The sequence below is a fragment of the Pleurodeles waltl genome, chromosome 6 (assembly GCF_031143425.1).
Source record: "Pleurodeles waltl isolate 20211129_DDA chromosome 6, aPleWal1.hap1.20221129, whole genome shotgun sequence".
In the NCBI taxonomy this organism is placed as follows: domain Eukaryota; kingdom Metazoa; phylum Chordata; class Amphibia; order Caudata; family Salamandridae; genus Pleurodeles; species Pleurodeles waltl.
Window position 1 is genome coordinate 1,575,309,572 of NC_090445.1, and position 72,089 is coordinate 1,575,381,660.

General features: G+C 46.1%; 1 protein-coding gene across 1 annotated transcript; it reads left to right on the top strand.

The window, feature by feature from the left end:
• Positions 1–851: 851 nt before the first annotated feature.
• Positions 852–48,732, top strand: LOC138301157 (uncharacterized protein PF3D7_1120000-like). Its single transcript, XM_069241337.1, has 2 exons — positions 852–1,134; positions 46,553–48,732. The coding sequence occupies exons 1-2, from the start codon at positions 1,046–1,048 to the stop codon at positions 47,442–47,444; spliced, it is 981 nt and encodes a 326-aa protein (XP_069097438.1). The 5' UTR covers positions 852–1,045; the 3' UTR covers positions 47,445–48,732.
• Positions 48,733–72,089: the final 23,357 nt, after the last annotated feature.

Sequence of the window (72,089 nt, forward strand, 5' to 3'; positions counted from 1 at the left end):
CTTTATAGTTTTGATATTCACAATTATGGTTTCTAGTATTTTTAATTCAATGTATGAGCTGGGCTTTGATCTTGATGCCAAGTTTAATATGCTTAACTTGTAGCATTTAGTGGCTTATGTGCTGTACTTAATCACACACCACATTTCATCCACATTTTGGCAGTTAATTTCTTCAGATATGGAATTCAAGTCACAGGTGTAAGTACTGGTCAGCTTTCCCTTCTTAAATGTCATAATGTGCTCACATACTCATGATAGACCTGCTAAACATATGTTTGAGAGCTTTAGATCTGATGGTAGGTACTACCGGTGATGTCATGGGCCATGATGTCACTTCTTGTGATGTTACAAACTGTGATGTTATGTGGTATGAGATCATGCATAATGATGTCACACGCCGTTATGTCACTTGCATACTGTCTAACTCAGATCTGGTTAGCCCCTCACTTTTTTTTAGGATTTGTGCATTGAGTGTATGCAACACAGGGACAGTATGTGCAACAACAGTGTTATCTTCAGTATATATGGGAAACAAGCACTTACGACCTTTGACAAGCTTGGACGCGTATTTTCAATCTGCAAAAGCTGCAATAAAACTATTAAAAATACACGCCATTGCACGATTTGCACCATGGCTGGATAGTGAAAGACAGCCCTAATACTTGGGGTCCAGTGGGCCCACAAACCCCTGGCCCAATGCTCACTGTGATGTTTCATGAAGTTGTCGTATTGCCAGAGCACGTTTTTTGTGGTGTTTAGTAAACACTCCTTCCACTCACAAGTCTGTGCACGCGGTTAAAGGGTTACACTTCAGTTTCGTTTTTCCTTCTCTGAAAGTTTCGTTTCGCTGTTTGTGCGCATTGCATTGTGCTCTCGAAGACGAGCCCTCAGTTCCCCGTCACAGTTCCGACTCAAACTTTTAAGAAAGAGCCGCCTTGTTCTCTCCTCAGGCACCTGCGACTATTCAACGACGGTGGAGCTTTGATTCTTAACAAAGACATTTTTTCGCTACAATTTTATATTTTCCCTGGAGTTAATTAAGACAATGGGCAGCATGACCGACATCCTGAGAGTTGTGGGGGAGCATGGGTGTGTCATCGAGCACATTAAAGGCTACCTGGAGCAGCACCACAGGTGAGTCGGGCGCTGGAATATCTGGCTCCTCGTCACAGAGGGGCGCTGGGATAGCAGTCACGTGGGAGCTCTCTTTGGCATCAGTTACAGAAAGGCCTAGAGTAGAGGTGGAGCGACGAACAGATTACCAGGGAGAGCCTGGGCCGAGCCAGACCTTGGCTTCTCTACAAGAGCCCCAACGCAAGCAGACCCCTAAAAATTTTGACATTTAAATAGTGAAGTCTATTGTAGAGTGTTCCCTACGTCTGGACTAGATTCTTATTATATATAAATATTATTATAGTCCTGTTAAATCAAACACAAAGTGCTACACCGCTCATCTTGCACTCACATATTTGAAGATGCTTTCCTATGTGGTACTAAGGAAAAAAAGGAGGCTCAATGAAATGAAATATTTGCCTAGTATCACACAGTTTGATCAAGTGAAGAAGCCGAAATTGATCCCATGTTTTATGATTCCACATTGTGCAATTCAGCCACTAAGTGGGTATCGATTTCTCGCTCCTGTTTTAGATCCATGATATCATTCTTTAGACCCTATACACAAAATGCATTTATTTTGTAGTAGATTTAGTAGTACTACAATAGTACTGCTAAATTACTACAGCTATTTGCTGTCATATTTGTCCAGGGATTAGTATCGCCTGCTTGCAGGAAACACACTTGGTGGATGAGGAAGCACACAAATAAAAAAAAAATGGAGGGGACAGTTGTTCTCTAAGTACTCCACTTATGCTAGAGGCTTGGCTATTTTGGTGGCACCGGGAGTCCATTTTAAGTTAACCTACTCAAAAGGTGATCACAGTGGGAGGTATGTCCTGGTGCAGGGAATGATAGATGGCACGGAGATCTGTATTCTAAATGTGTATGATCCTAAAGTGGAAGACAGAGATTTTTATGAGTGCATGCAAACACTATTGACGAAGGCTATGGATGTATGGTTGCTGTGGGTTGGTGACCCCCAGGCCCTCCACCATACCTGGTATGACGGACGCATTGTGACTCGCCATACACAGTTTGGGGTGTAAGACATATGGAAGGAAAAGAACCTGAACCAAGAGGGAATACTGTTGTCACTCTATCACCAGCAGCGACCTGTCCAAACAGGCTGAGGGGCCACACACCCCTACCTTTTTCCTGACCTGAAGAGTATCTGTCAGGTTGAACAAAAGTCAGCCTGACAGGCACTCTGTCTTGTTCAGGTCAGGCAGCCAGGAGTTGGACATGGGCTAAATGCGCAGACTCCTGGCTGCCTGAGCTTTGGACCTGGGTGCTTCAGTTTTAAGCCCTGAAGCACCCAGTGCCTAGTGTCAATCAGTGACACCTAATCACAGAGTGGGATGGGGTCAGCAGTCTCACTGACCCCATCCTACTCTGTGACAAATTGGGACTGCTTCCTTCCCTCATTGGCTAACCTTCATTTAGCCAATGGTGAAAGCAGCAGCCCCAATCCTCCTGGGACCTCCGAGGCTTCCCTGTCAGAGCTGCTGAGGTAAGTTTTTTTTTAAATGTTTGGTACGTGTGTGCTTGTATGAATGTATGTGTATTTGTTAGTGAGTGTTGTGAATGGGTGGGTGAGTGAGTGTGTGAATGGAGGGGTGCGAGTGAGGTGTATGTGTGCGTTTGTAACCTACCCCCTCTCCCGGCCCCTCCCACTTAAAATTACTGGCCGCCACTGTCTATCACACATGGCACATATAGTAGATTAGACTGTGCGTTGGGGACTGCAGAACTGAGTGAAGATGTGCAATCGGCTTCATAGTTGGGCCGATATTTGTCAGATCACTTGCCTTTAATGTTAGTGTTGGGCAGCACCAACATGCAAAGCGGGGCCCTTTGCTAGAGGTTGCCAACAACCTTTGCTGCACAGTTGGCAGAACTTGTCCTGAAAGTGTTCAGGGAGGCATGGGGAAAGGGGTCAAATAGAACCCTCACCATGCTCAATGTAGATGCAAAGGTATTGTGCAAACTCTTGGCGGAGCATCTGCATGGGGTGGTGGGGACACTGGTGTACGGTGACCAGTGTGGCTTCATGCCCGGCAGCAGCACCGCCATGAATTTGAGGCAGCTTGCACATGCTTTGCACTCAGTAGCGCACTCCTGTGGGGAATTTGTATTGGAACCAGTAGATATTACAAAAGCGTTTGACGCACTCGACTGGTCTTACTTGATGCAGGTTCTGCGACGGGTGGGGTTCGGGCCTAACTTCTGTACCTGGATGGGGCTTATGTACAAAGTTCTTAGAGCTAGAGTGCGCAATGGTGGGATAGTATCTGAAGAATGGGAGGTACAAGGAGGAATGCAGCATAGTTCCCTGCTATCCCCGTTGTTGTTTGCCTTGGCACTTGAGCCTTTGGCTGCCAAGCTTCACAGGGACATGGCTGCCTTTGGGATCACACTCAGGAACATGGTTCATCTGATATCTCTGTACGCAGATGACGTGCTTTTTTATTTACAGCAACCTGAGGATGCTGTGTGGCTCCCGTTGTCACACTTGGAAGATGTTGGAATGGTGACGGTGTGTGAATTAATCAAAACAAGTAATTTCCCTGAAGGTGACCTACCTCAGCTGGAGCTGCGGTGGGAAGCACACACCCTCAGACATTTAGACATTAAGGTTGCCTACACCCTGGAGGGGCAGCACCGTTATAATGTTTAACCGCTGCTGAGTGGGTTGACAAGTTAGACCCAGTTCTGGAACACATTTCCCCTATTGGTTGTGGGGAGGATAGCCCTGGCAAACATGGTATTCCTGCTCCAATGCCTTTATATAGTTCAGAACTTGTAGTGCATGTTGCCACATGACTTCTTTAGGACTCTAGACAGCCTCTTGTTCCCACTGGTATGGTAAGGGAGAAGTAGAGTGGCACTACTGCTACTTAAATTGGATTTGAAGGTGGATGGCATAGGACTAACCTATCTCGAGCTTTATTACTATGCCACCAAATTGCAACATGCAGCGCACTGGGTCATGGAGGAAGATAACAGGGAACAAATGCCTGCCGAGGGGCACCTGTGGTGCCTTTCTACTGATGGAGTTACTTATGAGAGGGTCAAGGGTGGCGAGTCACCTCACATGAATGGTTCATCAGTTCGCAGAGATCTGGGAGAGAATGATTCGTAGAGTGGTGAAGAAACACCTCTTTGCTGAGGAGCTGGTCATGTGGGTACTGATACCATGTAGTAATATCAGCACAGATATATTGATTACGCAGTGGAGGGAGGAGGGATGCAAAATGTTGGGAGACCTATACCGTGGGTAGCGGTTCCTTACATTTTGCGAAGGCTAGAAAGGCTTGCTCTCTAGGGGGTGGTCTGTTCATCCAATATGTAAAGATAGCAAACACAGCAAGGGAAATCTGGACAGGATTCCCAGATACACCACAGTAGACAGAGACATTACTGGTACTGCCGAGACTAGTGCAACATCTTGTGTTCTCATTCTATAGGGCACTTAAGTGTGACAGAGTGAGGGTCAACCCCAGGGCCCACTAGGCCTGGGGGAGGGGTACCATGAAGCCCGCTGTCAGATTGAGAGTGGTGGATGGCCGGTGCACTGGTGAGAAAGGTCTCGTAATACTTTCTTGAAACTGACACATTTCAACTATGCCCACCAGATGCACTTCACCCCTTTCAAACTCTGTAAAGTGTACATGGACAGAGATGCCGAATGCCTGAGGTGTGGGATGGATTGTGCCTACTTCTTACATATGGCCTGGACATATCCCAGGGTGCGCGCATTTGGGGCAGCAGTGCTCCAACAACTGAGCACGGTAACTGGCATAACCGTAGATGAGGGGCTGTTACACTGTCTCCTGGGGGGGGCGAAGTAAAGTAGCCCAAAGAGGAGAAAATGCTTTGGAAAACACATAAACTTACCTGACTCCTAAGTCCCTGCAGCATCGCTGGTCTTTAGGCTGCACTGCAGGCACAGGCTCCCAGCCTGCCCTGCGGCCAATCCTAATGCTGTTCTCATGCTTCCAGCAGCATGAGAGTAGCATAACGATTGGCTGGAGCGCCCTGACTTGGAGCTCCCAGACAGACCGGGAACCTGTACCTGCTCTCTCCAACCCAGCAACACAGTGCCTGGTTGGAGAGAGCTCAGTGTGCATGTGTGTTTGGCCGCCCTGAGACTCATGCTCGTCATCCCCATGAGAATCATAAAATCATGCTCGTCATCCCCATGGCCCAGACCCTTTAAAAATAAAACAATACTAAACATTGTTTATTACTGTTTTGTTTTCAAAGTTTTGCAGCTGCTGGCGGGGGGGGCGATGTTCCTCCGCCATAGTTGAGGAACCGCCGCTGAGGACACGATGGAGTGGGCATTTGTAGAAGAGGTACACATGAAAGCCAGCTGGCGGGGTGAAGAGATGCAGGACTACTTGAAACATGAGCAACGCTGCTGACGGCATTTCAGGATACAAATGAGGAGGAGCATCCATAGAGTGCCCACAAATGATCGATTGAATCCCCTAGTGCTACACCTAGGACACCCCATGAGGAAGGGGTAGAGGATGGACAGAGTAATGGAGTGAGCTGGGACGACAGAGGCGGGGACTATGACATTAACTAATGGAGCAGAACGCTGTGTCAGGGAACCCTGATATATCCACAAATACAATGAAATAATGAAGACTATGATACACCTATAAGGGGGTAGGTAGGAGAACTCTGACCCAGCACTGTCAATTGGGGTAATATATAAGTGACACAAAAGGATGGTGGACGGTGTTGAAACTTTTCAAACACTCACCCCCAGTCACAGAGCTGTGTTTAATCCAATGTTCTTTTGCTCACCATGCCACCTCAGTTTGAACCCAGCCATATGCAAATCAATCTTTACCTTTTTTTTAATGCCATACATGGCACAGGGTGTAATGGCCATGCCCAGGGGACCCTTGTCCCCTGTGCTGGCCATTGGGGTGTTGGGCATGACTCCTGCCTTTCCCATGCAGGAGTCATGAGGCATGGTAGGTTTAGCGCCATAAAATGACGCTAATCTGGTCATCTTTTATACTCTAACCAGCCTAGCGTCATGTTTTGTTGCTAAACACCCATCTCCCATACCGCCACCCCCACCTGGCTAACGTCAGTTTTTTTTTGCGCTAGCCCACCCTTTGCGACGGATTGCGCCATTCCATTAATATGGCAGCTGGCGCTATACTTTTTGACGCAAACTTGCGTTAGCGCAGGTTTGCATCAAAACGTATAAATCTGGGCCTGAGTACTTTACTAACCAGTACTAAAGTGCATGTGCTTCTCCCCAAAACATGGTAACATTGGTGTATCCACAATTGGCATAATTAATTTACTTGTAAGTCCTTTGTAAAGTGATATACTGTATATCCATCTATTTTAGAAATGCCACTTTTAGAAGGTGGCCATTTCTCTTCCCTCACTGTCCTGTGTGCCTATAGCTTATCTTCAATACATGTCTGGGCTGTGCTGGTGACAGCTACACTTGTGCATTGCCTTTAGACACCTACAACACAGGATACGCAACTGCATCTGCATTCATCTGCATACTTATGGGTGTTCCTGGGGAGGAGGTTATGGAGGACTCCCACTTATATTTCAAAGGGTAGTGGCCAACACCCACACAAAGAGACTGAATACCCCACTCCCCACTGATAGTCTGGAGCCTTGGCTGAGCTGAAAGGGGGACCTGTGCACTTCACAGAAACCTTTTGAAGTCACCCCTCACATCAAAGGCACTTTTTAGTATAAGTACTGAGTCTCTGACCCACTAAAATCAGTACACTTCTGGAATCAAGAAAACTCTGCTGGAGTAAAGACTGCTGTGCTGGAGGGTCGCCAGTTTGCTGTGCCTGACAGTTTCAAGGAACTGCTGTTCTGCCTTGCTGAGCTGCCTGGTGCCTGCTGCTCTCTGCCCTGCAACCCAGGAATCAACAATCACCCCCAGAGTGACCCCAAGGGCTTGCCCCTGGTTCTACTAAAGATGTCCAGAACATCAAAGACCTCCAGAGCGGCTTCATTTCGGAGCGGCTTTATTGCACATTACCATCCGTTTCATCAAGACTTCGAAGCAGCTTCATTGCAGCCCGCTGCCCATTTCATCAAGACTTCGGAGCAGGTTCATTGCAGCCCGCCGCCTTTCTCATCAAGACTTCCGAGCGGCTTTGTTGTACCCTGCCACCTGTTTCCTCGAGACTTCGGAGTGGCTTTGTTGCAGCCCCCCACCCGTGTTGCCAAGTGAAAGAGATGCGCTAGACATCTTTCCCAGCTGGTGAGTTGCCTTGGGCGCAACCCTGCTTCCTTCCCCTGCACCGGCCCTACTCAAGATCACCTCGCTCATAACCTGCGGCTGCGCCTGTGCATTCCTGGACAGCAGAGGCCTAAGCAGCCTCAGAGCTTCCGCTGCACTGTCTGGATTAGGAAGGCAAACACCCTGTATTCCATACCCAGGCCGGTCCCGAACTGCCCCAACTAGTCTTCACTGCGCTCCTCACAGAAGAACACTCATACTCTTATAAAATATCTTAAAGGCTCTAAAAGGAGTCCCGTAAAAAGTGCGTTTATTCTTAATACCTTTTTAAAAGTTAATAGTCATTGGATTTTTGTTGTTTTGGTCTCAGTCAATTCAGATAAATAATCTCTATTTTTAATACACCTGTGTGGAGTCCTTTTTGTGGTGATTCATTGTGATTGTTGTATGTGTGTTGTACAAATACTTTACACATTACCTTCTAAGTTAAGCCTGCTTGCTCAGTGACAAGCTACCTGAGAGGGAATGCAGGTTAATTTAGGTCATATATTTAACTTACCCTGACTAGGACTGTGGTCCCAATCTGGACAGGGTGCATACCGCTGCTAACTAGAGACCAGTTTCTGACAGGGAGGGACATGCAACCATCCACTCACAAAAGAGTAAGCCTGTTCCTATTCACAAACTGCACTTTGAAAGTTACTTCAGCCGAAAAGGACTTAAAACAGTAATAAATGTACTCCATCTCAGAGCTGGAGTAAGTCTAGCACCACACATGAGCAACCACTATTAAATATAGACATAGCAAAACAGCAAATAATGGAGGGTGCCACTTAAAAGCCAGTAACAAAAATTGTTAAAATAAATTATTTAAAATTACTAAAAATATAAATAAATGTAAAGTAATGTAAAACAATCATATAACAATAAAACATATTCTGTTTTATTTGAAATCATTTCAATAACTTTATGAATGAAATAACGAATGTTACTTTATTAAATTAGATCACTTTTCATGAATTCCACCCATCACTCTGAATAATTATTAATACCAAATAAAAATATAATTTGTTAGCTTTAGCTGGTGATCTGTTGCTTAATTTCAAATTCAGTAAAATATATTTTTTAATGATTTTCCACAATAATGGAATTTACATTTAAAATTGAGTTACTAATAATGTAGGATTTTTTTGTTTTTTTTCTCTACCTTTAAAATAAGTATCTAAAATTAATTTACAATTATATTTTTAATAAAGATATTTTTCGTATTTTGTAATATTTAATTAAGAAAACAATATTTAATTTTGAAATAAGTAATTAATATTTATATATTAAATTACATCAACAATATTTTGTTAGCGATGTATTAAAAACATCCCACCTAAATTAAAATGTGTGTATTTATTTATTGTGTATTATAATTAGAAAAAGCTATTGATAAGATTAATTATAGTTAATTAGTTTTCAATTAAAAAGGCCATCAAAATACTGTACTTGATAACATAATATATATTTTTTTAATTATATTTGCATTTTCAACATTAAATTCATCTTACATATATTTTTAAAGTTGAACTGTTCAATTTAGCATTATTCCCTATGGGGTTCCTGCCTCCATCATTTCTTATGTGAGGGTGTTGCAGTATCATTGGTTGGCCATGTCAGGTGCCAGAATTACTGCTGTTCCTTTTTTGGTGGTAGTAATAGTACACTCATAAATTTAGCTCCACCTCCACCCTCAGGCTTTGAAGACTCGTGTGCCTACACTTTTGATAAACTTTACTCTCGATTTTGTGAATCACCCAAAATAGTAAACTTTGTAGTTGTTCAAAAGTGTGAGAGTAAATATACTACTAGCAACTCTAAATGCATAACTTTACCTTTGGAACAGGCCCCTCAGTCTTTAATGTTTGGCCCATGATGTTAGTGCATGGGAACAGGCAGAAACCACACACAGTCTTGACTCATTTTGGGATTGACGGTCCAAGAGGACCTCAAGGTGAGCCAGAGTCAAGCATGTGGCTGAGCCTTCAGTGGCTTGCCCACCTCTAATCTGGAGCTGGGAAGTTCTGTGGGCATCAGGCAGAGTGAGAGGAGCCCTTGATTTGAGAGTCCCAGAGGAGCTAGGGAATATGAGCCACAAAGGGCCAGTGAATATCAGTGATAGGGGGACCTTGGAGACTCTAGTCACAGAGATGCCTGGTCATCAGTCTGAGAGGAGCCCTAGGGCTATCCATCAGAGAGGACCTTGAACAGAGGACATTAGTCACAGAAGGGCATTAGGACTAGGCAGACAAGTCATAAGAAGGGCCAGGAGATCAGCCACATAGATAACTATATGTAACCAAACAGTCCTACCATGCACTGTGCCAACACTAGTATTGACTGTACAAAATCTTTTGGGGGAAAATACCACTCACAACAAAAACCCATGGTGTAAAAGAAGAGGAGAATAATTCCACAGAGACCACCTAATGGCAACAAACAAGCTCAACCTTTGCTGGTTCAACACATGCATACATCAGCTTGAAACCATGTGGTTGTGTCATCAAATGCACTACTGGTCAGCACTGTTTGTGTGGGAAAACCCAATCGTTGCATTTTCCAATGTTCCACCCTGCAGGAAACTGCATTGTTCTTTACCTTGGTTAACTGTGCACTCTATTATATTGAAACTTCACTTGTACTTTTACTGTGAGTTAGTGAACAAATTCTTGCAATTTACAAATTTAGGAACATGGAAACTGCCCTTGACATTTCAACCCGATAAATCCTACTCCGAGGTGAATTTATTTTACACCATATGGAAACTGCCCTTAACCACTTGGTCCATGGACCTATGTGTACTTGATGCACGTTACACAGGCCAAAACTCAATAGTTGACATTTCATGTGCTCCAGAAGAAAACAAATTGGTGCCTGGAATGCTTAAACTAATCGCAGGTATTGGCAATTACTTGGACCATATTCCAGTCCATCTTTTCTTTGCCCACTTTGTCACCTCAGACAAAAATCAGTCATTTGTAAATCAGTGATGGTACTGCTCCAGGTGGAACAGTTCACCCAAACTGCCAGGTCCAGTTCCCACAATACAAGAACGTAAGACACACCAGACTAGTTTTGAGGCATTTGAGCCTTGACAGTAGGATACAGCTTGAGTGCTGCGACACAGAGAACACTGACACCACATCTGGGCATCCACTACCTTGCACTTCATTGTCTTTAGGCCATATGGTGGCTGCCTTTATTTAGAACCTGTTAATCTTATCCAGAGGCAAATTTGTGTTTGACCATATGGAAACTGCCCTTGCTCAATTGGCCCATGGGTCCATGTTTGCATGGTGCATCATGCTTGGTCCATTGTCCCACATCCAGCACTTGATGAGTTATGTGCTCAAGCCTATCTGTAATATTGTTCTTCATTCAGACTCTTTTGTCCTACCAAACACCTATATACTCTGAATATCATCAACCAAGCAAAAAGGTGGTATATAGGAACTGTATCCTTTACAGCTTTCCTCACAATGTTAGGATGTCCACCTCTCATGACTCACATGTCAATCCATCTCCGTTCACTTTTAGGGACATATTTATACTCAATTTGTGCCGAATTTGCGTCATTTGTTTTGACTCAAGTTCGGTGCAAAACTAACTCCATATTTATATTTTGACGTTAGACACGTCTAACGTCAAATTATTGGAGTTTTCACCATTTTTTAGATGCTTGAACCTACCTTGCGTCAATGAGAAGCAAGCTAGGCATTCCCATCTAAAAAATGATGCTAGCCCCATAGCTCCATATCTATCCCCCGTGCTAAACTGACGCAAAGGTGGGAGGAGGGGCTAAATAATAGTGCAAAGCTTGCTTTGCACCATTATTTAACGCCTGGGTCAGACCAGGCGTTAGGGGTCCTGTGGACACATTTCCATGGTTAAACACCATGGAATGGGTCCACAGGTGCCCTCCTCAAGTCCCAGGAACACCCCCACCCACACCAGAGGGACACCAGAGGATGGGGGACCCAATCCCATGTAAGTAGGGTAAGTATAGGTAAGTATGTTTTTTTAAATTAAAGTGCCATTGGGGGCCCAACTTGGGGCCCCTGCATGGCACAGGGTGAAATGGTCATGCCCAGGAGACACTGTACCCTGTGCTAGCCATTGGGGTGGTGGGCATGACTCCTGTCTTTTCTAAGACAGGAGTCATGTGGTATGGATGGTTTTGTGTCAGAAAATGACACTAGACTGGTTATAGGCATTTTGTTTGCCTCTACCAGCCTACCGCCATTTTTTCGTGCAAAACTCCGTTCTCCCATACCGCCACCCCCCACCTGGCTAACGTCATTTTTTTACACTAGCCCACCCCTTGCACTAGCTTGCGCCATTCCATAAATATGGTGCCCGTCTGGCGCTCAGAAATGGCGCAAGCTTGTGCTAAACTTTTTGATGCAAAATTGCATTAGTGCAGTTCTTCATCAAAAAGTATAAATATGCCCCTTAGTGTGCTGTTTTCCATGTGAGTGTCAATTGCCTTCTTGGACATCCTGTAGCACTGTAACATAGCATTGCCTTTGGAGTTGGATTCAAGAGAGTCTTGAGTTCATTTATTTATTTAGACATTTTACATAGACCTTGGTATCATCTTTTGGCTACTTCAAAGCACTGGGGACTTTGACAAAAAGACAGAGAGCCTCATTAGGAGTTTGGCTGTCCCACCAAGGGACTGCCACACTCACGGGGAGGACGCTGCTGCCATAGTGGTGACGTTCCCCCCAAGTGTATTACAATGTTCCCACCAGGCTGACCAGCGGGAACATCGGGAACATTGTTATGACATAGGCCAATATCCTAACACTCCAGCACCCTCTGAATGCACATGGTGCTGGGCAGGGGGGGGCTGTACTGCCCATTACATAGTCGTGGGCAGTGCAGGCCCCCCCCTGTGGCCCTCAGCACTTCCTTTCCACCAGCCTTTTCATTGTGGGCTCCCCACCATGAAAAGGCTGGCGGAAAGAGTGGTTGTAATCAGCCAGGCGATGCTGAGTTCAGCTTCGCCATGGCTGGTTGCAAGCTCAACTGCCGTCATACCATCAGGAACCATATTCCTGGCAGCAATGACGGTCCTTTGGTGGTCCGATCGCCAAAGTTGTAATTTGGTGGTCGGACCGCCAAAGCAGCGGCATTCCGACTGCCACCGTGAGTTTGGCAGGCTCATGAACATCAAACTCATAATGAGGCCCAGAGTCATGTAGCTAAAGAAAAAGTTAGGGTTCAACTAGGTGAGTGAGAACAGTGTTATATATTGAATTGTTGCCTTTGTCTTTAGAGATCAAGTGAAAGTTGTCATGGTACATAGGTCTGTTTTCAGATTTTTCTGAGCTGAATGTGGTCGGGTCCAGTTCTCAGGGTCAGCATGAGATGGCTCCATAATCTTGGACCTTGTGCTCTCAAGGATCTGCCTCCATTTTACTGCCTTTTTTAAGGTTCATTGGATAATTAATTGTATATTTAGAAAGTGAAGGTTTCTAGCTATGCATATTTTGGTGCTAGTTTCTATAAGTATCCTACGCCTGAGTATAGGTATACTTTATGAACAGGTCAGAGGACATTAGGCTTGGCCTTTGTGCTATACAGAAGCTAATGGAGTGCTTTAATATCAGAAATGAAGTGGGTAGGCTTAATAAGGTTTATGCATACTCTGGCAGATTGTTTCTGTAGCCCTTACATTTGCCCCATTTTACTTTTTAAAGGTTTATTGAAAAGTGAATCATCCTTGTGGGGCTGAAAGCCCATGGTGTTATCGCCAAGGGCCCTCTTGCTTCTCATGCTATCAATTTATGATATGATTTCCTGTGTAGGACAATTGTGCCACAAATACTCTAGCAGGGTCTCTGCATAGCTTTTTGTCCATTGTTCCCCAACAGAGACTTGTTTGGAGGTGGACTCCTATCATCATGGCTGACCACTGTCTTCATAACAAAGCCAAGACTTGGCTAATGGTTGGTGGCAGTGCATCTGTAGCTGTTGGACCTGGTCCTTTTTGCAGGGTCATCCCCAATCTTTTAGCCTCCTTCCTCCTATTTTTTCGGACCAGCTTTTGTTGGCTTTAGGACTCTGGGCATTTTACCACTGCTAACCAGTGCTAAAGTGCATATGTCACTGCATTATCTGTGGGTGCCTGCTTGCACTGCCAGTTCAACCTGGCAGGTGTACCGACTTGCCAGGCCTAAACCTTCCCTTTTTATGCATATAAGGCACCCCTAAGGTAGACCCTAGGTAGCCCCATGGGCAGGGTGCAGCGTATTTTAAAGGTGTGACGTGTACTGATGTGTTTACATGTCCTAACACTGAGATACTGCTAAATTCGGTTTTCACTGTTGTAAGGCCTATCTCTCTCATAGGTCAACATGGGGGCTGCCTTTAAATATCTTTAAAGTGGATATTCCCTTTGGGAGAAGATAGAAATGTGGAGTTTACTGTCTCTGAACTCACAATTTAAAAATACATCTTTTAATAAAGTTGGTTTTTAGTTTGAAAGTGCCATTTTTAGAAAGTTTAGTTAAGTTTCTTGCTTAAACCATTCTGTTTGTGGATTCCCTGTCTGGGTCAGTTTGACAGTTGGGCTGTTTGTGAATCCCCTCTAGATAGTGAGGCAAAGGGAGCTGGGATATAGCCTGCATATCCTTATGAGCCATCTGAGCTAGAGTGGGGGAGGAGTGGTCACTTACAGCTGAATGGGCTGTGCCTGCCCTCTTACAATGCAGTCTCTAACCCCCTGGTGTGAGTCTAGAGCCTGGCCTGGGCAAGGCAGGATCTTACAAACAAGAGAGACTTTCCTTGGTTTGCCAACTTCAAAGGCAGAAAGGACGCAAAACCCCTGAAAATCAGGACCATCTCAGACTTCCTCTGCCAGCACCTGGACTCTCTGGTGAGACTCCTGCTCTGCCAACTGGTGCCCTATCCAGTCCCTGGGCTCTTGCGAGGGCAAGCTGGTAGAAAGGACAGAAATCCACGCAAAGACTGCCATGTGGGGACATTTTCGAAGCACCATCCACAACGCGGCTGATAAACAACGCACCGCTGGCCTCGTGGCTGAGATCAATGCTCCACCTGCATCGCGGCTTGACACCGTGCCACCGGATTTAGAATGCAACATCTGTGGGTTTGAAAATATAACGCAAAGCCTGCTCAGACCTGAGGTGCTCATCTGCTCTGATAGTAGTAGCAGCTGTCTATAGTACTCACTGCTCACTCTGGTAGCTTAAGCTCACCTTTTCTTACTGCTCACTCTAATGGCAGCAGGTCAGAAAATTCTTACTGGTCACTTTGACATCAGATGATTGGGGGATTCACATTGGTTTTTCAGAGATAAGCAACAGCTTATCACTCTGATAGTAAAAGCTACAGATGATTCACTCTGCTCACTCTTGTAGCAGGAGTGTAGAGTATTCTCCCAGCTCACTCTTGTAGCAGGAGCTGGGAGCATTCTACCAGCTAACTCTTGTAGCAGGAGCTTGAATGATTCTCCCAGCTTACTCTTGTAGCAGGAGCTGAGAGGATTCTCCCAGCTCACTCTTGTAGAGCTGGGAGGGTTCTCCCAAATGACTCTTGTAGCAGGAACTTTGATGACTCTCACAGCTAACTCTTGTAGCAGGAGCTTTTCAGGATTCTCCCAGCTCACCCTTGTAGCAGGAGCTGGGAGAATTCTTCCAGCTAACTCTTGTAGCAGGAGCTTGGAGGATTCTCCCAGCTCACCCCTTTAGCAGGAGCTTGGAGGATTTTCCCAACTCACTCTAGTAGCAGGAGCTGAGAGGATTCTCCCAGCTAACTCTTGTAGCGGGAGCTTGGACGATTCTTCCAGCTTACTCTTGTAGCAAGAGCTTGGAGGATTCTCCCAAATACCTCTTGTAGCAGGCACTTGGCGGGTTCTCCCAAATACCTCTTGTAGCAGGTACTTGGCGGGTTCTCACTGCTCTCTCTGACAGCAGCAGCTGGAATTAGTTAGCTCTGATGCCAACATCACCAATGATTGTTATTGCTCACTCAGTTAGCAGCAATGGAGGCATTATCACTGATTACTTTGATAGCATCAGCACAGAATATTGTCACTTTTCACTCTGATAGTAGTAGCACTGAATATTCTTGCTTCTCTCTCTGATAGCCACAGGGTATGAGATGCTCAGTGCTCACTCAGATAGCAGCTGCTCCACGAGGTCTCGGTGCACTCTGTGAAAGCACCAGCTCAGAAGATTCTCATTGCTTACTCTGATAGTAGAAGATCTGAGGATTTTATTTCAAGACAGACAGGAGGCTAGTGATATGCATCAAACCTATATTTACTCCTTCTGAGCAGCAAATCATTAAAAGCTTCTAAATAGAACTTTACAACATCACAGTGAAATTAGAATGTTTAGTCCCATAAATACTGCTTGACCTTCATCGCCCTCCTCTTTTGTTTGCTGTTTCTGAGCAGATATTTGAGTTTATGAGGGTGTGTGTGAGATAACTGAATGTGAATTTGGTGGGTCTTTATTGTATGCTGTTGGTTCATACCAAATGTTTGGGTATTGTTGTGGCATGAATTGTAATTTAATATGTTTTTGATGGAATATTTGTTTGCTTTTTAGCATTTGATGTTTTATTAACATGTGGAGGCAGGGAATCGTTTTTCTCATGATTTTTCTGTTTGGTGTATGCATTAATATCTCTTTAAATGCTTTTTAGAACAAACTCCTCACTTCTTGTAAAAAATGGCATTGCGCTTGAGCTCAGAGCTTTAGCTTGAGCATGGGGGCAGAGTGTGTTGTTCATGTGCAAGGGCACAGAGCCCTGTACGGGCACGAGCAGCAGCAGCTGCTATTGTCCTGGGTGCGAGGTGCGGCAAACACTGTGGCCTTACGGCAGCCTGGAGCAAAGTGAGGGGGACGTCGGGACATTGGCCCTCATTATGACCCTGGCGGTCGGTGACAAAGTGGTTGTAATACCGCTAACAGGCTGGTGGTAACTACCACCAAATTATGACCATGGTGGAAAGATGTCCGAAAGACAGCCAATGTACCACACCGACCGCCAGGGCGGAAACAACAGGCACCACGGCGGTAGCCGTCAACAGCCAGGCGGAAGTCAATGTTCCGCCCACCATATTAAGATACAGGAAACTGCCACCTTTTCCGGGGTGATACCAACGACATCAAAAGCTTGGCGGAAACAGCCCTTAGAAGTGAAAGGACTCACCTTTGGAGACACAGGGAAGAACCACGCCGCCATGGAACCCAAACTGCATGCTTTTCCAATGATATTCTACGCTCTGCTCCACCACGAACACCAACGCCGGTGAAGACGACGATGGTGAGTACAGCCACCTAGCACTCAAGGGAAGGTGGGAGGAAAAAGAGAGTGACACACAGACACACAACACACACCCCACACACACACACCATACACTCAACCGTATGCATTACAAAAACAATTTTACCCTGTAACTTAGCAGAATAATGCAAGGACAAAACGATTTCGCCAAAGTGTTTGTAATAAGATCAACACAGTAGAAATAATAAGTTAGGCAAGATAATAGATATATCCATATTCACAGAAAAAGGGACACAGCCCAGTCCTCAATTTGCGTGGGCCACATGGCCACAGGCCAAAGTCCAAGGCCACACATGTCACCTGGTTCAACACGGAGAGAACACTGCAGGGGCATCAGTTGGTAAATATGCAGGCACTTCAGGGGTACGGGGGCACCTCAGCCGGGAGATGTAACAAGACCACTGGTTCTGGAGGGGGCAACATGCCCTGTGCTTGATCCTGGGGAGTGATGGGCCACAGTCTCTCATGTGGGTTTCTTACCCACTGGTTCTGGATGGGGCAACATGCCTTGTGCTTGATCCTGGGGAGTGATGGGCCACAGTCTCTCATGTGGGTGTCTTACCCACTGGTTCTGGACAGGGCAACATGCCCTGTGCTTGGTCCTGGGGAGTGCAAGGTCACAGTCTCTTGAGTGGGTGTCTTCCCCACTGGTTTTGGAGTGGACAGGCCGCACAGCAGCCCATGGAGGCAGGATTACATACCGTCCACTGGCAGTGACGTCTGCACTGTGGTGGTGCTGCTGGTGGGGGAAGGCTCCTGCCCATCCCCTGCACCCTATGACGGCTGCACTGTGGTGGTGCTGCTGGTGTGGGGAGGCTCCTGCCCATCCCCTTCACCCTCAGATGGATGCACAGTGGTGGTGCTGCTGGTGGGGGGAGGCTCCTGCCCATCCCCTGCACCCTCTGATGGTTGCACAGTGGTGGTGCTGCTGGTGGGGGGAGGCTCCTGCTCATCCCCTGCACCCTTGGACGGATGCACAGTGGTGGTGCTGCTGGTGGAGGGAGGCTCCTGCCCATCCCCTGCACCCTTGGACGGATGCACAACCATAGTTGGTGGTGGGGGATCCATCACAGTTCCTGGTCCAAGCTCCTTGCCCTTCCTGCCTGCTGGTGCTGACTCCTTGCTCTTCCTGCCTGCTGGTGCAGGCTCCTTGCTCTTCCTGTCTGCTGGTGCAGGCTCCTTGCTCTTCCTGTCTGCTGGTGCAGGCTCCTTGCTCTTCCTGCCTGCTGGGGCAGACTCCTTGCTTCTTCTACCTGCTGGTGCAGGCTCCTTGGCCTTTAGGGTGGCAGGTGCAGGCTCCTTGCCCTTCTTGCCTGCTGGGCCAGTCTCCTTCCCCTTTAGGCTGGCCGGTGCAGGCTCCTTTCGCCTTCAGTACATGTGGCCTGGATCACTTTCCACCACAAGTGGGTGCGGTTAGGACTGGGCCCGTGGACTGTATGGCTAAGGTGCTTGTCTGGGTTCGTGATACCCTGGTCATACGTGCAGGATGGGGGGTTGGTAGGGAAGAGGTCAATGGTGGATAGGAACAGTTTTTTAGGGACATTTGGGCAGGAAGCTGGAGAAGGAATGGGAGTGGAGGTTGAGGGAGTGGTTGTTGGAGGTGTCTGTCTGCTGGATATGGGTGCAGGTGCATGGGCTGTATGCTGTTGTGAGGTGGATGGCTGTTGGGTGTCTGAGTGCTTGCGTTTGTGAGCCTTAGGAGGAGGGACAGACACAGTGGGAGACAACACAGGGGACATGTGCATGGCTGTTGTGGAGGTGTCTGCCAGTGAGGTGTGTGTTCTGCTTGGTGTGGTGATGATGCTGGTAGTGGATATTGATGTAGTGCATGCAGGTGTGAGTGTAGACGTGGCTGGGAAGGAGGTGGCAGATGGTGAGGAGGGGGAGACAGTGGAAACAGTTGATGTTGTTGTGTCTGCAACTGGATGATGTTTGTGTGAATGCCTGTGGGATGAAGTGTGGTGCTTGTGTTTGCCTGTGACACTTTTGGGTGTTGTCTTGTGTGCATGCTTGTCTGGCTGTGTGCTTGGGATGGGTTGGGGTTCAGAGGAATGGGAGTGGGCAGTGGAAGTTGGAGGGAGGATGGTAGAAACAGGGACAATGTCTGCCATCAGAGAGGAGGCCAGAGCCTGAATCGATCTCTGTTGGGCCAGTGTGAATGCCCTCCAGGAATGCATTAGATTGTTGCATCTGGGCTGCCAGCCCCTGGATGGCATTCACAATTATTACTACCCTAAAGAGATGGATCTCATGAGGTCAATAGCCTCCTCACTCAGGGCAGCAGAGCTAACTGGGGGAGGGCAGGGTCTGAGGTGCCGGGGTGAAGGAGATGCCCACCCTCCTGGGTGAGCGGGCACAGGCAACTCGCTGAGGGGCTGCTGGGAAGGTGGTGCTGGTGTGGGGGTGGCGGCTGTACCTGGGGTGGTCACAGAAGTGTCCACCACCACCAGGGAGCTTCCATCGGAGGAAGTACCTGTGTCTGAACTGTCTCTGCTGTGGTGCTCCCCTCACCCTCCGTCCCACTGGTGCCCTTTGCATCGGTGGACTCTGCCTCCTGGGTCCTGTGGGATGCAGCTCCCTCAGTCGCCGGTGCCTCTGCTCCTCCGCCAGATGATGCTAATGCACATAAAGACAGGATGACAAAACAAAAAAGGGAGGGAAAGAGACAAAGGATACACTGGGTCAGTGGCTACACCAACACCACTGTTGGGGTACACAGCACCCTCACACACAGGCAACAGGCCTACACAATATGCATTGCACTACCAGAGAAATAGTTAGTCACCAAGGAATGGGGAGGGGCACACACCACCAAATGCAGCACAACTGGGACCCACGCAGCCCTGACCAGTAGTGGATGCCTACGAGCTACGTAGCAAGATTTTCCCTTCTGAACCCTAGCCACCAGGGGACCTACCCTGCAATGTCAGGCCTGGCCTAGGGGCACCCACTGACACATATACCACATCCGGATACCACCCTACCATGCGTAAGTTGTAATGGTGGGAACTGTACTCACCCCCTTGTGGCTGCTGTGATGCCCTCAAGTGCCATCTAGATCAGGATAGGCCACCACCAGTATGCGGGCCATCCCGGGGGTCAGGGTTCGACGAGCACCCTTTCCTCATTGGGAGGCCATCCCCAGGTGGGCCTCCGCCGCCTTCTGTGCCCAGCGTCTCAGGTCCTCCCAACGTTTGTCAGAGTGGGTGCTCAGCCTGCCATAGACACCCAGGGTCTGCACATCCTTGGCGATGGCACGCCATAAACCCTTCTTTTGATGGGTGCTGACCCACAGAGGCAAAACACACAGGAACCCCTTTCCATCACCATTTACACACACATGGCCCAGCACACAACCTGTTTGCCGCCAAGAGGACATCCACCCACCCCCTTACACGAGGCCTTCACACACAGAACTCCATGCATTCAGGCCACATGCATCATGCTCACAGTGTACTCATCTGTTGGTCTAGAGGCCCATACAGCAGTCCTTACTGGGGTAGGACCCCATACACCAGTCACTCCAACTCCTCCAAAGTGAAGGCTGGTGCCCTTTCCCCGGTCAAACGGGCCATGGCAGGTTCCAGACACAGGTCACAGCACCACATGCAGTGAAGCTCCTCTCCTATGGAAGGTCAGGTTACAAGTGAGAAATCAGATAGAAAATGGCAGTCACGTCCATGGCGGTGCATACCGTCACTGCCGGCGTAGATCACCATTGGCCACTGTAACCCATAGGGCCCAATGTTAGCCAACGAGGAGTTGCATGGCGGTTCCGGGCCGCATCCTGCAACAGCGCACAGTGTCAGTGGAATTAGTTCACTTCCACCTGTCCCTCCACACAGGACAGGTGGATGCCATTTCAAGGGGGGGGCAGGCCCTGGAATAATGCTGCGTCACAGGTGATATTAGCACATACTGGACAAATCACAATGACCCATTACATATATACAGGATATAAAGTACTATTGCTCAGTTTGTGACCCGGTCCTTACTCTTTTGTCCCTTTGATTCCTACCTCTGCGGATGAATAGGAGATGGAGACATACCCCCATGTACAGACCCCTGGTTGACTTGGCAAAACTGGAGGACAGGCACATTATCCTCACCTATAGACTTGACAGGGCCACAATCACAGAGATTTGTGCCCAATTGGAGCCTGGCCTGATATCTGCTGTCCGACACCCCACTGGGATCCCCCCTCTTGTGCAAGTGCTATCTGTACTCCATTTCCTGGCAACTGATTCTTTCCAAGTGACAGTGGGCTTGGCAGCAGGAATGTCACAGCCAATGTTCTCAATAGTGCTGACAAAAATGTTGTCTGCCCTGATGAAACACATGTGCAGCTCCATTGTTTTCCCCCAGGTTGAAGACTTGGCCACAGTGAAGGCTGAGTTTTATGCAATGGGACATATCCCCAACATAATTGGGCCGACTGATGGAACACATATTGCATTTGTCCCCCCCCCACACCAGGCAGAATGAACAGGTGTTCAGGAATCATAAGAGTTTCCACTCTATGAATGTGCAGATGGTGTGCCTTGTGGACCAGTACATCTCCCACATAAATGCTAAGTATCCTGGGTTGGAGCATGATGCCTTTTTCCTAAGCAGTAGCAGCATCCCAAATGTGATGGCCCAGCTACAGAGACACAGGGTGTGGCTAATAGTTGAGCCCTGGTTCCCACCCAGTATATGTTGGTGTATGGGTATGGTGTGGGCCATATAGGATAGTGTGTGGCTAAATATTGTCCTTCAATATTTGCAGGTAACTCTGGTTACCCAAACCTATCATGGCTGCTGACCCCTGTGAGGAATGCCAGGACAAGGGCAGAAGAACGTTATAATGAGGCACATGGGCGAACCAGAATGATAATTGAAAGGACCTTTGGCCTCCTGAAGGCCAGGTTCCGGTGCCTCCATTTAACAGGTGGATCCCTGTGCTACTCACCAAAGAAAGTCTGCCAGATAGTGGTGGCATGCTGCATGCTGCATAACCTGGCCCTCAGACGCCATGTCCCGTTCCTGCAGGAGGAGGAGGTTGGAGATGCCCGTGTGGCAGCAGTAGACCCTGTGGACAGTGAGGATGAGGAGGCAGAGTATGAGAATGACGACAACAGAACATATGTGATCCGACAATACTTCCAATGACACATAGGTAGGACAGTGTTACTTCACATTTCAATTACTTTTGTTTTAATTTGTGTGGCAATGGCATGCTGATATTTTCAACTTCTATGCCCACTTACTGTTCCCTCTGGCAATTAATTTTGCAGATGTTGGTGACCTGACATATACTCCTGGTGTGATCACTACAGCCAGCTACAGGTCAATAACCTATGCACATTCTCTGTACAGTTGATTTGGAATGTTTGTACCTGTTACAATGAATACATATTTGATATACATGAAATACTCCAAAATTGTTTTTTTTTCAAAGGGTGTTTATTGAAGTACTAATATATGGAGGGGCAAGTGCAATGGGATGTGGTGATGATGGAGCAAAGTCCAGGGATTGTTCCAGTCTGTTTGTAGCACAGGTGCATTGTCCAGGGGGACATAGGAAGGGGAGCATTGGCAGATCAAGGTGGACAGGGTGACTGAGTGGGACACAAGGGTGACAATCAGGAGAGTCTCATTTCTTGGCGGGGTTTTTGCAAGTGTCTGTGGCTTCTGTCTGGATCACAGGGAACGTTTGCGGGGTGGTTCACCTTCTGCCGGGGAGGGGTGTTGGTGGCCTGCGAGTCCTGTGGCAGGGCCTCCAGGCCACTAGCAGCAGCTGAAGTGGAAGGCTGTTCAGATGACTGGCTAGTGGCAGGGGCCCGCTGGTGTGAGACTGTCTCCCTCATAATGTTGGCCATGTCTCCCAGCACCCCTGCAATGGAGATCAGGGTGTTGTTAATGGCCTGCAAATCCTCCCTGATCCCCTGGTACTGTCCCTCCTGCACCTACCTATTCTCCTGTACGTTGTCCCGGATGTGGCCCATCGTGTTCTGGGAATGTGGATAGGCTCCCAGGATCTTGGAGAGTGCCTCCTGGAGAGTTGGTTCCCTGGTCCTGTCCACCCCCGGTGCACAGCAGTTCTCCCAGTGTCCGTGTTGGCCTTTGCCTCTCTTCCCTGAACCGTATGCCTACTGACCCCTGGTCCCTGATTGTGTTGGGGGTGAGGTGTGCCCTGGGGTCCCTGTAGAGATGGACACACTGCTGATTGACGTGTCCTGGGGACAGAGGTATGGGTACACTGGGTGGGTGCTGTGGTGGTGATGGGGGAGGCTCTGTGGTGGTGTGCGACTGGGCCTGGGTAACCGGCTGTTCAGTGGTCCCTGATGGGCCAGGTAGGTCATCCAGATCCTGAAGACCAGAGTTGCTGTCATCACTGTGGGCCTCTTCAGTTAAGGGAACTGGATAGTGCTGGCACCTCCTCTCCGCTGACATTGGCTGGGGTACCTGTGGGGATGTAAATGATGTGTTATGGTTTCTGTGTCTGACATACTGTACATCCGTGGCTTCCCCTTTTTGGTTGGATTTGCCCTGGCACCTTTCACTTGTGTATGTTAGTGTATGGTGGGAAAGGTAATTCTCTATAGTGTGCATGCTTTAGTGATAAGTGCCCATGCAGGGCTGGGAGTGGTGTCCATGCATTGGTACAGCATGCAGGGCTTGGCATTGGGATGAGTGAGATGTGATGGTGGGATGTGTGGGAAGTGTAGGAGTGATGGGAGTGAGGGTATGTGATGGCATGCAGGTAGGGGGGTAGTAGTGATAGAGAGTTGACTCCTTTGACTCCGGCCAGGCCCTCAGGATGCAGTATTGCCAAGACTTGCTCCTCCCATGCTGTGAGTTGTGGTGGAGGAGGTTGGGGTCCACCGGCAGTCCTCTGGATCGCGAGCTGGTGTTTTGCTGCAGTTGAACGTACCTTCCCCCGTAGGTCATTCCACCTCTTCCTGATGTCACCCCTAGTTCTTGGGTGCTGTCCCACGGCGTTGACCCTGTCCACGATTCTCCACCATAGCTCCATCTTCCTAGCTATAGATATCTGCTGCACCTGTGCTCCAAACAGCTGTGGCTCTACCCTGACACTTTCCTCCACCATGGCCCTTAGCTCCTTCTCTGTGAAACAGGGGTGTCTTTGTGGTGCCATGGGTGCTGTTTCAGGTGTGTTGGTGAGGGTGTGTTGGATTATGTGTTGGGGTGTGTGATGTGTAGTGCGTGAGTGGTGTACAGGTGTGAATAGTGTGTGGCTCTAGTTGTATCAGTGGTCTTGGTGTCAATCTCCTGCCAGTAATTGTTGTTTGTAAAGAGTTGCATGTAATGTTGGTGTGTGTTTTATAGTGGTGTGGGTGTGGTGTGTGTATGGGTGTATGGGTGTCAGGTGTGTGTTGTTTGAATTGTCCAATGTGATGTTGTTTTGTATGTGGGTGTCCATTGTGAGCGCGGCGGTATCTACAGCCAATGGTTTACCGCCGTTGAATGTCTGCCATGGTGATTCGTGGGTCATAATGTGGTGGACGTAGTTCTGTTGGCGTAACGGTGTGGATTTTGATACCGCAAGTTTATCACTGACCTTTGGTGTGGCGGATTTGTGTATGTGGCTGAATAGTGACGGATTGGTGTGTGTGTGTGTCATAATATGGTGAACGGCTATCCCCCGCGGCGGTAAGTTGGCGGCCATCAGCGTGGCGGTAAGTTGAATTTTCCACCAATGTCATAACGAGGGCCATTGTGTCTAATGTTTTCTTCAATTTAGGGACGCGTTCAATGTTCTTTTCCATTGTGAGTCTTGTTTTCTAAAGGCAGTAGGCATTTGTGCAGCTTTCTGGTTATTTTCTATGGGAATTAGCTCTATTGGGCTGTTTTTATGACAGCTGTGTTATTGCATTTGGTTGCCAGAAACGGTCATACCTTTGTGTGAAAGATATGAGAACTATTTTGAAGGTAATTCTGAGGAAAATATTAATTGGATAAAGAAAAGAGTGTTTACATAAAATCAAACTTATTTTTGGTCAATTTCTAGATGATAATATGAGAACGGAAAGAACATGATGTCTGAGAAAAACAAGGGGGGAACTAATCAGGAGGAGTTGATTAGGAGATTCAGGTGGCTGTTCAACAGACTGTTAGATGGGCTTTGGGCAGGAAAGGAAAATGTATGAGGAGGAATATCATTCTATTTCAGATGAGGAGGATCAGAAAAAAGGTCCGTGTGGGAAGTGTCTTAAAAAGAGGAAACATTTAGAGGGTTCATCCAGTGAGAGGGTAGTCCAACGTGGCTCAATTAGAAGTGGTCCCTGAAGTGGTACAAGAAAGGGTCAGTTTAACCATGAAAAAGATTGATATCCTGTATAAAATATGGGAATGTCTAAAAGCAGATCTGAGGAGGATCTTAATGAGTATATTTTAGATTTGGAATATAGAGAAGGGTTAGATGAGGAGAGTGAGGTAAGTGCCAGGAGTATGGTAAAGGATATGGTGGTTGATCCTTTTGGAGAGAAATTATTCAACCCTAAGTATATAAGACATCCCTGAGAGAAGGATTGGTGGCTTTTGGACCATGTTTCTGATAACATTATATCCAAGCTGCGTAAATCCTTGGAGAAGGAAGAGAGAAATATTATGCAAACGGAATGTTCCTGACCCATTATATATGACAAAGTGACAATGACACCGAATCTGTATCCAGAGCTCATGAATTACTTATTTAACATGGGCAAAGATCCCACAAAAGGCTTAGAAAAATCTCTGAAGGGTGTTAAATATTCTTGGACCACTGGCAAAGATCGCTGATGCAGTGGACACCTTTTTGAAGGGCATGGAGTTGGATTTGACTCTATTGCGAGGTTGGTGCCAGCGTGCTATCTGTTGTTTAGGTCATGCCAATGTGGGCCTTTTGCCAGAAAGGAGAGAGACAGTGCTTATTCTCATTAATACTAAACTAAGCGATTTAGCTAAATACAAGTCTAATGATGATGTTCTTGTATTCCTTTTGGGGATGGAATGGTTAAGTCTCTATCCAAATACGTGCCCGCTTTCATGAGCCTCGACAAGGTGCACTTTTCTATGTGAAAAGTATTTTCTAATAATAGTTTTTATAGTAGGACTGGTAGGAGAGGGTGCCCTTCCAGCTGGGGAGGTTATAAAACCCAATATCAGAACCAAGGTTTTCGATATTACAAGGGGAATCAAAGAAATTGCAATAGAAGAGGAAGGGGACAGAATTCCAATGAAGGACAAAATCAAGGTGAGTATGAGGATTTCTTCTACGTTTATCCCAACAAGTATGGGAGGAAAGTTGAAACATTTTAGGTGACAAAAGACAAGTGGGTGTTACAAACTATAGAAGGTTAATAAATAGAGTTCGAAGTAGAGCCAGTTCAAGAGCGAGAGCCAAACAAATTGGTATCTTTAAATGATTTGGAACATATGGTGCAAGAGGAAGTATTACAGATGTTAGAAAAGAATGCAGTATAAAAGTAGGAGAGGAAGAGAAAGGCTTTGTAAGTACTTTCTTTCTATTGGAGAAAAAAGACAAAGGATAGAGGTCGGTGATAAACTTAAGAGACTTGAACCATTTTTTTATTATAACACAAGCTTTATTCGGTCATGAAACCATCAAGGCATAAACAATACTTCATATAATACAATATACAGGGAGCTTCATATAATACAATATACAAATAAGAATTTAATATAAAATAGATGGATAAAAAATCGTAAAACACTGAACGATTTTATGACATAACAACATTCCAATTTGGAAGGTATACACCTATTGAGAGGTTTGCTTAAAGATCTAGAGTGGACGGTGAAGATGGATCTCCAGGATGGATATTTAAAAATTCCGATAGTGAGCGAGAGTCAGAGATTCTTGCAGTTCAGATGAAAGGGTCATCTATATCAGTTTCAGAGTCTCCCTTTCGGACTGTCTTCAGCACCTTTGTGTTCCACAAGGGTATTGAGACCAGTGGTTGGTTTTCTAAGAGAAAGTGGAATAAGGATGATCATTTATTTAGACGATATTGTGATATTGATATCAGCATGCAGACAAGTTGAGGAAGCATTTGGAAATGGTGAAAAGTCTGTTACAGGATTTGGGCTTTCTAATAAATGTAGAGAAGTCAGTAATGGTTCTGATGGTTCTGACACAGAACTGTGGTGGACACAGTGTTTTGCCAAGTACCACAGATGAAAGTGAGGAAAATAGAGAAGGAGGTGCAGATTATGTTAAGGAAGGAGAAGGTCAAATTGAGGCAGTTGGCTCGGTTGATTGGTCTGTTGTAACCTTCAATCAATCCAAGAGGTTTTTCCGGGTCAGTTGCATTACAAATTACAGAGCACTTTAAAGCCTGCTGGTCTGGCAAGAGGTTTATGGTATGGGGAAAAGGTCTTTCTTTCTGTGGATGCGAGAGAGGAGTTGATATGGTGCAAGAAGAATTTGGAAGCCTGGAACAGACGGGCTGTTTTTGGAACAAAAACAGATTTTCTGTTGGAGATGGATGTGAGCACTTAGGATGTGGAGCGATATGCATGGGTGAGGAGACCAGTGGAGTCTGGCCCCGTCAGAAAAGTAGAGACATATAAATTGTTTGGAGATGCAGGTAGGTTTGTTTGCCCTCCAGAGTTTCAAGACAGAGCTGAAAGGCAGCTCTGTGTTGTTGAAGATGGACAACTTGACTGCAGTAACATGTATAAACAGGTTAGGAGGCAACAGGTCCATGGCATTGTCTGAATTAGCGAAAGAAATATGGGAATTTTGCTTGGAGCACAAGATAGTTTTGAAGGCAGAATATTAGCCAGGAATTTAGAATGTGATAACAGATTGGATTTTCACTCAATGTGATAGATTACAGTGATTGGAAGTTACAAGAGGACATATTTCAAGGTATTTTAAGAATTATGGGCCTTCAGAGGTGGACTTTGTGCTTTCAGACTAACTTTTCAGTTGCCAAATTATATATCTTTTTGAGGTCGGATCCAGGAGCAATAGGAGTGGGTGTGTTTAAAGACAATTGCGTAGGAATGAGGGGAGATGCTTTACCCTCATTCTCAATGATTCAGAATGTTGGTAGAGGTGAGGTAAAGGTGAGGAGACAGAGATGTTGGCCTTTTTGGAAAAAACAAGTGTGGTTTCCGATGGTAATGAAAATGGCAGTGGAGGAGCCATATTTTATAAAATCCTGTAAAGGCCTTTTGTTAGGTGTAGAAGGCAAGGAACATCCTTTGGTGGAGTCAGGTTCTCCCAACCTTCTAGTATGGAAGAAATCATGTGTTCTGGAAGATTCACAGAATGTTCGGGTACAGCAACAAGCTTACTCAGTGAGTCATGCTCAACAGGAACTAAGAGAAGGTATAAAGGAGCATGGAAGGTATGGTTATGTGGTGCGTAGAAAGGCATTTGGATGCCGTGGAGGCTGATGAGATAAAGGTGACAAATTTCCTGGCAGGTTTATTTGAAAAAGGTATGTCATACAGGATAGTAAATTGTTACAGGTCGGCGGTGGTAGCAGGACATTTGTTGCAGTTAGTGGTGTCTGTTGGTAGAAGTCCTTTGATTTGCAGTGTGGTGAGTTGTGGAGACCATCTAGTGCGAAGTATCAGACTTTATGGAATGTTTAACAGTTTAGAGTTAGCTGAGTAACAGATATTTGAAATTGAGAGAATTGTCTTGGAAGTTGCCAACATTGCATTGTCTTATCTCTTTTCTGAGGTTTTCGGATGCAGGAGCCTTAGAAATGTTGCATAGATTTTTTCAGCCAGATGGGGTATTTGTCGAGATTTTAAACGTACAAAGATGATGTCTGGGTTTACTCTTTATCCAAGGTTTGATAGTTCACCTAATTTGTGTGTGGTACGGTGTTTGAAGGAATAGGAGACCAGGATCTTGGATAAGAGATGTGCTGGGGTTGATCAGCTATTAATCACTTATGTGAAACCATTTAAGGAACTTATGAATGATAAGATTGCTAGATGGGTGAAAGCTACTATGAAGGAGGCATTGTGGATGTGTCAAAGTTTAGGGATCATTCCGTGAGGGGAGCCATGGCAAGTAAGGTTTGTACGATGGTGTGCTGCCATTTGATAAAGTTTGTTTTGACCAATGACTTTGTGTTTCACCACTGCGCATATTAGTTGCTCAATGTTCACCAGTAGCACATGGTATGTTTTGTTCAGTTTAGCCGCCTATGGGCTTTGACATTGCATTAGTCATTACATTCTGTATTCTGCCTATTGGCTTTGACATGGCATTAGCCATTACTTTCTGTATTCAGTTGAGCCGCCTATGGGCTTTGACATGGCATTAGCCATTACTTTCTGTATTCAGTTTAGCCGCCTATGGGCTTTGACATGGCATTAGCCATTACTTTCTGTATTCAGTTTAGCCGCCTATGGGCTTTGACATCGCATTAGCCATTACATTCTGTATTCTGCCTATTGGCTTTGACATGCTGTATCCAGTCTAGCCGCCTATTGGCTTTGACATTGCATTCCTATTGGCTTTGACATGATGTATTCAGTTTATCTGCCTATTGACTTTGACATGCTATTAGATATTCTGCCTATTGGCTTTGACATGATATCATATATTACATTTTATATTCAGCTCCGCTGCCTATTGGCTTTGACATGATATTATAGATTGCATTTTATATTCAGCTCCGCTGCCTATTGGCTTTGACATGATATTATACATTGCATTTTATATTCAGCTCAGCTGCCTATGGGCTTTGACATGATATCATACATTGCATTTTGTATTCAGCTTAGATGCTTATTGGCTTTGACATGACACTAGACATTGCATTTGATATTTAGGTTAGCTGCCCATTGCCTTTAACGTGGAGTTAGACATTGCAGTTGAGAATCCAAGCTGTATTTTTCCAAGCTGTGTTTTTGCACAAGATGAACCAAGATGTTTTTCTCACAGTAGACTAGACATGATAAGAGAGAGTACATGGGTGTTGTTTTTTCCTCGCTTGAGCTTGGGAACAGGAGTAGTCTTGGAGACCTGGCCAGTCTCCAAAGGGCTTGCTCAGTTTCCCGGGTCTGAGAGGAGGGGGGCACACCTTTGTAACGAATGTAACAGGCTGCAGAGAGTCAGATTCGAATCTGCCGGACCTCGTGCTGGAGCTTGGCGCCAGCTGCCAGCATCCCGTGTGGGTAGATGAAACTCTTTCTCGCGGCTGACAGGGGTCATCAGCTTGCAGACCTTAGAAAGATGTAGCTGTAAATAGTTCCTACACGGTGAAGTATTTGTTTTGCTTTGCATTCAATATCTTATAAATATAACCTGCTGTGTATATTGCAAACTGATATATTTTGTTTGATTAACGCGGACTGGAAAGCTACTAATTCGTCATTCATATAACAACAATAAAAGTCTTCTTTGACCTCAGAAGTGCATTTCTGTTGTGTTATGTTAGTGCTTAGAAACTAAATAAGAGGAAAGCACTACAATTGGTACCAGGAGTGGGGTGTCGGTCATTAAGAGGTGATTAAGAAGGGGTTTGACGAGTTGGTAGATTTCTAAGTGCACACTTTAAAAGTGTAATTGTTTTTTTGTTGTTTGGAGAGTTACAGAAATTGTTTTTTGTTGTTTGGAGAATCACAGTAGCACGGCAGACCATGTCATGTGTTGTTAAACTGCCTGATGGTGCTACGAAAAACTGTGAATTGTTTGTTGTTTGGAGAATCACAGTAGCACGGCAGACCATGTCATGTGTTGTTAAACTGCCTGATGGTGCTAAGAAAAACTGTGAATTGTTTTCTGTTTGGGGAATTACAGAAGAAAATGCATGTGTAGAAAACGTGTGTTTTGGAAGTAATGATGACAGAAAGGTCTGGATACCTTTATCTGCTTACCGAGAAATGCAGGAGAAATGTAGGAATTTGGAACATGAAAATAGGAATTTACGTGAGCAAATTAGCCCGACTGAAAGTTATAAAAAGGCTGTTTTTGAAGAATCTTTCTTGTCCCATTCCAGTAATGAGGGGGTTAAGACAGCTCCGAGCTGCACTGAGTTTGTGAGCCAGGGTTTTTGGCAGACAAAATGCATTCCTTAACTGATAACAGGGACGAGAGAGACCAGAATGTGATTTACGAGTTACCGTTGCAAAATGCACAAGTAAAACGAAGGATTTTAGAGCAAGACACCCCGACTTTCATTAGCTTGTTTGATTTTTGGAAAAAGAATAGCCCTCATTTGAGAGAAATCCTAACACTTTTGTATATGGTCACTGTGAAAAATAATATGCAGCTGCGCGCGTGTGATTTGGCAAATGAAATAATGCAGACTTTAGGTTTCTGCGCAGTGCAAGAAGGAAATACTTATGTACATGTAACTCAAGAACAAGGAAAGAAAATAGTGCCCCTAGCTAGAATCATACAATGGATCTGGTACTTGCAAGACAGGGCTAGAGTACCACAGGTAAAAGAGTTACCAATGAAGTTGAATGCACCATTTGAATTCGTGTCCACTGAAGATAAAAAGCATGTTTGTTTTACTAATGATTCATTGACTGAAATGTTGCTTTCTGGCACAGTAGAAGGAACAGCGTTGTATAATGTGTGTCAGATTTTAAAGCAAGAGCTACGTGAGATGTGTCATTTTTATGCTGATTTTTGGTTCTTTGATAATGTTTTAGCCACATGGCTTGTACCTAACTGGTTCAATTACCTTGCAGATGTTAATGAGAAAAATTCAGAGAGAGAAGTGTTCACCCAGAATTCTGCCTTAGTGGGGATGGCTAAGTGGGTGCCCCAGAAATGTGAACAGCTGAGAGAAAAAGCCACTTACAGGTGGGCAGAGATGAGAGAGATGCACATTCCCCTAGATTTGATAAAAACTGTGCAGCACGCACAAAAGCAATCTGTCATGCAAGCAGTCACAGAGCAGTTGGGGAGAGGAAAGTTACCAGGACAGGAATGGCAAAGTGATCAGGTTTTAGGGAGAGTGATTGCTGCAGATTACCAAGGAAAAATCGAAATTATGCTGATACCTAGAAAAGAATCTGATTCATTCAAACAAATTGGAGACAGAATGGCCCAAATTGACATAAATGCAGTGAATGGAGGTTTGGTAAAGAATGAGTCTGCCCCAGCCCTTCTGACAGTGCAAGAAAAGGGAAGCTGTGGCGCAGCAGATAAAAACCTCAGTGCTGATGTGTGGGCTGAAGCCCCAAGTGACCCTCCAGAACCTGCAGAGAATATAACAAAGGGCCCCAAAAACGTCCCGCTGATTATAAAACAGGGAAAGAAAGAGGAAGGGTGCAGTTTAAATGAAAAATGTTATTTGCAAGAAAAGTCATACTTGTTTCTTTTGCAGATCCTACCACATTTCGCCACTTCCCTGAGTGTGCTGTGTGGTCCCCCTTCCGGTGTGTGCGTGTGGGGTCGGGGAAGGGACCGAATCCCCAACCTGAACCTGGCTGAGTAAAGTGCCAGCACCATGGATCCATTTTGCGCAAACTGCGCCTTCAGTTCAAGTTCAACTTGTTTGATTGCATTCTTCCACGGGAACTAAGCTGTGTTTTTTTTTTTTTTTCTTTTTCCCTCTCGTATGGAACTCTGACTTTTGCTTATCTTCCAGCAAACCTTTCAGGTGGACCGTGCACCTTTACATGAGCAGAACTCATGCCACATCAAATTGCTAACACTGTTGAATTAGAGACTCACTCAGAGTATAAAAAAAACATTGCCCAGTCTTTTCTATGTAGATGTATCTGATGTGAAAGGTTATGAAATCAATGTGTTAATTCACTTCTATTGCTTTACAGGGATTGCTTTGATCATTCAAATATAATGGGTTTTTTTTTGTGCTGATGTTTTTGTGTTTGTTTGAAACAAGAGATATGTGAAACAAAAATTCATTGGTCAAAGGGCGGAATGTGCTGCCATTTGATAAAGTTTGTTTTGACCAATGACTTTGTGTTTCACCACTGCGCATATTAGTTGCTCAATGTTCACCAGTAGCACATGGTATGTTTTGTTCAGTTTAGCCGCCTATGGGCTTTGACATTGCATTAGTCATTACATTCTGTATTCTGCCTATTGGCTTTGACATGGCATTAGCCATTACTTTCTGTATTCAGTTGAGCCGCCTATGGGCTTTGACATGGCATTAGCCATTACTTTCTGTATTCAGTTTAGCCGCCTATGGGCTTTGACATCGTATTAGCCATTACATTCTGTATTCTGCCTATTGGCTTTGACATGCTGTATCCAGTCTAGCCGCCTATTGGCTTTGACATTGCATTCCTATTGGCTTTGACATGATGTATTCAGTTTATCTGCCTATTGACTTTGACATGCTATTAGATATTCTGCCTATTGGCTTTGACATGATATCATATATTACATTTTATATTCAGCTCCGCTGCCTATTGGCTTTGACATGATATTATACATTGCATTTTATATTCAGCTCCGCTGCCTATTGGCTTTGACATGATATTATACATTGCATTTTATATTCAGCTCAGCTGCCTATGGGCTTTGACATGATATCATACATTGCATTTTGTATTCAGCTTAGATGCTTATTGGCTTTGACATGACACTAGACATTGCATTTGATATTTAGGTTAGCTGCCCATTGCCTTTAACGTGGAGTTAGACATTGCAGTTGAGAATCCAAGCTGTATTTTTCCAAGCTGTGTTTTTGCACAAGATGAACCAAGATGTTTTTCTCACAGTAGACTAGACATGATAAGAGAGAGTACATGGGTGTTGTTTTTTCCTCGCTTGAGCTTGGGAACAGGAGTAGTCTTGGAGACCTGGCCAGTCTCCAAAGGGCTTGCTCAGTTTCCCAGGTCTGAGAGGAGGGGGCACACCTTTGTAACGAATGTAACAGGCTGCAGAGAGTCAGATTCGAATCTGCCGGACCTCGTGCTGGAGCTTGGCGCCAGCTGCCAGCATCCCGTGTGGGTAGATGAAACTCTTTCTCGCGGCTGACAGGGGTCATCAGCTTGCAGACCTTAGAAAGATGTAGCTGTAAATAGTTCCTACACGGTGAAGTATTTGTTTTGCTTTGCATTCAATATCTTATAAATATAACCTGCTGTGTATATTGCAAACTGATATATTTTGTTTGATTAACGCGGACTGGAAAGCTACTAATTCGTCATTCATATAACAACAATAAAAGTCTTCTTTGACCTCAGAAGTGCATTTCTGTTGTGTTATGTTAGTGCTTAGAAACTAAATAAGAGGAAAGCACTACAGATGGGTGGGTGGTTGTTTGGAAGATATTATAAAGGCAGCTGATTGGTCATTTGCAGAAACATTTAGGAGATTTTATTTTAAGTCTGTAGATCATATTTCAAAAGGTGTTTTGAAAGACTTTGAACATGCATAATGTTAGCCTCCTGTCTTGACATAAAATGCTGACTATTATAGGTTAACTGTATAAAGAATTGTGATTTTCTTTAAAGACAAGGAGGCTACCATTATTCCACCCACCCTTCCGTTGAGGAGCAGTTAAGGATAGGGAGCTTTATTAGAATTAATATGTTTATGTCAAGGTTTCTGAAATAAATTTGAAGTATTTTTCATATGTTGGTGTTCAGAGTGTATGAATTGGTTTTATATCTTGGTTTATCTTGGCAATTATTAAACGTGTTTAAAACTTGATTTCAAAAAAATATATTTTAATTGAATTTTCAGTTACCAATTACAAGAAAGACACGGAGGATACAAAATTAGTATCTCAGTAAAGTTTGAGAACAAGTGGATTCTGAGAATAAGTGCAAGTACAGGTGTACGTACAGTGAGTGAGAACAACAGCATCTTGTTGAGCAGTTGTGTAAAGTCCTTGGGGTGCGTGAAATAAAGGAGTGGTGCCATGCTCCTCAAAGGAACCAACAATAGACAGAATGAGGACAGAAAGATAAGAACTCAGGATCGTGAGGTGGCAGGGGGTAAGCAGTCACGTGTTGGGACATCAGGAGAGCACAGCAAATAGGGTGAGCGGCCAGTGGGGGCATTGTGTGAGCCCATGGCAGGAAACAGCAGAACAAGCCTCCCAGCTGTGCTATGTATGGAGTGAGCAAGGCAGGTGTGTGTGCTCTTGAGGCTGGGAGGAAGGGATGGGGTTTGTTGTCTTCTGCTGGAAGTGTGCTTGCAGCTTGACACAATGGGTGGAGATCGGGCATTTACGCAGGCGACGCAGCTCCTCGTATCAGAGGTCATCTTCCTCCGCTGTCCCCCACTTACGTACAGCACCATGCCAAGTGGACACCGGGGGGGTGCTGTGGGGGAGTACCAGTGCATTGTCAGGGTGCGCTTTGCGAGGAGTACTAAAGATGTAAAATGGGCCCACACTTGCTGTTGTTTAGTGTGTCTGAAAATACCTAAGGAGCTAGCCCCCAACGACTCGAGGTCTGTAAGTTCAGTGACAATTTGCAGGGTAGAGTGTACAGAATACCAGTATCTTTGGAAAGCCGAACAGGACCAGAGCATGTGGATAAAATCTGCTTCTTGAGCTGGGCAGCAAGGACAGCCTGGTGGTGTGCCTGGGATTAAGCGGTGTAAGTGTACTGGGGTGAGATACACCCTGTGAAGGATAAGGAACAGTATATTTTTTAATCAGGAGTTGCACAAAACAAGCTTAGGAAATCGGAGAGCTGTGTCCCATCCATTGTCCCATAGTGCCCTTCTGAAATTGTCGTCCCACTGATGTTGGAGTATCGACAGAGGGATGTGCATGAGTTTGCATGTTGCTCTGTATAGCCATGTGATAAGGTGGCGGCTGAATCCTATCAGCAGGATGGAATGTAGCACTGAGTGTTTAGGGGGTTCTCCTTCTGTTGTATCCCAGAGCATTTGGCATGCTGTTTATGAAGGAGGAACTGCCTATCTGGAAGGTTGCTTTTCTCTGCCAGCTGTGCAAACGAGAGGAGATGATACACTTGAAAGGGATCACCCACTGGGTGGACTGAGTTCCCGTCCGTATCCTCAAGGCTCAGGGAGTGTAAAATCTGTGCTGATGGGGCAGCCAGATGAGGCGGAATAACAGGGTATATAGCAAGGTGGCACAAGACAGCTGGTGCACACGAGCCATGCACTGCCGAGCCAGCACCACCATCAATAGCTAAGTATGATGGGGTTGTGGCTTTTTCAGAAGGTGCCTCCACAATGGCAGGATCGAAGATGGGTCCCTGAGCGTTAGTGGCTTCTCTCAGATTGTAGCCTGCAGTCCAATGAGAAAACCACTGGAGCTGTGGTGCCAAGAAGTAAGCTTCAAATGACAGGGCCCCCAGGCCTCCCTGTTCAGTCGGCAGTGGTAATTTGGCAAGGGTGACCCTGTGCCGGCCAGCACCACACACAAGTTCGATAGAGAGAGTGTCCAATTCCGCAAAGAAGTAATGTGGTGGTATGATTGGGAGGTTTGCAAAGTAATAGAGTAATCGAGGTAGGAGAATCATTTTCGCCTGGGCAGTCTAGCCAATAGGTGGCAGTGGGAGGGTCTGCCAGAAACGCATTTGGGTCTAGACCCCGCTTAAAACTCTGCAGTAGTTACCATCGAAGAGGTTGGCATTGGAGTGGTAGATTTGGACCTCTAGGTATTAAACTGCTTGTGGGCGCCAATGAAGGTGGACGTCACCGAGAGTCAGATCGCATGGTAATTGTCCTGGGCATAGTGGATAGACCGCTGATTTTATCCAGTTAATCCAGAGCCCGGAGGCAGAGGCAAAGTCTGCTAGGATACGCGGGATCAGCGTAAGGTCTGCTTTGATATCTTGAAGATACAAGAGTAGGTTGTCCGCATAGAGGGACACCGCATGTATCCCATCTGATAGTGGTATGGCCCACTCCATGCCTCATGCTTGGAGTCTTAGAGCTAGAGGATCCTTAGCAAGGGCAAACAACAGGGGGGAGAGTGAGCACCCCTGTCTTTTGCCCCGACACACAGGGAATGGTGAGAGATGAGACGGCCTAGAGCAACTCTGGAGGTTGGGTTGGTATAAAGCAGTCTAGTGTATGCCAAAAGCTTGAGTCCGACTCCTACCCGGTGGAGGACCTCGAAAAGGCATGGCCAGGTCAGTGTGTCAAAAGTCTTTACCAGGTCTAGTATACAACAAGCAAAGTTAGTGTGATGGCCTTGGACCTGATCCTGTATATGAAAAAGGTGGTGAATGTTTTGTGATGTATTGCGCTCCAGTACGAAGCCATCTTGGTCCTGCATTCAAGACCAGGGAGAATTTGGGAGTACCTGTCTGCTAGGATTTTGCCCAGAACTTTATATTCTGTGCCCAGGCTAGCTATGGGCCTGTTTGAGGCCAAACTAGTGGGATTCCTATGGGGTTCAAGGATGGATTCTTGCAGTGTGTGGGGGAGTTCGCCTTTATGTAGTGCCTCCTCATATAGGGCCACAAGTCGAGATGCAAGCAAAGACAAAAAGGCGGCTTAGTATTCTATTGGCAGACCATCCAAGCCCGGTGTTTATTTCCAGGCGAGGTCTTGAATCGCTTGTGCAACTTCTGTGACGGTAATGGCTTCGTCAAGGGTAAGTCTGGTGGATGCCTGAAGGTTGGGAGGTGGACTTGTGCAAGAAAGGCTTCCGGTGTTGTGGTTGGTGAGGTGACTGGGTCTTTCTATAGTATGGAATAGTACTCTGTAAAGGCCTGTAGGATGTCAGCTTAGGGGTGTATTTTGGCTTCCCTGGGATCTACTATCACAGTGATTGGGGGTGCTGTGCATTCCTGCTGAACAAGCCAAAGAGTCTGCCAGTTTTGTCACCTTCTCTGTGCACCCTGGAAGTGTAGGCCTTGAAGTTGTAGCATCTCAGATCTTCTAGGAGTGCTGCGTATGCAGTCTTAGCCTCCTTGAACTGAGGATAAGCTCTGAGTGTGCATCCACCTCTTTACTGAAGTCAGCCAATTTTTGCTTGGCCTGTTCTATGTCTTTCTCCAGGGTGCGGCAGATTCTCACAAATGTTTTGGGATACAGACCCCTCTGGGTACTGCCTGAAGGGCGTCCAATTCGAGCACCTTAGTGGAGGCTGTGCCTGAGTTCTCGGTAAAGTAGTGGCAAAGGTGTTCTCTTTGTTCCTGCTGAAAAACAGGGTCTTCCAGGCAATCCTGGGTAGCTACCATGTGGGTACCAGTGGGGGCGGAGGAGTCCAGTGGACATCTATAATGTGCATCGCGGTCAGACACAGGGCCACAGGTAACAATGGCTGGTGAGTGCAGCTTGCGATCAGAAGCACCCAAAGGTTATAAGACAGGGCAGCCATTCGTAGGTTCCCCTCAATCTAGCCTGTCACGGCTAGGACTGGTGCAAGGAGGTATGGCTGATGAAATTCATTGGATTTAGGAAAGTGGCAAGATCTGATGATCAGGCTCTGGAGTGCGGGACACAGCTGTGGGTCTTGTAGGTGCAGTCTGCTGCCACATGCCTTGATTGTGACGCCGATGTGGGGGGGCCCATCCTCAAAGATAATGTACATTGGCACCATACCCCCCGTTGACACACCCCGTGTGCCCTGTGCAGCTGCGCCAGGGATCCGGCTTCAGGAGAGTGGTGAGGGAAGAAAGAAGAGGGACTGGGTTGGGGGCATTTGCTCTGGGGAGCGGTTTTCACCTGCTGCTCCCTGGGGAACATCAGCACCACCGGTGTTCTGTAGGGCCCCGGTCACCACTCCCGCCACCAGTGTTGGTGCCTTGCGGTGTCCCCTGAGGCCCTGCACTTCTCAGTACGTACTCCATCATGCGCCTTGACTCAAGTGCCGCTGCGGGGGGCCTGCGGGTGTCTTGCTGGCAAGGTATCGGGGAAGCCTCAAGGCCGAGGTAGGCCGCAGTACTTTTGAGGCCCCACGCTGCTGTCCTCAATTCCTGGAGATGGGCAGGACTGTTGCTGATCTCTGGTGTAGCCAGCCATGGCACCCACTCAGGCTGCGGAAATAACCAGTGGGGCTAATCTAGCGAGGCACTAGGCCACCCGCCATAATTAGGTCACAGCAAGGTCCGGAGCTGTGGAGCCACGGACTCCGGCATCCCCTCCTGTATGATCGCCACATGGGAACACTGGTCACACACTCTGCAGCCCGCGCCCCCTGCATGCCCTGACCTGAGTGCCGAGGCGGGGGAAGCCGCATGGATGGCAGGCTTCGTTTGGGCACCGCAGGGTCTCTAGGGACATTCACCATTGCTGCTGGCCACAAGAAGCAGATGGAATGTATAGAATTGGACATTGGTTCACTAAGAAAAAGTAATCCAGCTTAAAACCTTTATCATTAGCTCATCACCAAAACCAACTCAGACCTACCATAACAAGGGTAAGCTTTCTCAAAATCAGATATAAGGAAAAGAGTCAGCAAAATTACTAATACCTATAAAATTACTGTTGGAAAAACTCCTTAGGAAGGTCTAACAAGGACTATCACAGAGCAAATCTTCGATCCCAGGGATTTACTCAAAGGGGAAACCAATACCAAAACCCTTGCCTACTACAGCAATTTGTGAGAATCCATGTCACACAGTATATGTCTGCAGGCGGTGTTCTACGCTGTGTTATAACAATCCTTCCTGAATCCGGTTCAGCCTACCTTCTCAGAGTACTGAGGTCTCTTTATAGTACTGCACTCTCTTAGGTACCACCCTGTCTCTATTTCAAATTTATCTTTAAGCTGCTCTACCATCAATCTTCCCCCCCTCAAAATACCGTTTTGTTTTTCTTCTCAATGTCATGCCCTCACTCTCGATGCAGGCTAGGTGCAGCTTTTTCTATGTATGCAGCTCTATGATGCTGATAATACCCTTAATGCATGACTGTCCCTTTGAGATGTTGACACAGACTTCCTGTGAAGCCCTTCTCAGGATACTGCTCAGGCTTCCTGCTTAGGGTACTGCTCTGTGTACCACTGCCCTATCCTCTAATATATGTCATTGTGCTATTGATTCTCTCTGAAGCCCCTCAGGGTACTGTTCTGGCTTCTCCATTTCTGTGCTGCCTTCTCTCAATGTACTACCCCCTTTCTATGAAATTCATCTCTAGAAACAGCTGTCTCTGATGGTGTTTGTTCATCTTAGGGACAGTTAGTTGTTAGTGCACTATTGTTACTGAAGGTGTTACTCTCTCAGGAGGATGCTGCCCTCTCTATTTTGTGCTGTTTGTCAGGGTGCTTCTACTTCTCACTGAAACACCTCTCATGTCACTGTTCCTTCTTCCTGTCAGGGTGCTGTATTTGCTCATAGTCCTATGTCCTCTGCTACCCTACAGATTACCGTCCTTTCCATCTGCAACACTTATGATACTGTTACCCTCTTTGACACTTCTGGTCTCTCAAATGCACTCAGGTTGTCCCATCCACTCAAGTTGCTCTGTCCTTCTACATAAATATTTGCCATATTATCTATTTGATCATTGTTTGTCCACTGATCACATTGTTTAACACAGTTTTGCTTTCATGCAGTGAGTTTTGTTTTGCAGTTCTGATCACGTGTCTTTCAAGGAGGATCTATTTGTTGTTACTCTGACCCATTCCTAAACTCAGTTGTCCTGTTATTTATGCAAAACAGGCATATGATTTACAAAAAACATAAACACTCTTTTTACATTCTATTTGTAAAAATGTTTATTTTATTTGTTGTTTTTGACCTTGTAATTCTCCATTCCTTAGGATTGCCTCTCTCTTTCCATCCATAGGCTATGTCTGTCCACCCATCTCTGGACTGTGTTTCTCTTCCCTTACACTGGTACGCTTGCTATCCTTACCTTGGCACTGTCTCAGTGCCTATCCCTTGTCTCTCCACCCAACACTTGCCTGTCCACACATCCCTTGGTTTTGCCTGCCTATTCACCCCTTTTTCTTGCCTGCCCTTTCATAAATTCACCTTGGCTACTATTCGTCCCTACTGCTTTGCCTCTCAGCCTCTGCTTTGGTTCTCACTTTTCATCTCTGGCCTGTCTCTCCTCCATTCCTTGATCTTGTCTCCAAAGTATCCCTTCTTCTTGGTCTCAACACCAGTGTATCACCTATCCCATATTTCACCACTAATCTCTGTCTCTCCTTACATCTCAGGCCATGATAAACACCCCTCACATTATTTTTCAGCCCATACTTTGGCTCTGTTTTCCATCTGTATCTTTAGTATGTCTGTCCACCCATTCCTTCACCCTTATTTCTCCACTGGTTGCTAGTATCTTCATGTTCCTGCAGTCCTTCTGTCCATTCTTGGCTTCCTCTGCTTTCCAGTCCATCCAACCTTCCTTTGCTCATTCTCTCCCTTCTCTCCACCCATCCCATGCGAATAGGAGTCGGAACAACACACGCTGGAGCCATGCATGCCTAAACAACGCGGTTGGAACAACTACTGCGTTGTTACCACAAATTCCTTTACCACGAATGTCTTAACAACTATTTTTCATTGTAAAGGCATTTCTGGTAAAGGCATGTGTGAACGGCATGTGACTCCCCCCACCCCAGTCCACCCACCCCTAAGACAATTGTACCCCAACCACCCACCCCACCCCTAAAAACAATTCTTACACTACCCCAACACCCACCCCTACCCCGCCCCCAAAACTACTGCGACCCTCCACCCCCCTAAAATTTAAAAATACTCTAACCCCCCACCCCGCCCCTAAAAACTAAAAATACTACCACTACCCCCACCCCTGCCCCTAAAACTACTGCGACCCCCACCCCCCCAAACCCTAAACTACCCTGACCCCCAATCCCACCCCTAAAAACTAAAAATACCCCAACCCCCACCCCTAAAACTACCGCGACCCCCACCCCCTAAAACCTAAACTACTCGACCCCCCACCCCTGCCCCTAAAACTACAGCGACCCCCCCACCCCGCCCCTAAAACTACTGTAACCCCCTAAAACCTAAACTACCCCGACCCCCAACCCCACTCCTAAAACTAACCTAACCCCCCAACCCCACTAAAAACGAAAAATACCCGACCCCCCCACCCCTGCCCCTAAAACTACCCCGATCCCCCACCCCGCCCCTAAAACTACCACGACCCCCCAACCCGCCCCTAAAACTACCTCGAATCCCCACCCCACCACTAAAAACTAAAAAGACCCCGACCCCCACACCCCTGTCCCTAAAACTACTGCGACCCCCACCCCCTAAAACCTAAAGTACCCTAATCCCCCACCCCCCTAAAAACGAAAAATACCCCAACCCCCCACCCCGCCCCTAAACCTAAACGACTCCGACCCCCCACCCCCAAAAACTAAAAATACCCCCGCCCCTAAAACTAAAAATGTCCCGACCCCCCAACCCCCGCACCTAGAGCAGCCCCAGCCCCACTTACCTGATCGCGGCCTCCGACGAAGCTGACTCCCTTCTTCTGTGCCTTAACCACGCATGTGCATTGTTCAGCACATGCGTGGTTAAGGCACCGAACAAGGAAGTTGTGGTTAACGAAAGCGTTGTTCCGCTTCCGCTGACCATGACGTTGCTGTTCGGGAGTCGTGGCTGGGATTGTTTCCCATCCTATGCCCCACCCTGGTATCTAACCATTCCATGCCTGCCTGTGCCACACCATCCATCCTCCATTTGCTGCCTGTCCCTTTTCCCTCCACCCACCCCTTTGCTTCGAAGCTTCAGACAATTCACATTTTAAATTAAGGATATAACTGAGTTTGTTGCCACATTTAAAAGACTTGCACACTAAATTATGAGGTCTAATAACAAGATGACACTGATTTAAATCAAAAACAGAAACCAAACAAAAAAACACTTTCCTCAATGCCCGCCACATCGCTGCATTTCTGGCTCCACTGCAGGCACAGGCTCCCAGACTGTCCTCCGACCAATCCTAACACTGCTCTCATGCTGCTGGCAGCATGAGAGCTGCATCAGGATTGGCCTGAGCTTCCTTGATTTGCGCTCCCAGAAAGACTGGGAGCCTGTGCCTGCTGTCTCCACCGCGGCAACACAGCTCGGGTTGGAGACAGCTCAGTGAGCGTGTCGGATTGGCCGTCCTGAGACGGCTGACCAAATCCACACGCAGACTTACAACAGTGCTCACCACTCCGCTTTGTGCCTGTCATCACCCATGGCCCTGCCCCCTAAAAAAATAAAACGATAATAAACATGGTTTATTATCATTTTATTTTTCAAGTTTTGCAACGTCTGCTACTGGCGGGGGGGCAATGCTCCTCCGCCATAGCGGAGGAGCCGTCGCTGGATGGTTAATGTGCTAGCTGTGGTAATCTGCATGTAGCCTGCAGGTTATGCTTACATCCTGGCACCACTGGTCTGGCTCAGTATTTCATTCTTCTGGAGGTCGGAAAAAGGAACGTAAATATAAAGGGTCACAAATCCATCTGAAAAAAAAATTCAATAACGTGCCACACTGTTTAGGGCCTCCAGTTCCTCCCTGCTGCCTCTCAGTGTACCACCATCTGACCCTCATCAGGCCTCAAGAGCTGTTTCTCTCCCAAATCAGTTCCTTCCCTTTCCTACTCCTCACTTAAACTTTCAGTTTCTGAGTCCCATGGAACAACTTTAGGTTCATGCTGTCCCTTAGATACACATGTACTCTGGGTTGGGCCGAGCCAGCTCCTCCACAGACGTAGCGCTGCAGATGAGGATTCTAGACCCTCACGTCAGGTCAGGTTGCCAATTTCTGCTGATTAGGCGTCTCCTGGCTAGTCAGATGAAAAGGTATGCCACATATTTAAATGGAGCTTGGCTCTATGGCAGAGGTCTCCAATTATTTTTATAAACATGGCAATGTTTAAATATGTCTAAACCTATTTAAACATTGCAGTTAAGTACTGTTACCTTTTTAAAACTGCAATAACATGCTTCTGCTTAAAACAAAGGCCTGTTAGCTGTATAATATTTATTTTGGCCAGAGTCAGGGGCCACCCCTGGGATCACTTCAGGCCCCCCTAGGGGGGCCCACCCCCCAGTTTGAAGACCTCTGCTCTATGGATTTGTACCGAAGCCCCTGAACGCTGAGCTACGGTGACAGCAGGAATTCTAAGAAAAGTAATACGCGGTTGCCAAATTGACATCAAATCCGTTCCCGGAAGGAGAAATTGCAACCTGTCTGCAGAAGGCGACGGGGAGTTTGGATGGGATGAAACCCTTTTATCCTATTGGGGGTTGCACAACTGCTGAAGAGTATCTGGTCTAGTCATTGTGAGAGTGAATTTGTCAATTTAACTGTGCAACAAGTGCAGTAACCAGGAAGAAGGGAGGGCGAATGGTCGTGAGTTGTGGTGCTCCTAGAAGGACAGACGTGCACTGTGTAAACGGGAAAGCTGTTACAAATTCGATAGAGTAATTGTTAACAGAAGTCGGGCACCGACACTGCAAACGTACATCTCACTGCTAGTCACCATATCCTAGACCTGATAACCAAGGAGACTGAGTAATCATAGCACAGCCTAGGATAAGATCAATAAGTAAAGGGAAGGGAGTTGATTGAAAACCTAAAGGCACAGGATTACGGACAGAAGTGCAGCGTCCATCACAGCTTGCAAGATCTAATAGCTCAGTGGATTAAATCAGCCATACCAGAAATCTGTGTTTGGTTACAGGTTCAAAACAAATACCGTCTGGTTATTCCAGTATGTGCACAGAAACACATGATTATATTTTAGATACACAAAGCTGGTTTGGGAGGTTTATGTTCTCGAGTGCCGCCAGGGGCGTAGCTTCAGGGGGTGTTTGGGGTGTTACACTCACCTAATAATTGTGTTTTCTGATGAATAGTTGGGTACAGGTGCGTCCAGTTGTGTATGGTGAAGTGTCTGTCGGATTCCACCCTGCATTTTTGCATGCACACATAGATAAACACACACACTCTCACATCTCTGTTTGAAAAGTCCTCAAAATGTTGGTTATTTTACAAAATGTTGTTCTTCTCTCACTTAGTATTCCTACCAATACACATTCCTCTCCCTTTGCATTTCTCATTAGGTCACTCCTATGTGCCCTCCTTGTCGTATAATGTGTTTCAACACTATATGCCAGCATTATTGGTGGGAAATCTGTAGCTCAGTGATGCCCTGCTGATTACAACCTTGTTCTCCGCCGACAGTGTGCATTTTGAGGGTGCTGATGCTCCCTGCATGTGGCAGCATTTCCGCCTGTTGTATTATGAGCCGACAACAATGCTGCTGCACCTTTTCCACTGGGCTGACTGGCGGAAACCTTGGTTTCTGCTTGTCAGTCCAGTGCAAAAGTCATAATGGGGCCGACTGAGAGGTCGCCAGCACCCCGGCGACCTCCCTGTCAGGAGCTTGGCAGACTGATATTTCCATCCGCCAAACTCATAATCAGCACCTTAGTGACCAAGCTACACACCTGGGTGCCTCTCCAGATTGTTCAGAAGACACAGCCTCTCAGCAGAATGCTCCTCACAGTGGGGTAGTCTCCAGCCTGGAGTACCCACAACAGAAGCACAAAAAGGAGTGAACTTTCCACTTGTGTCTATCAACACACACACAGACAATAATGCGAAAAAGAGACAATTGACTGGCCTCACCTGAATAAACCCTCTCTCTCTGATCAATAGAGACTACAGTTCAACCCTGAAGAACCACTATCTACCAATCTTCAGTGGCCAGATCTCCTACTTCAGGAATGTCAGCAGTACATATCATTGTCTGGGAAAACAAGCTCATCCCTCTCTTCTGCACAGCTACAGGCCGGGGAAGGAGGGGGTCAGTTGCGGGGAGAGAAGGTGTAGCATCTCCATTACTTTGTTGCACGTACACATACAATGCATGTACCTCAGTACCCAGTACCAATATAAATAGCCATTATATTAGTACTCTGGAACAGAGCCATGGGACCATGTTTTGTATTCTAATTGATCAAAACACTCTTGAGATTTAAATTGTTACTTTTCATGCTGCAGTACCAAAGACAGTGGTGAGCTCAAATTCTAAATAAATCCAATTGTAATTATTATATGAATTTTTCTGCACATTTCAAAGTCAGTTGAGACAAAATCTATAGGGTATTTTATTTCTAAGCATTGTCCTGAGGATGGTCTTGCATATTAATTATGCAAGAGATGGAAACATCTACGTCGGTCCACTACTTGCTTCTTTGAAACTAGGGTGGCTTTTGTCAACACACAAATACTTTTGTTATCAATTGATTTGGTCCCAGTCGAACTATCTTTTTGTAAGAGTGGACCAACAGACTTTTGGCCCGATCTGTGGAGTTGATGTGACAATTATGGGTCATTAGTCGGATAGATGCTGGAATTTGTGTAACCCCTCATTTCTGTTCGTGTCTTTTGTTTGACCTTTAAGTTAAAAAAACTTGTTTTCTTGTATGCACCCACATTTTTAATTATTTTCTTTATCAATTTGATGCTCAGTACTAGGCGATATCCCTAAGTATATATTGTTGATCAAAACTATTTATATTTCATGAGTTAGGCTTTAGTGATCCCCTTGTCAACCTTTTGCTATTTTGCTACCTTGAGAGCAGTGGAAAAATGTTTGCACCATGTGTCAAGATAAAAACAGATGAAAGACTTTTTTTATAAATACGGTCGTTCTTGGGCACCTCTTTCAAACAACCTCGATATTTACTGTTAGCACCACACAACTTTAATTCAAACATTAGGTGAGCACCTGGGAGGTGAAGCACCCACCAGGTCACCAGTATACATACACACTGAAAATGGAAACCTTTTTATGTGCTGTGGGAGCACACAGATTTTTCTCACAGATAGATTTTCCTCTCACACTTTCTATTCTTGCCTGTCTCATGTATGAGGTATCTGGATTTGAAATTGGTTTAACTCTAAAAAGCATTTTCAGTCTCTGTTTGGTGAGGGTCAGTTGTAAAATGTCAAGACTGATACAATTCTAATTCTGTTCCCTGCAGGGAAATTATAAACCTGAATTCGGCAGTCACCCACATAATGCAAACTCAGCAGCATCTGAACGAAGAAATAACAAATATAAAACAGAGAATGGAGGAAATGAAACACACAAGCCAGAATCCAATAGTTGTTTCTTGTACTTCTGAGGGAAGTCTAAGCGAATCATTCCAGAAAGTTCGACGTGATTTGGATGAAGTGATAACGAAAGTCAACGAAAGAAGTCACTTGATACCATGGAATATGGAGAGCAGCTATATTGGAGTAAAACAAACTAGCAAGTCCTCAATCAGCTGGTTTTCAAAAACACAAGTTAAGGCGGATCTAGAGACAGCAATTATGGATGCCATAAAAGAAAACAACATGATGATGGAATGTATTATTGATGAAAAGGCCAAGCCGGCTAAAGAAGAAAAATATGCATACACGGGATTCTTAGATAGATTAATATTTGAACAAAATATAGACGAAAAAAGTAAGAGAGTAGCGGAAAAAATTAAGAGAGTAATTGAAAAAAACAACAAGATGACGGAACAGAATATTCAGGAGAAAATTGAGGAAAGTGAGCAGAATATGGAAGAGAAAATTACGAAAAGTGAACAAAATATGAAAGAGAAAATTAGAAGAAGTGAAGACAATATGGAAGAGAAAATTGAGGAAAATACACAGAAAATGGAAAACAAAATTGAGGAAAGAGAGCAGGATATGGAAGAGAAAATTGAGGAAAATACAGAGGAAATAGAAAACAAAATTGAGGAAAGTGAGGAGAATATGGAAATGAAAATTAGGAAAAGTGAACTAAATATGGAAATTAAAATTAGGATAAGTGAACTAAATATGGAAGAGAAAATTAGGAAAAGTGAACAGAGTATAGAAGAGAGAATTAGAAAAACTTAACTTACAATGGAAGTGAAAATTACCAAAAGTGAAAGGAAACTTGGACAGCATGGTAACTCTGTAGGACAAAATTGGATGAAATGATCGAATTCGATAAAAGTGAATATGAAGCACAGCTAATAAATCTGTGCAAAGCTTTTACTTTATTTAGAATCGTGGTAGAACTAAGGTGTTTGCCTCCTTTGTACAAGTCGACCACAATCAGTTGGGGGGTTTGTAGATTTACTTGGGCACCATGAATTGAAAGAAATCTAGTGATAAAGTGCATTTAGAGAAAGAAAAAATAACTAAAGAAAGAAGTCATCACAATGCTGTAATTGCTTCTTTATTTCATTCTTTCCATCCTTTTAATTTAGCTTTATTCTTCGTTATTCGTGTCATTCTTTATCTTTCTTTCCTGATTTCTATTGTTCTTAGTTCGATTCTCTTTTCATTCCTCCACCTACCTTTCTGTTTTCCCACCCTTCTTTCATTATTTTCCTCCATCTTTATTTTCCTATTTCATTTTCTTTCCATTCCTACCCTTTCTACAATGTTTTAGTTTTTTTGTTCCTTACTTTCTTCTTATCACACTTTTGTCCTTCCTTCTCCACTTCATTCCATCCTTCTTTCTCTTTGTATTCCTTCCATTTGTTAATTATTTCTGTTCTTTCCATCGTCCTTCCTTGTTTCCCATTCTTCTATTATTTCTTTCTATTTTCCTGCTATCCTTATTTCTTTCTGCCTTCAATTTTTCTTTTTATTCCTTTATTCCTTTAATCTTTTCTTCTTACTGCCCTTCTTTCATTCTTTATTTTTTTACTTCTTTCGTTGTTTCTTCCTTTCTTGTTATTGTTTCCCTTATTTCCATGCATCTTTTCTGCCTCTTCTATCCTGAACCTTTTTGCTTTCCATATCTCTCGTAATTTGCGTTCTATTTTCCTTCCTTGGAACTAGCTCATTCAATCCCCCTCTCACTTATTTTTTTTTACCATTAAATCATTTCGCTTTCTGTCCCCACACTCAGCTTTGTCATAATTATTCTTGCAGCACTGCAAGCCACAGATCACAATTAGGAAGCGCCATAAAACAATTCATTCTGCCCAGTGGCATCCACACTCAAGCTGATGTGGTGGGTGTTTCAGTAGGCCCTTGATCAAGAACATCAGCTATGACTCCACACTATTTGATTGGACTTGCTTCTTTCTTCTGTTCGGATATTGTTTTATTTCTTGAACTGTGCTCTGACATAACTGAAAGATAACTTGCAGTGTAAATCTCCCAAACAATAAATAATTCCAGTTCTAAAGTGTTAATTATTTTCTGTGGGGGAAAGCTTGCAGCAGAAAATGTGACCGCGCTACTCCCGATCTCCTTTGTTCCTTCATTTTTTTCTCTCTGCTCATTTTGTTAAATCTCCTTTCTTTTACACATTTTACGCATACGTCTTCTTTCCTAACCTCAAACGTATGCGTTCCGGAGTAATTAGATTGTGAAACTGTGATGGGTTGGTCACATTTTGCATTCTAAAGTCATGCACTCAGAACACTTGCTCATAAAAGTCTTATGTTTCTACAGAAAAAAGAGGTTCGATCCATCCTATTTACAGTGTATTCAGGGCTATGCACTCTAAAAAGGGCAGACAGGATATGCACCTATTATGGACAGATGTCCTGCAGGTGCCAAACCCTCAATAAACCCCGAAGTGTCTTTAAAATAATTTCGGGCTAGTCTTCTTTTTCAGCCACAGAATGAATCCAAAATGTCTAATTTACATGAATTCAATAGTTTTCACAACCCCTCAATTGTACATGCCCCTGACCTGGATACAGTAATCTCTCATGTTGAAACCTGACATCCTGTGTTCGTATTTTAATAATTGGGCTAATTATCACTTATGATCATTGGTGCTAGGACTACAGGAGGGGGTGCAGCACCCCCATAAAACTAGAAAGTTTAGATGGAGAATGAACAATAAAGGGACCCATGATTTCTTTACCTTCTGGCAGCATTTCCTACATATTCCATGTGCATTTAGAGAGGTAACGTCCTTGCCCAGCACCCCGACTCTAAAAATGGTTCCAGCACCTCTGCTTATGATTGGTAGGACCTTCAAAACTCAGGAGCGGCTCGTGTGGCTGAGGCGCCCATACGGAGGAGCTGCGCCTGTCAAAACTGAGCATAAATGAACATTTTGGTGCTGTTCACACCAAAGTCTGCATGTCCCAGTATTTTCTGGGCATTGAGAAAATGTACATAAAGTTAATCATACACCATAGCTGCTAGGCATCTGTTTATCTTTATTATGTTGCCATGTGCTCGACAAACCTCTTGAACTTTGATGATTGACCATGTGCTCGCAGCTTTGAGCTGCAATCTGCTTATCGCTGCCATATTACTTTTTCCAATTACAGTTCCGAGAATTGTCATGCTTAATCAGTAACTGCCAGAACAGGTTTGTACAGGTCGTTGCCACCTCCTGCCAGCTGTATCTGTACCTTCTCCCACCACACGTGTATCCCTGAAATATTCTGAAGGCCGCAGAGGACCTTGAATACATTAGGGGTGGAGTTGTCCTCTGACTGAGCAGTTTTGTGTGTATATAAGGTTGGGTGCCCCAGAGTGAAGGGGCAGCCTCCGTAGGATAGTCACTTGACTGTCCTGGGACTCTGTATTAACTCGAGCTATAATCCATGTAATAAACTTCTCTTTATTCCTCCAGTTGGTGACTCCGTCTGATTTGTGAACTCTCTGCTAAATTGACCCTGAGGACATAAAGGGTGTCCCTCCACCGCTGGGAAGGAGACCCCGGGCGGGGGTCAAATCTTTCCTGGTTCCTCAGTTGGTGCCCGAACAGGGACCTGAGTCAGGCATCCAGGGGACCAACCAGGTGACGGAGGACTCACGATTGGATTTCCAAGGGCGGGCCCCACACCAGATTCTGAGCTTCGTTCTCTGTCGTGGACCTGCGGATCTCCACTGTGTGTCTTCCAGCCGGCTCGACTTCTCCTGGCGCTGTCTGAATTTGGGTCTCTGTTTTCCGTGAACTACTGGAGTCCCCAACTGTTGGACTATAACAGAAGTGTCAGGTAAGGACGGGAATTAAAAGATTCCTGTCTAAAAATAGGTCTGTGAGTATTGTACGGTTTTTATCACTCTTTGCAAAGATCAACGTCAGTGATAAGACTGACCTCAGTTGTCATTTAAGTATATAGGAAGCAAAGGGCATATTCGCCACTCATTTAGTGTATTCAAACCACTGGTGTAAGAATTGTTTTTAAAAAATACTGGAAGAATGCCAGCGTTCAGTTGTTGCAGGAAATTGTGTTGTTGTCTTTGCAGTAGGGACTCCCGCCTGGAGGAAACATGCCTGCTCCTCCGGCCGGGACTCCGAATCATGATATATATGTTAAATATGGCATAGGTCCGATTATTTGGTCTGATATATGGAGAAAAAGAACCAAAGGTAGTTCTGATTTACAATGGCCTATTCACTGGACATTTGATAAAGATAAATTAGACTATCTACAGGAACGTTTGTTTGTGACAAAAAGTAGACCAGGGATGTTTGATTCACTACGGACTTGGCAGAAATAAGCAGACCAAAGACGTAGGAAGGCAGAGAAAGAATTACAGAGACATAAGACCAGGACGGTGACTGAAAAGGTATATGACTCTGACGTAGCTGAACATCAATAGAAAATTTTAGAACATGACCGAAGGCTTCACTTACAAACTGATAAGTGTTACCCTTCCAGGACAGTAGTGGATAAGCCACAAGAGGAAGACCCCCTTTTAAACGATATGTTAGATAAACCCCTGTTATATACTCCACCAATATATCCTACACTACATCCTCAACCCGCACCAGGTGACCCTACTGTGTCACCCCCGGTTGGATCTCAGGCGAGTGCTCCGTCACCCACCACTACCCCTCCTGTCACCAGACCTATAGAGGATACACCCCGCCCGACTGTACCCACCCCTCGACTGGCCCCCGTTTGGCCCACCACTGACTCCTGTTTAGACACCACACATTCCCCGTCCCATGACCCCGCGAAAGCGCACCCTGCGCGGACACTTGTTCTCTAATTCACAAGAGGAAGATGTCATTGAAGAAATGACACGGAGGTGGATGACTAATTGGAATGACTATGGGGTTAGGGACATTGTCCACACTATGAAACAATGAGATAGTTTAGTTCAGTTACATGCAGCCACCCTTATGTGCAACATTATAATACAAGAATATGAGGATGATGGTTCCTCAGCTCCCGCGGGACTGGTGCACTGCCGAAAACGCGCCTCTACTGGACTGCCGCTTGGTTCTGGTCTACATGATTATGTTGTTACTCTTCTCGTATATAGGGACCGCCTGTGGACATGTAGCCCTTCTATAAGGGCATCCATGTTTCCCATGAGAGAGGTTCCGCCGGTTTGGCGAGAACCGGTGACGGATGACGCTGGCCAAGTTATTACCGCAGGGCATTTTCAACAAACGTGGGTACACATCCCATGGAAAAGATCTGAAACATATACCCTAAAAGCCGCCTTACCTGACCCCCGTAAGAACCCTGCAGGATATAATAAAGAATTGCAACAAATTCTTGAATCCTGTACTATGACGTTGTCCGATATTGACATGTTAATGGCAGCAGTAGTCCCGCAGGAAGTATGGTCAAAAGTACGGAGGCACGACCATGCTGAACTAGGGGGCACGTGGGACCAATTGCAAGCAGCAGAAAGAGACAGGGTTAGGGGAGCGAAACCAGACCCACTTATATTGGCTCTCCCACTGCGTATTTTGGATTTAATGAAGACCATACTTGCACCACACAGGATAAATTGGGATAAATTGGCCACCTGTAAACAGAAAAAGGACGAGGGTGTTTCAGACTTTTATACAAGGTTTGAGGGTGTCTTTTCTGATTACAGCAGCCAAGACATGACTACTGAAGGGGGGATAAGACTCTTTGTTGACAAATTTGTGGACAATTTATTACCAGACATAAAGGGAAAATTGAAATTGTGTGAAAGTACGTGGCCAGTCTCTACTGCCACTGGAATACTGACAATGGCCCAATATTATGAGAACAGGGAGATAGAAGAACAAGAAAAGAATGAGAAAAAAACGAAGGAATTGAAAACAAAGGTGTTATTTCAGCAGGCCTACCCTCAGCCCCGTCAACAGCAGTCCAGATCAAGGTCACAAGGACCTCACAATGACAGAAGGCAGTCCCAACGCCCTCCCCGTTCTTCCCTCTCCTACAATCAGTGCGTCTATTGCAAGCAGGAGGGCCACTGGAAGAATGACTGCCACAATAAGGACAACTCCACAGGCCGTCCCATGCCCGCACCGCAACAGGGCTACAGACCACGCGGTAGGTCTGGTCCTGCAGACAGACCCCGCCAGCAGGCCCCTTCACGGTCCCACAGTACCCCCGCCCGAATTATTTTGATGCTCCATCCCAGCGTCAATATTTTAATGACGACTATGATGCGTATGAAGGTCAGGGGTCCTCCTTTGTCTAGGACAGCCTTTGACAGAGGGGGTGGGACCAGTTTCTATTCCTGTTAGGCAGAATGGCCTTCACGTTGAGGTACAATTAGACAGTACTCCACATAATTTTTTGGTAGATACTGGGGCCACCAAAAGTTCTGTTAAACAGGAAGAGGTCCAAGGGGTCCCTCTGTCTGGCAATATTAACGTCTCTATGGGTTTTTCTGGTGTTCCGGTGGCTAAACCCGTCTCCCAGCCGCTGCATGTTGCTATAGGTCCTTACACCATTAGCTCCCCTCTCATTCTTACTTCGGCCTGTAGTGAGAATTTATTGGGTTTGGACCTATTAAAGAAATTGTACGCCACCATTTATTGCTCTCCGGATGGAGTTCATGTCACTCTAGGTCCAAATATTTCCCCGTCACAATTTTTGTCAAAACCACTTCCACCCGAACTTCGAGATTTGCCAGACATTTTATGGGCCACACATAAGGACGATGTTGGATGTCTGGACATACCACCGTATGTCATACACTTGAAAGCCAATGCCAAATTGTCTCGTCTTCCCCAATACAAATTATCCCAGCACATTGAACAACAACTCAAAAATATTGTGATCCAGTTGATTGATTTGGGTGTCATTGAAGAAACGTGTGGTAATGATTGTAACAGTCCTGTCCTTCCTGTTCATAAAAAATTATCTGTTGGCACCGCGTCTCCAGGACTCCGATTTGTTATTGATTTACGGGCGGTCAATAAGATTGTAATACCCCAGTTCCCTGTTGTTCCTGACATTACGACATTATTAACAATGATACCTGCCTCCGCTACTTGGTTCTCTGTTATCGATCTTAAGAATGCATTCTATAGCATTCCCATTCATCCAGATAGTAGACACATCTTTGGGTTTTCACTGGGTGGTCGCAGTGTCCGGTTCTGTCGCGCTCCACAAGGCTATACTGAATCGCCTAGCATTTTTAGTCAGGCCCTCAAGGGTCAATTAGATGCCCTTGTTTTTCCTTGCTCCTCGACGCTGGTTCAATATGTGGATGACCTTTTAATAGCATCCACTTCAGAACAAAATTGTAAAACAGATACTGTAACCTTATTGAAACATCTAGCACACCATCACCATAAGGTCTCCCTCTCCAAATTGCAATATTGTAGACAGGAGGTTATATACCTAGGACACCTCCTGTCTATGGAGGGACGTACGTTAACGGCTGATAGAATACAAGCTATACGAGACATACCGGTTCCAAGGACACAGAGAGAGGTTACGGCCTTTATAGGTATTACCTCCTTCTGTTGTCAATGGATTCCTAATTATTCTCTTTTGATAAAACCGTTTTTGCATCTCACCCACAAAGATTGTCCTGAAAAAATTGAATGGAATGATGATTTTCGGTCTGGTTTTGATGAATTGAAAAATACACTCTGCACAGCACCTGTACTGGGTACGCCTGATTATCGTAAAGATTTTCAGTTATATGTGAGCGAGAGAAATGGATGTTCACTATCAGTGTTAACCCAAGAGCATGGCGGCAAACAATGCCCCTGTGCTTATTTTTCTGCCCTACTGGATCCAGTGGCCCGTGCGGTCGCAGTGCGCCAGTCGGCCGGGATAGTCATGGATTCACCCCTCACCCTGTTGGTCCCACACACTGTTGACGCACTATTAAACAAAACAAAAACACAGCATCCTACTAATGCACGATTAACTACTTATGAACTGACACTTTTAGCTAGTCATATAACATTAAAAAGGTGCAACACGCTCAATCCTGCCACTTTATTGCCAATTACTGAAAAAACAGAAGATTCTTAAGATGACATACATGACTGCATTCTCCGGACGGAGGATGAAACAAAAGGGAGAGTGGACTTACAGGACACTCCACTGAGAGACCCTGATGGCATATTATACATAGATGGCTCATGCATCAAGCTACCCGATGGCACTACCTCTGCAGCCTATGCAGTTACAACAGCTACCACTGTAGTTGAAACAGCTAGAATACCACATAACTCTGCTCAGGCTGCAGAATTAATAGCTCTAACATGAGCCTGTGAGTTAAGTAAAGGACTTAATGTGAATGTTTACACGGACAGTCAGTATGCATTTGGCGTAGCACACAATTTTGGTCGCTTGTGGGCAGAACGAGGATTCCTCACTTCACATGGGACACGTATTCAACATGGGACCCTTATAACTAACTTACTTTCTGCCCTGGCGTTGCCCAACACAATGGCTATCATGAAGTGTAGTGCACACAAAAAGGTGACAGATGAAACTGGATAGGGCAACGCCCTAGCCGATCAAACAGCAAAAGAAACAGCGTATGCAAAGACAGGACACATGTATGTGGTAGATAGTACAGAGAAGGTTCGTCCCCATGAAATATTTGGGAACACGGTAGAGAGTGTCAGGAAGATACAGGATGAGGCAACTGAACAGGAGAGAAAGGAATGGGAAGAAGGGAAGGCCAAGCTAGATGAAAATACGCTATGCTGTACAGATCTGTCACAGAGGGAAAGATGGATGTTACCCGATGCATTCGTTCTGCCAGTAGTGACTATGGCCCATGGTCCTGCACACGTTAGTGCGAAAAGCATCTGTGATTTGCTTGATCCGGTTTGGTCTAATAAAAATATCAGAAGAGTAGCTGACCAACTGGTTCAATCCTGCATGATTTGTTTACAACATAACATAGGGAAGGGTGCCTCAGTCCCCGCTGGGCATTTTTCCCCACCAACGTATCCCTTTGAAGTACTACAAATGGATTATATTGATATGGAAAGGTGTAATAACTTGAAATATGTCCTAGTTGTGGTCTGTATGTTTAGTAAGTGGGTAGAAGCTTACCCTACTAAAGATAATACTTCTGAAAGAGTTCTTCCCACGGTTTGGGGTCCCAAGGTGTGTCTGGTCAGATAATGGAAGTCATTTTGTAGGGCAGGTGATGAAAAGGGTGTGTGAAGGGTTGGGCCTCTGCCAGAAGTTTCATGCAGCTAACCACCCCCAGTCAGCAGGACTAGTTGAAAAATATAATGGCACACTTAAATTGAAGATGTCAAAAATATGCGCAGAACGCGGTATACGGTGGCCGGACGCATTGCCCCTGGCTTTAATGTCTGTCAGGATGACGCCTCACTCTAGATCAGGGTTGTCACCCCATGAGATAGTGATGGGTAGGCCAGCAAATGTCTGGGGGGTGCCTCGACCTCACAAGTACTCAGAACTAGAACATCCTGTTTTGATGGACTATTTAAATGAACTCACAAATTCTTTGCGTTCTATTCACCAACAGGTGCGTGAAGCACTTCCATCTGTATCCACTGATCCAGGCCACAAGATACTACCTGGAGACTGGGTCCCCACAAAGAATTTCCAGCTGAAAAACAGTCTCGAACCTCGATGGAAAGGTCCGCGACAGGTCCTCCTTGCTACTCGAACAGCAGTTAAAGTCGAGGGAGCTAAGAATTGGATACATGCATCCCACTGTAAGAAAGTACCCCTACTCGTATCCTCTGATGAAATAAAAAGTGGTGAACACCCGACGACTGAGGACCATTTCAGCAACACTACGCGGAGTGATAAAAAACAGAACGACAGTGTGCTGCAGGAGGTTCCCTCAGATTTAGGTCACACTGAACAATTGTTTCCTGACCATACCATACCACAGTCCACAAGATACGATTTCCGCCCACGAAAATAAGAAAATGAACAATTAACTGATTGTTTCTCTCCTGTATTAAGTCTGACGATAGCTGCAGGGCCGTGATTTTGACTGTCGGGGCGGGCCAGAGTGTGTCAATAGGACTTCTGGAATCACCCCACAGTGAAGCAACCACCAGTCACGGGCAGAATGTAGGTTGGACTGAGCTGCTAGTGGGACAAGCAATAAAGAGAAATGGATGTTATACAGGAAGACAAGAGGAAAAAGAAGAAAATAAGTAATTTAAAAAGACTATTAGGCCCACGTATCGCTTGTCTCACCATAACAATACTATTTTTGGTACTTCTGTCCTGCATTGGGTGGGTAATACATGATTCTGACTAGAGGTCTCACCAACTACGCCACTGCCTCCAGAACACAGCCATGTTTCCTTACCACCCCATGAGGAAGGACGACGTAAGGAATATGAAAACAATACCTTCATATCTATGTTACATCAACATCAACTGGCTGTAAATAGAACCAATTGTTGGATATGTGGCTTGCTACAATGTTCCGTGCAAAGAAGGTTGCCATATATTGCATTCCCTTTTTCTTTTGATGGCTCCTGCAGCGCCTGGTATGAACTATCAGCCATTTGGGCTACCTCAATGGATGCTACTAATTCCGGACTATTGGTCACCCACCTATACCAGTTATGCTGGCCCACTGGAATGAGAGTTTATGGAACAAAGGAAGAAAAGTCAGAATATGCTGACCGACGAAATAGGTCTACTGATATACATTTTTCATCCTTTAATACCACACCGCGGATTGGCCGAATATTTTTTGTAACACAGGTCAAGGCTCCACTTTGTTTTCAGAAAAGTGGTAATAGAAGTGTAGGTGCCAGTAACGGTAATGCTACAGTAATATTGAATGGAACTAATTGGCCTACCATGATACCATCACGAAACTCGTATTTTGTTTGTGGTAATAATGCCTACACCTCCTTGGTACCCACCTGGACCGGCACGTGTTACATTGCTTGGTTACTACCACCAACTTACACAGCTGGGCCTCAACACCACAGGACTCGGAGAGGGGTAATATCTGCAGAAGATACCTCAGCACAAGAAGCATTGGACTACTTTAAAGGAGTCCTTCCATTTTGGGGCCCTATGATGAACAGTAGGGATATCAGACATCTCACACGAGTCGTGGAAGCAACAATAAATGAAACAGCAGGAGGTCTGAGTAACATCACTGCAGAGCTCGCTTCTGACCGCCTTGTTACTCTTCAAAACAGATTGTTTCTTGACATTATCTTGGCAGACCGTGGTGGAGTGTGTACTTTGATCGGATCGAGCTGCTGCATTTATATACCAGACAATGCCCCTTCAGTGTATAAATCTATTCAGAGGTTGCATATGATAGCTTCCACAATACACCAAGATGAAGGAACATGGTCCTTGATCGACTGGTTTTGGCACTTGATTTCCCAATGGGGCTGGAAGATACTAATATTCCTTTTTGTGCTCGCTGCTGTATTCCTCACCTGTTGTCTTTGAGTACAGTGCCTACCTGCTTTGTGCGGTTGCTGTATGGCATCCCTTGCCCCCTGGCCTGTTCGCCCTCCTCAACACACGGCTATGCTGTCCCTTGAGCAGGAGATAAAAGACCTTATGTCCATTAACATAGACACTGAATGACATTCAAACTTGCCTCACAATGGCAAAAGGAGGGATTGAGAAAATGTACATAAAGTTAATCATACACCATAGCTGCTAGGCATCTGTTTATCTTTATTATGTTGCCATGTGCTTGACAAACCTCTTGAACTTTGATGATTGACCTTGTGCTCGCAGCCTTGGGCTGCAATCTGCTTATCGCTGCCATATTAATTTTTCCAATTACAGTTCCGAGAATTGTCGTGCTTAATCAGTAACTGCCAGAACAGGTTTGTACAGGTCGTTGCCACCTCCTGCCAGCTGTATCTGTACCTTCTCCCACCACACGTGTATCCCTGAAATATTCTGAAGGCCGCAGAGGACCTTGAATACATTAGGGGTGGAGGTGTCCTCTGACTAAGCAGTTTTGTGTGTATATAAGGTTGGGTGCCCCAGAGTGAAGGGGCAGCCTCCGTGGGATAGTCACTTGACTGTCCTGGGACTCTGTATTAGCTCGAGCTATAATCCATGTAATAAACTTCTCTTTATTCCTCCAGTTGGTGACTCCGTCTGATTTGTGAACTCTCTGCTAAATTGACCCTGAGGACATAAAGGGTGTCCCTCCACCGCTGGGAAGGGGACTCCGGGTAGGGGTCAAATCTTTCCTGGTTCCTCAGCATTTCCCCCAGCAAATATCACAATGACTGACCTGCCGATTTCTACTTTATAGCATTTGGTCATTGCAGGCTGTGTTAAAGTTTACGTTGCTCAAACTGTTGACTCCTGCACAAACAGGGGTTTGTTTGCACAGGGGTAAAAATTATCCAGCCTATTAGTAATCAGGACAGTAGGTATACCAGAACCATTTATTTATCAAATGTTGAAAAACAAAGTTAGACAATGTAGAAAATTTCATAGACAATGAAAATGACGCAGTATTACAAGTGCTTCGTATGTGGTAATGCCTAGGGATACAATAAGAAATGTGGTTTCACAGATACACGGGAAAGTCAAGGAACAATCATTTGTTAATCTTGTAGATCTGACTTTAATATGTTAATGCATGTAATCACACTCTTGTAAAAATGTGCATAGGCCTCTCTCTTTTTAGTGTACCTCATGCCTTGTATAATTTGTATTTACCATGCTTGCGGTGTGACATGACATCACACTTCAAGAGTAGAGAACAAAACACTGCACTACAAGCTTGGGGAACATATCAACAGTCATAGAAACGGAAGTAGAGAATTACTAGCAGTATTCTCACGCATGCTGTGACCCCAACATCTCCAAGATGTACGCAGTATACCCATGCAACTAGTTAGGCTCTTTCATAAGAATGGAGTCACTAGCCCAAGTGGTCTGGAAGATACAAGCAAAACACTGGGAGCCCATCCCTAGATACACAACTGTGGATGAAAGCATTTCCTGTCCTGCATAGAGGCATTAAATCATTATGGATTTGTGAGCTATCACTTCCTCTCCCAGGGTACCAAAACCATACAGACGACACACATGCCCAAAAAAAGGAGAGGAGATGGAGAGACACTACTCACATAAGTGGGGTGCAGGAAAACATTTGCTGAAATCCGAAACTGGGCTACCATTCTGTACTGATGTTCGAGCCATATGTTACACCCCAAACTAACATGCTGCTGGAGCTCTGAAATCACAGAATCTCCTATAAGGATGGAGCAGGGATGTTGCCCTAAAATAGTCTTTAATTTTTAGGTTTCAATCGTTTTTATTGGCATTTTTGTTTCACAGCAGTTTCTTAAGAAACAAAGGGGCATATTTATACTCTGTTTGCACCGAATGTGCATCAGAAATGTTTACGCACATTCGGTGCAGACCGTGCACCATATTTAAACTTTGAAGCCCGAGCTCGCGGACGTCAAAATTCCTCTGTGTGAATCATTTTTTGGATGCAGTAAACTGCCTTGCGTTAATGACATGCAAGGTAGGCGTTCCCGCCCAAAAAATGACTCTAAGGCCTGTGCGCCTTATTTATACTCCTGCATCATTTTGACGCACAGGAGCGGGCGGGCCTTAAAAAATGGCGCACAGCCTGATGTGCGCCATTTTTTAACGCCTGGGTCAGGGCAGGCGTTAATGGACCTGTGGGCTCACTTCCATGGTCTCTGACCATGGAAGGAGTCCAGAGGTGCCCTTCCCTGCTCCCAGGGACACCCCCTGCCACCCTCGTCCACCCCTGGAGGACACCCATGGATGGGGGGACCCATCCCAGGTAAGTACAGGTAAGTTGAGGTAAGTATTTTTTTTTTTTTAAGTGGCATGGGGGGCCTAATTTGGGCCCCCCTAAAAGCCACTGTGCCCAATGACCATGCCCAGGGGACAAAAGTCCCCTGGGCATGGCCATTGGGCAAGGGGGCATGACTCCTGTCTTTGCTAAGACAGGAGTCATTTAATTGGGGGTTGTGCGTCAAAAAATGGCGCAAGTCCGGTTTGACCCCCATTTTCCCCTACGCCGGCGCTGCCTGGTTTGAGTCATTTTTTTTTTACTCAGACCAGTCCACAGCACCGGCTAACGTCATTCCTTAAATAAGGCACCCGCAAGGTGTGTAGGAATGGGGTTAACCGGTGGTAAACTTTTTGAGGCAAACCAACGCCAGCGCTAGTTTGCGTCAAAAAGTATAAATGTGGGCCAAAGGCTTTCAAGACATTGCACAAAGCCCCCCCAACATGCTCCATCCCGCCTACCACATAAGCCCTTAATATTCTAAATTTCCACTTCGCCATGCATTAGTCCAATCCAAATTATCAGGATCGGGATCAATGTCTCCTTTACGTCCAACAACCAGAGACGTTTAAAGGCACGGGCAAAGTGGGCATCTAGCCAGGGCCCCCACCATTTAAGGAGATCCCGGGAAAGTGAACTTTCTTTCTATCTCACCTTAATCTTTTTATATATCTCAACCTCTCTCTTTCTGATCCCTGGAAAGACTTAATTTAAACATTTTTGTGTGACCACATTTTGGGAGGTTTGTTTGGCATCCTGTGTGCTTTAATTAGCAGAAAATGGGTAACAAAATACAAAGTTGTCCTGAACAGAGGCTCCCAAAACGTTTTACCTGGGCTCTCAAAAATCCCTAAAATGACATTGCCAACAACTGATCCCTACCTCTTCTTGGTGTCCAGCAAACGTAGAGCACTGATGCTCCTCAGAAATGGTATGTGGATGCAGTCTCTGGCTAGAAATCGAAGTAGTGGTCACCATAGTTCCCAGGATTATCATTCTTTATAGACTAGCTTCCACTTTTTCAATGGTCACCAAACCCTTTGCAGCAAATATTACAGTCTGGTGCTTTCCCTTCCCGTAAGTTTGGGGATCACATGTTTGGCTGCGAAAATCATGAAGGATATTGTTTTCCCTTTGGTATTATGTAGCATCTTCTCTGAAAGGAACACTAATAAAATCTGTGCGGGCATCTAGTCAGATCAAAATCTCTTACTGCATGTTCCATTAGGATCGCAATCATGGACAGTCCCATAGGATATGAGTAGGCCTACCTCAGTGCTTAGTTGGTAAAATATTAAATGCTAGGGCCCAAGGTATTCACACAAGCCCCCTGCAACTGTACCACTCACTTATCACCTTAAAATATAGGTTAAAGTTCTACTTTTATCATTTTAAACAATATTAAATAGCTAAATGCTCAACTAACGAACATTGTTAAAGAATACACACACAGTGTCACCATGTGGTGGATTCTAATGAATACATGCTGGTGTTTATAAATAAGTGCCGAGCACCGGCAAACACCTGCACAAATTAATTACTGGTGTACCTTGTTTCCTGAACTTTCCAGAAGAAGTTGGGACATATATTGCCTGCACAGTGTAACCAGTTTGGTGTGAAGTGCCATCTATAAAGTGTTTTGAATAACATTTATTTCCCCTGTGCAAGTTTAATAAGAAACATAGGGGGTCATTATGATCCTGGCGGTAGGTGATAATGTGGCAGTGGTACCGGCAACAGGCTGGCGGTACATACAGCCACATTATGACATTGGCAGGTTGGCTGCAGCCAACCCGCCAATTCACCGTTCCTACCGCCATGGCGGTAGCAGCCGCTGGGCCGGAGTTAACAATCTCCGGCCCGGCAGCTGTTATGGTACCACCGGTGGAATTTTGAGCCTGCCTACCGCAATGGTTTTTGTGGCGTTGTGGCGGTAGGCCCTACCAGTGACAGGGAATTCATTCCCTGTCACTGGTAGGAGGCTCACCCCCCCCAAACACTCCCCAGATGCCCACCACGCCCTCCTCCATTCACAACCCCCTTCCGATCACCCACCATACACGCACACACTTGCAGACATGCACCACGCATGCACACACTCACTCACACTGGCATACACGCATTAACGCATGCAACCATTCATTCTCGCACACATCCGTACACACATTCACACTGACATGCAGACACTCATTCATACTTCCATTTGTCCACGCATTCTCCCACATGCATACACGCAAACAACACTACACACACAGTTGCATTCACGCACACACTCACACATTCATGCACACAACCCCCCACACACACAACACCCCCCACTCCCCTCCCCGTTGGAAGCCCAACGTACCTGCATCTAGGGGTTCTTCCGGCAGGGAACGGGAGGGGGCGCTGCTACCGGCAGCAGTGCCCGCCATCAGAACACCGCTAGGCCGTATCATGTGTCCTGATACGGCTGGCGGCGGTCTACTGGTGTGGTGCTGCTGGTGGTAGCAGCGCCACCTTACCACCATCCGCCAGTAGGGCCATAGTCGGATTTCCGCCCTTCTTGTGGCGGAAGTCTGGCTGTGGTCATAATCTGGCGAACGGATGGCAGCAATGGTGACGGTCTCTTGGCGGCCGTCACCACGGCAGTAGGTGGCTTTTACCTCCATTTTCATAATGTGTGCCATAGTGTCTTTGTGAGATCTAATCCCATTTTTCATCATTCAGCATGATCATTAGTTCCTTTTCCCACTATCTCTGGAATGTGTAACATGTTTGATCCTTTGATGTGTTTAGGGTGAAGTGGAGTAGAGTGGCATAGAGTAAAGGGGCACACAGTAGAGTGGAGTGGTGTAGAGTAGAGTGAGTTAGAGTGGCACTGTGTGAAGTGGAGTGGCATACAGTGGCTTAGAGTAGAGTGTTATAGAGTCAAGTGGCATAGAGTGGAGTTGCATAGAGTAGAGTGGGCTGGTGTAGGTGTGCAGTGGCATTGATTGCAGTGCCGCACAGTAGAGTGATGCAGAGTAGAGTGTTGTGGTGCAAAGTGCAGTTGTGTAGAGTGGTGCACAGTAGAGTAGAGTGGTATATAATGAGGTGGCTTAGAGTAGAGTGGTACAAAGTAGAGTAGTATGGTGTAGAATTCAGTAGTGTAAAGGAGAGTGCAGTTGCATAGAGGTCGGTGGCATAGAGGAGAGTGGTGCTGAGTACAGTGCAGAGGAGTCGAGTTCAGTGGCATAGAGGGTGCAGAGTAGAGTAGCATATAGTGCACTAGGGCAGAGTGCAGTGGAGAAGAGTGGTGCAGACTAGAGTGGTGTAGTGTGCAGTGGCATAGAATAGAGTCGTGTACAGTGCAGGGGCGTAGAGTGGAGTGGCACAGTGTAGAGCAGTGCTAAAGTAGAGTAGAGTGGCGTTGAATGCAGTGACTTGATTGCACTTGAGAAGAGTGCAGAGGAGTAGAGTGGCAAAGAGTGGAGTGTCGTGGAGTGCAATCGCATAGAGTGCAGTGTTGCAGAGTGCAGTGGTGTAGAGTGCAGTGGTGTAGAGTGCAGTGGTGTAGAGTCGAATGGTGCAGAGCAGAGTAGCATAGAGTGCAGTTGCGCAGAGTAGAGTGGCGTAAAGTGCAGCGGTGTAGAGAGCAGGTGCACAGAGCGCAGTTTCATAAAGTACAGTGGTGCAGAGTACAGTGACATAGACTGCAGTGGTGTAGAGGGCAGTGGCCTAGAGTAGAGTGGTGTGGCATAAAGTGCAGTGCCATAGAGTAGAGTTTTGCAGAGTGGAGTGTCGTAGAGTGCAGTGGCATCAAGTGCAGTCATATAAAGTGTAATGGAGTAGCGTGGTGCAGAGTAAAGTGGTTTAGAGTGCAGTGGCATAGTGAAGAGCGATGCAGAGCACAGTGCAGTGGAATAAAGTGCTGTGGCACAGAGTGCAGTGATGTAAAGTACACAGGCAAATAGTAAAATGGTGCACAGTGGAGTAGATTGGCATAAAGTGCAGTGACAGAGAGTGGTGTAACTTAGAGTGGCATAGAGTGCAGTGGTGTGGAGTGCAGTGGCATGGAGCAGAGTGGTGCATAGAAGAGTAGAGCGGCATAGAGTTAAGTGGTATAGAGTAGAGTGGTGTAGAGTGCAAACACATAGAGTAGAGTGTTGCAGAATAGAGTGCAGATGCTTGGATTGTAGTGGTGTAGAGTAGAGTGGTGCAGAGCAGAGTGACTCAAAGTGCACTGCCATAGAGTGCAGTGGCGTACAGTAGAGTTGTGCAGAGTAGAGAAGAGTGCCCTAGAGTGCAGTGGCCTAGAGTAGAGTGGTGTGGTGTAAAGTGCAGTGGTGTAGAGGTCAGTGGCATAGAGTAGAGTGGTGGAAAATAGAGAGTCTTAGAGTGTAGTGGCATAATGTGAAGTGGCATAAAATGCACTAGCATGAGGTGGTACAGAGTAGAGTAGAGCAGAGTGCAGTAGCCTAGAGTAGAGTGGTGAAGGGTAGAGTGCACTGGAGTAGAGTGCATTGGCATAAAGTAGAGTGGTGTAGAGTAGAGTGGTGTAGGGTGGGGCAGAGTAGTAAGACCGAGTAGAGTGGCATAGAGTGCAGTGGCATAGAGTAGAGTGGTGCAGAGAAGACTGATTGGCTTCCTGAAAAACTTCCGCCCCATCTCTCTTCTACCTTTCCCAGCCAAGGTAATAGAAAAGACCGTCAACAAACAGCTGACCACCTTCCTGGAAGACAACAACCTGCTCGACCCTTCACAAACCGGATTCCGAACCAACCACAGCACGGAAACCGCCCTCATCTCAGTCACAGACGACATCAGAACCCTGATGGACAACGGTGAAACAGTCGCCCTCATTCTCCTCGACCTCTCGGCTGCCTTTGACACCGTCTGTCACCGCACCCTAATCACCCGCCTACGCTCCACCGGGATCCAAGGCCAGGCCCTGGACTGGATCGCCTCCTTCCTCGCTAACCGCTCCCAAAGAGTTTACCTCCCTCCGTTTCGCTCAGAACCCACCAAGATCATCTGCGGCGTACCTCAAGGCTCATCGCTCAGCCCGACACTCTTCAATGTCTACATGAGCCCCCTCGCCGACATCGTACGCAAGCACGACATCATCATCACCTCCTACGCCGACGACACCCAACTTGTACTCTCCCTCACCAAGGACCCCGCCAGCGCCAAGACCAACCTACAAGAGGGTATGAAGGACGTCGCAGATTGGATGAGGCTCAGCCGCCTAAAGCTGAACTCTGAAAAAACGGAAGTCCTCATCCTCGGCAACACCCCGTCCGCCTGGGACGACTCCTGGTGGCCCACGGCCCTCGGCACCGCACCGACCCCCGCAGACCACGCCCGCAACCTCGGCTTCATCTTGGACCCTCTTCTCACCATGACCAAGCAAGTCAACGCCGTGTCCTCCGCCTGCTTCCTCACTCTCCGCATGCTCCGTAAGATCTTCCGCTGGATCCCCGCCGACACCAGAAAAACCGTGACCCACGCCCTCGTCACGAGCCGCCTGGACTACGGCAACACCCTCTACGCCGGGACCACAGCCAAACTCCAAAACCGCCTGCAACGCATCCAAAACGCCTCGGCCCGCCTCATCCTCGACGTACCCCGCAACAGCCACATCTCCGCACACCTGAGACACCTGCATTGGCTCCCAGTCAGCAAAAGGATCACCTTCCGTCTTCTCACCCACGCACACAAAGCCCTCCACAACAAGGGACCGGAATACCTCAACAGACGCCTCAGCTTCTACGTCCCCACCCGCCCCCTCCGCTCCGCTGGCCTCGCACTTGCTGCCGTCCCTCGCACCCGCCGCTCCACGGCGGGTGGGAGATCTTTCTCCTTCCTGGCGGCCAAGACCTGGAACTCCCTCCCCACCAGCCTCAGGACCACCCAGGACCACTCCGCGTTCTGGAGACTCCTAAAGACTTGGCTGTTCGAGCAGCGATAACCCCCCCTTTCCCCCCTAGCGCCTTGAGACCCGCACGGGTGAGTAGCGCGCTTTATAAATGTTAATGATTTGATTTGATTGGCGGAGAGTGCAGTGGCGTAGGGTAGAGTGGTTTAGAATAGAGTGGTTTAGAATAGAGTGGTGCAAAGTGCAGTAGCATGGAGTGCAGTGGTGTAGAGTGCAGTGACGCAGAGTACCAGATAGGAGAGTTGGAGGGAAAAGAGGCAACACTGAAGGGGGGGAATAGAAGCTACAAGGAGGGGGATATGGGAGATGAACTGAAAACACAAGTACTCATATGGAGTGCTTGATCACAAAGAAAAAAGTATCCCTAAAACCTGGAGCAGTGGATGGACTAAGTACCAGGGGAGGGCCAAACACAAAAAGAAGACTTGGCGCCTTCATGCCGTGACAAATGGGGACGAATGTTATGAGATCTATCCTGAAGCTGGGTATGTAAACAACATGCCTTGCAAAGACAGCGCATGTGCTCTCTATGCGAAACCTAAAAAAGTAATCAGTAGTACATTAATGATCCACGGAAGGGAGAAACAAAGAGTAAATGAAAACGCCATGCACTGACCAATCAGGAGGCAGCAAATAAAAACAACAAAGAAGCCAATGGCTGATAGGCAAGTGATGTGCTTTAAGTACCAGCCGCAACTCCTCCGCTACGCCGGAGAAGCATCACCCCCCCACCAGCAACTGCTAAACTTAATATTATTTTATTGTAAAAGGGGCAGGGCCTTGGGCTGTGACGAGCATGGAGGGTGAGTGCACAGCACTCCTCAGTGCGCATGTATATTTGTCCAGCCGTCTCGGGCCGGCCAAACATATATACTCACTAGGCTCTCTCCAACCCGGCACTGCGTTGCCAGGTTGGAGACATCAGGCAGAGACTTCCACTGTGCCTCGCAGTGCGCTGGCTTGCTGCTCCGGCCAATCCGAATGCTGCTGTCATGCTGCCAACAGCATAACAGTGACATTTGGATTGGCCGCAGGGCAGGCTGGAAGCCTGTGCCTGCAGCTGCAGTGAAGGCATAGGAGCAGCGCAGTGGTAGCTGCGGCGGCCAATTTGGTAAGTGTTTTTATTAATTTTTCTCACCACCCCCCTGCCATGTGCTGCTCTGCCCCTTAAATGCACCGCAAGCTGCTCCTGCCAAGTCCTCTCTAAGATTAATAAAATGTTTGCAATCAACAATGAATGCACTGTCTCAAGCAAGACCTAGAGTGTGGGGCAAGTTTAAAGAGAGTCCACAAAAATTACTTCACTGAATCCAGCTTTCTAATTATACAATCCACACTAAGTCAACACATGCTCAAAAAATCCAAGATCTTTTCCTTAGGGCCATACATTTAAGGTTGCCACCTGGTTGGGTTTAAAATTGACATGACAGCAATTTAATTTCCTGTTACTAAAAAAAATAGGAAAATCACCTAAAAATGACTTCATAAAAAATTCTACTTAAGAATCACTTTTGGGCCACTGCAGAATATTAAAACGTGAACAGATGGCTGGTGGTTTTCTCTGAGAAAGTGGCAACTCTACATACTTTCAATGTTGTAGAAATATCTTTAGAATTATCTACACATTAGTAATCCGAAATGTGCTCACTCCTTTTATTGTTCAATACCAAGTGGTTCTATTTCCTCTTTCATAGTACCATTCGGCTAAATATATATTTAGCATCCATTTAATACACACACTTAGGCGCCAACATGCACTAAATATTTTGTTTTCCAGAGCGGTACATTTCACAGACAGCCTCCACTCTGAGCAGACCTGAGGCATTCAGATTTGTAGGTGTGAATTCCCCTGGACTCAGCACCAGATCTACCAGTCCTGTGTCAGTGACACTGGGCAGCATGGAGTGTTCCAGCGGCTCGAGTTGAGATAACCCCTTAGCCGATTAGGTGAACTCTCTTTGGGACATAGAGTTTGACACTCATTTGACTAGTGTAAAAGGCGATTCATTAGGGCTGGATTGCTCATTATAATACAACATCAACATAAACTGGAACTTTAAATGACCAACATTTTATCCTCACCCTTTGGAACTCCCCCCATCTTCCATTCTCACTTCCATCCCCCCACTTTTGCCTCTGTTTATCCAGTCTCCACTTCCATTCCCCAACACATCCCCCTTTTCCTTTGGTCTCCTGTCTGAATCGGGCATCTCCCACTCTGTCATCCTTCACCTGGTTCTTTTTCTCCCCTGGAAGGGTGGCCAGGCCCGTATCTGACTCTCCACCCTTCCCCATCAACTGCCTCTCAGCACAAACCCCCTGGGCGTTTTGCTGCCCCACCAGCGAAACCCACTGCAACACATCATAGTCCTTAAGCAGACTCACTGCGCCCCAGTTTCTCTCCCCACAAATTTGCCACCAAAAAAACAGAGCTCCAACATGTAACGCGCATTCCCCATTTCTGACAAATGCACTCCGTCATCTCTGAAGAGCACCTGTTCCTCCTCCTTAATCCCTTCGTTAGTCAGCACCTTAATATCATGTGCCCAACAGAAAACCCTCATAGCCCAATTTACCTTCCTCCGAGCCCTTTCAATAGCCCCATGTTTCATTGCCTCTCTCCAGGGCATAAACTCGGTCCATACCAGACATGTTCCATGCAGATTGTGCTATAGCAATGCCAGATCATGCTGCATGTGTTGCAGTAGGGTGAGCCCTGATAGCCGTACCAGATCGTTTTCACCCAGGTGTAATACTAGCACATTCGGACATCCCCACGTCGGCATGATCGATGTTATAAAAGGAAGCAAATTGCCCCACCTCAACACTTTGTGGCAGTTACTTGGGAGTCCCAGTGAACGTCCATAAACATGCTTTTCAGCATATTTTGCCACCCAGTGAATAAACAAATGCCTGACCAGCCATGTGACATCCTCGCTTTCCCTGGGCCACTCACGCAACCTGAAAGAAAAACACAAGTTTCAGAGTATACCAATAGTCTCCCTCCCCTCCCCAAACCAATCCCGCCCTTAAAGAAAAACCAACTCCTTTGCTCATGTACCTTGCACCCCTCGAAACAATCTCCCACCTCAAGCCCTCACATATCGCTCACAACATTTTGACCTCCACCTCCCAATCCGCCTGATTCGGTCCCAGTCCCACCCCAAACGTGCTGCTGCTGTTGCTGCACCAATCCTGAAAGAATGAGTACCAAAATGACTCGCCTGTCATCCAATCCGCCTCAAAGCCATTCTCAAAACTGACAGCAACTGAAATGTTGTAAGCTTCTTTCCGTTCCGTGATAAAAAACACTCCACCCTTTTCCAACCCCATGCTTCCTGAAACTGTCCCATTGTAACACTGGACATGCATCCACATCACCCCCTCTGTCCAACCATACCCATTTTCCCCAACCCTGCTGATCTTTTTTTGACCATCTCTGCCAAATACCCAGACGCTCACCATGCCAGCGCACCTCCCCCTCTTTCACACCAAAAGCCTTCCCCAAGCCCAACAATTCAGACACCAGGAAAGCCCCAAAAAACATCCACACAATGCACAAGCGAAAAAGCGCCACTTCATGTGCTTCCACACAACACACTGGCAGTACATGCAATACTTCGAGAAGCAAATCAAACGTAATGGCCTCCCGCACTACACTACTCAACCAACCCCAATCTTTCCTTCCCCCAACCTTTCAACATTTTCCCCAAAATATCGTCTTTCACTGGATCCCAGCCAAAAAGCAGCTTCCCATAAAATGACACTCCTGCCAACTTGCCACCAATCGTGGCTGGCAATAAGCCTTTCTTAATCAGAAATAATACAAAACGCAACACTCGAGCCTCAAGAGCTCCCTGTTCCTGCCTCCAAACATGCCCTATGAAAACCTCAAATCCTGAAACGCCAACTATGCTAGATGATAGCTTTCTCAAGTGGATTCCACTTGTGACATCTCCACCAGTCTCATGACCATCACGCCCCCCACTCCCAAATGTCTGCGGGACCGCTGCCCTGTGCTCCTCTGCGCCTGGTGCCAAGTTGCGGAAACGCTTACACTGTGAATGAGACAGGGAATCTGCAGTAGAATTGTTGACCCCTGGGGTATGCGCAGCCATAAATATTATATTCATAGTCAAGCAGCGAAGCATGAACCTCCTCATTAAACACAATACCCTGAGTACCCTTGCTCGCTTTCTGTTCACCAAGTCAACCACTGTCAAGTTATCTACATGAAACATTACTGTCCTGTTGGCCAGCTCGTCCCCCCACACTGACAATGCCACTAGTAGCGGAACAAATTCCAGGAACTCAATGCTCCTGCTCTGTTTCAACCATTGCTCAGGCCACGCCTCCGCGAACCACCACCAATCCTAAAAAAGGCCAAAGCCAGAGGCACCTGCCATGTCTGAAAAAACGTGCACCTGCCACACACTGTCTTCTTCCCAAAAGGACATGGAGACCCCATTTAATTGTGTCAAGATAAGTTCCCAGACTGTAATGTCCTCCCTCAAACCCATTGTCAGACATCGCCAAACCCATACTTCTGCAGAACGTCCTATCTCCCCGGACCACCCTGTATGCAAAGTTGAGGAAACCCAGCAGTTGTTGTGCCATGCGTAGTTCGATCTTTTGTCGCAGCCTGATCTGTTGCAAAAATTTTAAGATTTCTTCAACCTTCTCCACCGGCAGATTTTCCATAAAAGCCACTGTGTCCAGCTCAACGCCTAGAAAGGTCAGCACACAGCTTGGGCCTTCCATTTTCTCCGGAGCCAGGGACACCCCTAACTCCAGAGCCAAACGTTCAAAACACTGTAACACCCTACCACATGATCCAGATCCTGGCTTACCCACAAAAAGGAAATCATCCAAGTAGTGTGACAAAATCTGATGCCCACTCACCTGCACAAAAACCCACTGCAGGAAGGTACTGAAAGCCTCAAAAAGTGCACAGGAAATCGCGCAACCCATGGGCAGCACTCTGTCCACATATACGGCCCCACCCAGTTGCATCCCCAGCAAAGAGAAATCCTCAGGATGGATAGGTAACAGTCGGAAAGCTGCCTTGATGTTGCACTTAGCCAACTCTGCACCGATGCCGCATCCCCTGATGAGCCGAATGATGTCATTCACTGAGGCGTACGCAACCCGTGTATCTTCTGGCGCAATTAAGTCATTCACCGACGCCCCTTCTGGCCATGACAAATGGAGTATGAGTCGGAACTCCCCTTTGCTCTTTTTGAGGGCCAAACCCAAGGGTGAAATCATCAAGTCTTCCATAGGCCACTCGTAAAAGGGGCCCCCATTCTGCCCTCTGCCACCTCCTTACTAAATTTTGTCGCTACCACATCAGGCATGTGTTTTGCAGACCGCAAATGGTCAGCCCATCTCTTTGCTCGCGGCTTCTGGTAACCTACCTGGAAACCTTCCTCGAAATCCCACTCCAATTTATGTGCCATGCCCGTATCCAGGTAAATGGCAACCAGGGCAGTAACCTGACCAACTTCATTGGAGTAGGTGCCTTTTGGCCCAGGAGTGCCCTGTCCCTCTCTGCCCCTGGTAGATCTCCACTGTTCTGCCAGATTGGCGAGTGAAAAACATTGCATGACTGGGTGTCTCCCCCCACATTTGGAACATTCATGCTTAAATTTGCAGGGGTGTCTTGTTAAAAGCTAGGC

Coding starts and splice junctions, on each gene's coding strand:
- LOC138301157 (XM_069241337.1), top strand. CDS start 1,046: ATGGGCAGCATGACCGACATCCTGAGAGTTGTGGGGGAGCATGGGTGT. Junction 1,135..46,552: donor TACCTGGAGCAGCACCACAG/GTGAGTCGGGCG, acceptor TGTTCCCTGCAG/GGAAATTATAAACCTGAATT.